Raw genomic sequence first — 64,867 nt, 5'->3', positions numbered from 1 at the left:
ATGTCCACTTTCACCACTCCTTTTCGACATAGTATTAGAAGTACTAGCCATAGCAATCAGACAAGAAGAAGAAATAAAAGGCATCCAAATTGGAAAAGAAGAAGTAAATCTGTCCTTATTTGCAGATGACATGATACTATACATAGAAAACCCCAAAGACTCCATGAAAAAACTACTAGACCCAATAAATGAATTTGGAAATGTAGCAGGATACAAAATTGATGCCCAGAAATATATGGCCTTTTTATACACCAATAATGAACTCACAGAAAGAGAAATGAAAAAAAATCCCATTATCCCATTTACCATTGCACCAAAAAAATTAAGATACCTAGGAATAACCTTAACCAAGGACGTAAAAGACCATACTCCGAAAACTATAGGACATTGAAAAAAGAGATAGAGGAAGACATAAACAAATGAAAGAACATACCATATTCATGGATTGGTAGAATCAACATCATTAAAATGTCCATACTACCTTAAGCAATCTATAGATTCAATGCAATATCTATTAAAGTACCAATGGCATATTTCAAAGATCTAAAACAAGCTCTCCAAAAATTCATCTGGAATAAAAAAAAGACCCCGAATAGCCACAGCTATCCTGAGAAAGAAGAACAAAGTTGGAGGGATCACAATATCAGACATCAAACTATATCACCAAGCAATGGTTCTCAAAACTGCCTGGTACTGGCACAAGAATAGACATATAGATGAATGGAACACAATAGAGGACCCAGAAATTGACCCAAGCCATTATACTCAATTAATATTTGACAAAGGAGGCAAGAGCATACAATGGAGTCAAAACAGTCTCTTTAATAAATGGTACAGGGAAATTTGGTCAGATACATGCAAAAATAAAAATGAAACTAGATCACCAAATTACACCATACACAAAAACAAAATAAAAATGGTTAAGGACTTGAATGTAAGACTGGAAACCATAAAAATCCTACAAGACGAGGAGGAGCCAAGATGGCGGCGGAGGTGAAAGGCTGATCTGCTGCCTCGCATGGCAGTTTTGGAAATACAACTAAAAGATGGACTGGTGAGCGCAGCGACTCCTGCTCGCGTCTCCCCAGGCCGGGCGGCTGTTCCTCTCAGTCAGCACCTCAGCCGGGGCCATGAGCTCGTGGGCACCGTGGCAGCTGCTGTGGCGGCGGCCTAGGACTCGGCGCAGGGGCTCTCGGTGAAGGAAGAGACCATCTTTCTGCAGGACGGGCCCATCCACGTCACCGACCTCGCCGAGCTACCCACTGAGATCCTCGGGGCCTCGGAGACCACCAACACCGACTTAGAGTACTCTTAGGACTTCCCGTCTTACATTCAAGTCCTTTAGCCATTTTGAGAGAGGAGAACCAAGAAGGCAGCAAAGTTGGACAAAGGAACTTCGCCGCACACAGCAATTTCGGGGATACAACTGGAGGACAGAGCATCTGCCACCCAGAACCACAGGAGAGCTGGCTGAATGGTGGATTTACAGCTAAGAGGGAAGAGGAAAGAGCGAACTCAGAGGGGCTGAGGTGCGGAGGCGCGTGGGTCGGGCTGGTGGCGGGGGAAGGGACGTGCGGCTTTTGTTCCAACCCTAGGGGAGATTAGCTCCCCATCACCCTGAAATCCAGCTTCTGGGGACGCGCGGGAGACCCAGACGCCTGTAGGGAGAGGCTGGACTCTCGGCCTTCGTGTCGGAGAGTGGGAGTAACTTCCTTGCGGAGGTGCGCCCAGCAATCAGTGTTTGCTGCGCTGGAGTGCGGAATGAGGGGGCTTAGAAACGTGGAAAGCAGAAAAAGCAGGTTCGCCACGCCATGGCCTGGTGGCGCCCTGAGGCCCCGCCCCGCCCTGAGACCCGCCCCACCCTGGGACCCGCCCCGCACGTTTTGCAGACCCGCCCCGCACGTTTTGCAGGCCCACCTGGGCTCCAAGCAATGGCTTTTGCATGTGGGTGGCCTGCCCTATGGCAGCTTGACCAGATAAACTGCGTTTCTAGTCGGACTGCTCCAGGGACGCTCAGACAGGAGGAGGAAACTGCAGTTTTTGCTGTAATTCCTGCTGAGTGGCCTCAGGCAGTAGCTGACCTACACGCCATTGGAGACCCAGAAACGAGGGCATCTAGTGGTCGGTGTGAGATGACACCAGATTTCAACCACTCACTTAAGGGACACATTCAAGTGGCAGACTCAGTGAGCGCCAAAGCCTTGCTGCACCAAGACCCGGCCCATAAATGTGTCTCCTACACAGCAACTCTTCCTTTATAGACACAGAGGGTCCGCACGGCCAATTGGCCTGGAGGACAATTCCTCCCAGCGACACCAACAACAATCAAGACTTAACTATACAAAGGAGGACCAAGATGGAGGCATAGGGCGGAAGCCTGATTGCTGCCTACCACAACAATTTTGAGTCTACGACGGGAGAGCAGAGCAGACACCATCCAGAACCACCGGAGGGCTGGCTGAGCAGATGCTCTACAACTAGAATCAAAGAGAGTGGTACGCAGGATGATGCTGATGCCGGTGACCCAAAGATCACACTTTAAGAACTACGGCTCAGGCGACACAATGGTGGACTGGAACATGCTCGGCGCAGTTCCCCCGGCGGTCTCCGGCTCAGGGGACGGCTCCACTCGCTGCCGAGCACGGACAGAGGAGCCCCTGGGAGACATGGGGTGGGAGACTCCGTGCTTGATACCTCCGAGTCCTGCAAGAATCTCAATGCCCCGGAAGCGGCCAGGTGCGCACGCTCGGCGACCGGCCACCGCTGCAGACCCAAGGGCCGACGCAGCCACCCCGGACCAGCCCGCCGCCATGCACCAGGCACACTGGAGCTTCGCCGAGTTCTGCAGCGGCTGCCCTGGAGCTCTGAGAAAATGGCCGAAGGAATTGCTAAAATGGAATTGACCAACAGGAAATGGGATCAAGAAGACGAAACCCCGCTGGGTCTCGGATCCGGGTGAAGCCGCGTGCCCCTGGGTCCGGGTGAGGCTGGGAACTGGGTCCGGGTGAGGCTGGGTCCCGGGTCTGGGTGGGGCAGCCCCCCCACCGGATCCGGGTGAGGCTATGTGCCCCTAGGTCCGGGTGAGGCTGGTACCTGGGACCGGGTGGGGCCGTGCGCCCCTGGACCTGGGTGAGGCCACGCGACCCTGGGTCTTGGGGAGGTGACGTGCCCCTGGGTCCGGGTGAGGCCACACGCCCCTGGGTCCCGGGGAAGCTAGATCCCGGGTCCGGGCGAGGCCGTGTGCCCCTGGATCCGGGTGAGGCTGGGTCCCGGGCCCGGGAGAGGCCACGCGCTCCTGGGTCCGGGTGAGGCCATGCGCCCCTGGGTCCGGGTGAAGCTGGATCCTGGGTCTGGGCGAGGCCGTGTGCCCCTGGATCCAGGTGAGGCTGGGTCCCGGGTCCGGGTGAGGCCGTGGGCCCCTGGATCCGAGTGAGGCCACACGCCCCTGGGTCCGGGCGAGGCCGTGTGCCCCTGGATCCGGGTGAGGCTGGGTCCCGGGCCCGGGAGAGGCCACGCGCCCCTGGGTCCGGGTGAAGTTGAATCCTGGGTCTGGGTGAGGCCGTTTGACCCTGGATCCGGGTGAGGCTGGGTACCGGGTCCGGGTGAGGCCGTGGGCCCCTGGATCTGGGTGAGGCCACGAGACCCTGGGTCTGGGAGAGGCCACACGCCCTTGGGTCAGGGTGAGGCCACGCGCCCCTGGGTCCGGGGGAAGCTAGATCCCGGGTCCGGGTGAGGCCGTGTGCCCCTGGATCCGGGTGAGGTTGGGTCCCGAGCCCGGGTGAGGCCATGCGCCCCTGGGTCCGGGTAAGGCCATGCACCCCTGGGTCCGGGGGAAGCTGGACCCCGGGTCCGGGTGAGGCCATGTGCCCCTGGATCAGGGTGAGGCTGGGTCCCGGGTCCGGGAGAGGCCGATAGCCCCTGGGTCCGGGTGAGGCCATGCAACCCTGGGTCCGGATGAAGCTGAATCCTGGGTCTGGGCGAGGCCGTGTGCCCCTGGATCCGGGTGAGGCTGGGTCCCGGGTCCGGGTGAGGCCGTGGGCCCCTGGATCCGGGTGAGGCCACGCGACCCTGGGTCTGGGAGAGGCCACGCGCCCCTGGGTCCGGGTAAGGCCACGCGCCCCTGGGTCCGGGTGAAGCTGGACCCCAGGTCCTGGTGAGGCCGTGTGCCCCCATATCCGGGTGAGGCTGGGTCCCAGGTCCGGGTGAGGCCGTGTGCCCCTGGATCCGGGTGAGGCTGGGTCCCAGGCCCAGGAGAGGCCACGCGCCCTTGGGTCCGGGTGAGGCCATGCGCCCCTGGATCCGGGTGAAGCTGGATCTGGGTGCAGCTGAATCCTGGGTCTGGGCGAGGCCGTGTGCCCTGGATCCAGGTGAGCCTGGGTCCCGGGTCTGGGTGAGGCCGTGGGCCCCTGGATCCAGGTGAGGCCACGCGCCCCTGGGTCCGGGGGAAGCTAGATCCCGGGTCCGGGCGAGGCTGTGTGCCCCTGGATCTGGGTGAGGCTGGGTCCCTGGCCCGGGAGAGGCCACGCGCCCCTGGGTCCGGGTGAAGCTGGATCCCGGATCTGGGTGAGGCCGTGTGCCCCTGGATCCGGGTGAGGCTGGGTCCCGGGTCCAGGTGAGGCCGTGCGCCCCTGGATCTGGGTGAGGCATCGCGACCCTGGGTCTGGGAGAGGCCACGTGCCCCTGGGTCCGGGTGAGGCCACGCGCCCCTGGGTCCGGGGGAAGCTAGATCCCGGGTCCGGGCGAGGCCGTGTGCCCCTGGATCCGAGTGAGGCCACGCGCCCCTGGGTCTGGGAGAGGCCACGCGCCCCTGGGTCCGGGTGAGGCCATGAGCCCCTGGGTCCGGGTGAAGCTGGATCCCGGGTCCAGGTGAGGCCATGTGACCCTGGATCCGGGTGAGGCTGGGTCCCGGATCCGGGGGAAGCCGCGCGCACCTGGGTCCAGGTGAGGCCACGCACCCCCTGGGTCCGGGTGAGGCCATGTGCCCCTGGGTCTGGATGAAGCCGTGCCCCTGGGCTCAGCCGAGTCCCAACCAGAGGGAATCGAACCTGCATTACCACCATTTGTCCACCATCCAGAGCTGAGGGGTCAGTGCCGACATGTAGACATAAGGAAGTGATGGACATTGATATTGGGTCTCAAAAGAACTGTTGGTCCGGAAAGAAACTCACTACAGACTGATTTATTTGCCTGTAAGCATAACTATTATTTCTCATCTCACATTCAGTTCATATAAGTATATCTCTAGTGACACATGATCTCGCTCATCTAGGGGAAATGATGAACATAGACTGATGAATAAGAACAGAACCAGAAACAAGGAGGCATCGATCGGAGTATCGGGCCTCAGAGGGAGGACAGGGGAGGGTGGGGGGAGGGGGGAGAGATCAACCAAAGGACTTGTGTGCATGCATATGAGCCTAACCAATGGTTAAGTTCAACAGGGGGTTGGAGCATCCGTAGGGAGGGGTGTGGGATGGGAATGGGGGGATGAGGACAAATATGTGACACCTTAATCAATAAAGAAATTTTTAAAAAAATCCTACAAGACTCCATAGTCAGCAAAATTGCAGACATATGTCGTAGCAATGTCTTTACAGACACAGATCCTAGGGCAAGAGAGACTAAGGATAAAATAAACAAATGGGACTACATCAAAATAAAAAGCTTCTGCACAGCAAGCGAAACCATCAACGAAACAACAAGAAAGCCCACTACATGGGAGAACATATTTGCCAATGTTATCTCCGCTAAGGGTTTAATCTCCAACATTTACAGGGAACTCATACAACTTAACAAAAGGATGATAAACAACCTAATCAAAAAATGGGCAAAGGACCTAAATAGACACTTTTCAAAAGAGGATATTCAGAAAGCCAGAGACACATGAAAACATGCTCAAAGTCTCTAATCATCTGAGAGATGCAAATGAAAACAACATTGAGGTACCACCTCACACCTGTCAGAATGGCTATCATCAACAAATCAACAAATGACATGTGCTGGCGAGCATGCGGAGAAAAAGGAACCCTGGTGCACTGCTGGTGGGAATGCAGACTGGTGCAGCCACTGTGGAGAACAGTATGGCATTTCCTCAAAAATTTAAAAATAGAACTGCCATTTGACCCAGTAATACCACTTCTAGGAATATATCCCAAGAAAACAGAAACACCAATCAGAAAGGTTATACCCACCCTTATGTTCATAACAGCACAATTTACAATAGCTAAGATCTGGAAACAGCCTAAATGCCTGTTAGCAGATGCGTGCATTAGAAAACTATTGTACATCTACACAATGGAATACTATACTGCTATAAAAAAGAAGGAATTCTTACCATTCGCAGCATCGTGGATGGAACTAGAGAGCATTATGCTAAGTGAAATAAGCCAGGCAGTGAAAGAAAAATACCACATGATTTTACTCTTTTATAGATAATAAAGAACATTATAACCTCATGAACAAAAAGATAGATACTGTGGCAGAGAAGCATCGAACAGACTGTCAAATTACAGCGGGAAGGCTGGGGAATGTTAGGGGTGGGGTAAGAGATCAACCAAAGGACTTGTATGCATGCATATAAGCATAACCAATGGACACAAGACACTGGGGTGTTGGGGTGTGGGTATGTGCCCGGGGGTAGGGGAGTCCGGGGGAAGGTTAATGGGGAAAAAAAGGAGACATATGTACTACTATTTGTAATATTTTAAACAATAAAAAAAGAAAAAATATGTAAAGGATTTGAATAGGCATTTCTGCAAAGAAGATATATAAATGGCCAATAAACATAAAGAGATGCTCAGCATCACTAATCATCAGGAAAATGAAAATGAAAACCAAAATGTGATACCACTTCACAACCGTTAAGATGGATACTATTAAAAAAAAAACAAAAAACAAAAAATAACAAGAAGTGTTGACAAGAATGTGGAGAAATTAGAATCCTTGTGCATTGTTAATGGAAATGTGAAATGGTGCTGTTGCTATGGAAAACAGTATGATGGTTGTTCAAAAAATTAAAAATAGATTTAGCATATAATTCATTAATACCACTTATGGATATATATCAAAAATAATTAAAAGCAGGATCTCATTGATTTTATTTGTACACTTATATTCATAGCAGAATTATTTACAATAGCCAAAATGTGGAAGCAGACAAATTGATAAACAAAATGCGGTATATAAATAGAATGGAATATATTTAGCTGTAAAAGGGAAGAACATTCTGATACATGCTACGTTTGGATAAATCTGAAGAACATTATGCTAAGTGAAATAAGCCAGTCATAAAAAGGCAAATACTGTGTGATTCCTCTCACAAGAGATATATATAGTAAAGTAGCCAAATTGATAGAAACAGAAAGTAGCATGGTAGTTACCAGTGACTGAGGGTAGGGGAAAAGTGGAGTTGTTTAGTGGGTGTAGAGTTTCAGTATTGCAAGATAAAAAAAAAAAAGTTCTGGGGCCCTGGCTGTTGTTGCTCAGTTGATTGGACATCGTCCGTGCACTAAAAGGTTGCTGGTTCAATTCCAGGTCAGGGTACATGCCTGGGTTGTGGGTTTGATCCCTGGGGGTGGGAGGTGGGGAGATGCAGGAGACAGATGATCAATGTTACACTCTTATATTGATGTTCCTCTCTCTCCCTCTCTCTCTAAAAAAAAATCAATAAAAAGATTTTTAAAACGTTCTGGAGGTCTGTTTCACAACAATGTGAATATACTTAACACTACTGAAACATATGCTTAAAATTGGTTAAGATGGTAAATATTATGTTATATCTATTTTATCACAATTATAATAAAAAATTAAATGTGACCTGGGTTCAAATTTCTGTGAGTTTCTTCTTTCTCTAGAAACTTCAGTTCCCCTATATCCTAAGTTTTCTGAGCTCTGCTCCTAAGCCACCTCCAGGAAACTTCTTCAGACAATGGGAAGAGTGGGATGATTCTCTCACCAGGCCACTTCCAAACCACCTCCCTCCCTCCCCAGCCTCTTTTTCTTATAGTCAATGGTTACTCTCAACCTGTTTCCAGTATGTTCATGGAATGTGCATTCTCAGTGGTACTGGATAAAGGCTGTTTGAGAGGGAGAAAGGTGTAGACAGCTTGTTCTAGCTGCACAAGTTATAAGGAGCTCTGCTCTTGTCCAGCAATAGCATAGCTTTGTAGACTTCAGGCAAGCCTATGTTTCCTCTGAAACGTTCTTTCACTGTAGGTACAAAAATACAGTAAACCACGATCCAAAAAAAACCTGTCCGCCCATGAATGGCACTTTGTAAGCCAGTTAATGTATAACACTTTAGAAAGCTGGGCATGGAGCATGTTTGCTTTTTTAACAAGAACCACATCAGAGGTGTCAGATGCCAATAATCCCAGGATTCTGTGGTCATAGGCTTTGAATCTGCAGCCAAACGTTGGCATCCAGACATGTAGACTAGTGATTTCCAACCTTTTCACCACCAAGGATTCCTTTTATTACTTTTCCCCTAGGGCCCCGTGTTTGGAAAGATTTTTATCTAGCAGAGCTACATTTATTATGGAATAATTCATTTCCAAATTTTTTTACTCAGAGCTTTTGATCTGTATGAGATAACCACACCAAGCTAATACACATTTTAGTCAAAAGCAAAGAAACATGATATAGTACTTAGCTCTCTGTGGCTTTGTCTTGGCTGAATGTACAATTTTTATTCAACTTTTTTAAAATTAAAAAAATAGCTTAAGTGTACCAGTTACTACCTTTAGAGATTGAGAACTGCTAGGACAAGTTATTGGAGGAGCATTAACAGGAAAGCTATCAGCTTAAGATGTTCTGAAACCTACAAGTAGAACAGAATCTATCCATCAGGAAGACTTCCTGCTTTATTTCCCTCATACTTCACTAGCTTAAGTGTTTTCCCCATGTAAAAGAGATTGTTCCCAAAACAAACATGACACATATTTACCAGGGCCCTAGCTAGTTGTCTGATACTATGACAGAACAAGTTTCAGACACAAAAGTCTGCCTCCCCCCAGGCCCTGTTCTTCAGTTCTAAGGCTTGTTCCCTGTAGATAAAGGATCTTTGGTCAGAGAGTGTCTTAGAGGCTCATATAAACCAAACATCCCTTACCACACTGAATACAAATGGACATGTCTTCGTGTCTTTCTATACTACTGTACTGGACTCATCTTGAGGTCAAGGACCTTATCCTTTTTTCTCTGTATCTCTATATCTCCACCAACCAGTTCATTACAATGCCTGACACTCAGCAAAGTGCTAGTGGAATGAATGACAGTGCATGCTAGGCTGCATGAATAGTTGAACTCCTGGTAATGGGGGCTAGACTGTGAGCTCCTTAAAGTCAGACATTGTGTCTTATTTATTTCTGTGTTCCCAGAGCCTGGCACAGTGAATGGCACAGTGTGGTCATTCAATAAATGTCCGAGTGAATGGATGAATCATTGGATTCCATAATGCAAGACCTTGTACCCTGAGGTTGGAAACCCAGTGATGACCCATAGACCAGTTTTACAGGTACACAGATCAGGGTCTACAGGTAGAACACCCTCTTCATCATTCATTTTTGTAACTTATCAACCAGTGCTGCCTTGTCTCTGGCTAATGCTTGGCCACAACATTCCCTTCTGTGAGATTCAGTATAGCTTCCTCCTCTCCCTTCTCTCCCTCCTACCTCATCACCTTCCCATCTTGACATTGATTGCATATAAAACCCCAGATGCACTAGTCCAATAACAACATAGTTCAGAGTCCTGGAACCCCATTTTGGAAATGGTACTAACCCCTGCTATAAAAGAATCTCAGAAAGGACGAAGAATGCAGCCTAGACATGTCTCTCCCTGTGGTGTCACCGGGTGTAATTTAAGCAGAGGCATTTCTGCAGTTGTTACACCCAGGCAAGTGTGGGGAATGAAACAGTTGTCTGTGACTGATTTAAACTGTGGTTTTTGACAACTGTGCCCTGGATTGAAGTGTCCCATCTGTTAAATTTAGTGTCCAAGCGAGTTGTGAACATGAGCTCTAATAGCAGCAGCTTCAATTCTGTGGGGTCCTTGACAACTCAGAAAGTTTCAATCTCCAAACAATATTGGGCATTTTCTCTGCATCTAGGGCTATTTAATAAATACAGTTATTCCTGGCAGGATACTGGAATGCAGGAACAAGGTGGGCAGACTGTGCAGGGGGGAGTAAGGGTAATGGAGGGAAGGCGCCTTTTAAATATTTGTGAAATAAACAGGATTATCCTTGTGGAAAAGTTACCAAAATGCCCCCTTTGCAAATTTCCACATCTACCTCCATTCTCACCCCTCCCCATCCCTATACCCCCTTTCTCTAACCCTGAAGGTCACCTGACAACCTTGTTTCTAGCAAAGGCATTTTAGGCTACTATTCAAATTTAAATGTTATGAAGGCATAATAAACCAGTAACATTTACTGTGAATTTATCTGATTTATGCTAGTAACATGATACTGCCCTAAGAAAAAGTAATATGGTTTGAATGGAGAAAGGAAGGGGACTAGTGGTGACAGAAAAAGATGCTTCCTAGGGAAGGTGGTCCTGGATGAGACTTTCCAGTGGTAGAGGGTGAGAGCTCTACATGCAGAAGACAGGATGGAGCTATGGAAATCCAAGGGAAAAAGAGAGCAATAAATGCAGGTGAGGAGACCCAAGGCACACAATTTTGCCATATGTGGGCTCTTGCTCATCATCTCCATTCCAGAGGAGCTTGATATGAAAGAAGTTTCAATTATAATACCCATTGCCAGTGGCAGCCTTCCCAGCTGCCCCAGTCAACTAATCCATGATGGTCTCTATCACTATATTTGGCTAGGCAGGCTCCTGTGTCTACATATAGTAACTTGTAGAACTCATGTAAACTCCTAGCTCTTCCAGATTTAAGCTATACCTGATATGATCTCCCATTATTTGCCAATTTGAACTCTGAAATGCATTCCTCCTCTTTGTTGTTCCCTGGAGCCCATCCCCAACACACAATACATTTTTATCTCACTGACTCAAGGACTTAAACTCTAAAAATCTCTGCCACATGCCAAAAATGCCTACTTTCTCTCAAAGCACTAATATCCTTCCAGATCTAGCTCAAGTCTCATAGATTGCATAAAGAAGTTCCTGATGACTCTAAATTTTACAAAATGGAAACAAAAATTAAAAATGTACAATCTAATGTGGCATGTAGGCAAGAAAATAAACAATTACAATAAAAGTATGATGAATGGAGTACCTAGGTTCAAATTCTGGTCCTGCTACTTACTAGCTGCATAACTATAGATAAATCTTGAACCTCACTTTTCTCACCTGTAAAATAGGGAAATTAACAGTGTTTACCTCATTGGACTAATGGCAAAATTCAATGAAATAATGCATGCAAAACACCTGGAATATTGCAGTTCTGTTCTGCTCTAGGGCCTTGGACTGATGGAGGGTTTGTTCCTGTTTCTTTACTCAAGATTCTGTAGGGAAAAGCTTTGACAGAGAAGCAGAAATACACAGCTTAAGCAAAGTGCCTCTGGGTTATAGAAGAATGATCATCTATAGGAGTATTTAAGAAAGGAAGTGGCCTAACTTCTTGGTAGATACAAGACTGTAGGAGCTATTTGGAAATGAATAGTGTGATGACTATATTGATTAAAGGCCAACCTGGACAAAGTACCACTTGATAGATAGCAGTAACTCCTCAGATTCCGGAAAGGGAAGAGAAGGAGGAGAATTATGTATATTCTAACCCCTCCACACATACTCTGTAAGGCACAAACTACAAAGATTTTAAAGGTATTCCTTACTGAGGACAGACACTACTACTCAATTCAGGGAAAACAAGAAGCTAATTGTTGTGGGTCTTCATGAGAAGACAGTTCCCAGATTACATTTTCTCTTGGACTTTTCCATTATGAAGCCCTTAGTTTCCCCTTTTAGTCTCATCGCCTTTGCCATCTCCTCCCAGGAGCAGATGTGTTCAGTCATATGAAAACTGAGCATTCAGAAGAGCAATTCTAAGTCCAGAACCACAAAAATCTTTACTAAGCTTTGGAGCAAGTACCTTAGATATCTTCAAAAACTGATCCTCACTGATTAGGAAATAACTTACATTGTTAAAATTTTAAAGGTAGAAAACAGTATGTAGTTAAAAACCTTCCTCCCTATCCCTACTCTCCTCCAGCCTGCCCTGAGTGGAAACTAGTCTTATAAGATTCTTGTGTATACATTTTAACATATATGTTATTTTTCATATACCAGAAAAGTATAATATATTCTTTTACTTCTTTTTACACATAGTAAACAAACATACTCACTCTAAGTTTGTGACTTGTTAAGTGTTCTTATTCCCTGGCTACTGACACTCTTCCCAAATAGGGACCTCTCCAAGTAGGATATGCTAAGAATATTTTATTCTGAGGAATCAGTGACATCACCCACCCTTGAAACCTACAGAATAACCTCTCCCAAAGTCCCTGTTCTTGGGCATAGCCAAGTAGCATCAAGACATCAAGAAAAGTTGCCTGGTATAGACATTTGCCTGACATCTCACAACTGAGCTTCACTTGGTGTAAGGGTCCTGTTGCAGCCAGTTCCCTGGATACCCTCCAGAGAGGTCCTTGTGTAAATATCCTCTCCAATCTTGGAAGTGTTTGTGGGTGCCCCATTCCTGAGGTGTCTATGTTCTCCTGAATGGGGTATCTCAGGATTAAAACCTATAGAGGGAGGAAGAGAAGGAAGAAAAAAGTTCACAAAAATCCCTCTGGATCCCAAACAGGGGCCCAGCTAACTATGGCAATATGGCACAATGGAAGTGGCCAGGCATTGCCATCAAAAGGTTTGAGTTTGAATCTCAGTTCTGCCCCTGAAGATACCCATCTTTTGTGGAAAGTAGGAGTGAGAATATACAGGAAGCACATCACACATGAAAGGTGCTCAATCAAAGTTAGCTGAATCAGAAGTGCTAAGGAAGAATTTGCTTCCTGTGCTTAGAGTATCAGGTCATTTGGAGGGCAGTGTGCTTGTGTTCATTCTCTAAGCCTGAATTCCCAGTGTCTTCCAGTAGTCCAGAACTCCCATAACTCTTGTAACACTTTCCTTTTTCTACCTGCTTAAATGAGCACATGTTAGGACTGGCCACCAGCCTGATATACTTCTTGCCAGCTTCTCTTTGCCAGTGGACACCCAGGATTTCCCAGGCTGCCTTCTGACTCTGCACTCTGCCCTCCTTCCTCTCTTGCTCTATATCTGGTCTATGCTGCAGCAGCACAGTCAAGTCAGTGGGGATTTTCCAAGTACCCAGAACTGTGACTTCACAATGAATAGGTCCCAAAGGGCCACTTGGGCCTCAGTCATTTCAGTCAATCCAGACTAGCAAGGAGGGTTTGGAAAGGGGGTGCTGGTCTGTATTTTCTAGCTATTGCAGCTGTGAGGATTTAGCAGAAATGTTAACTGGGGCCAGGACTTAGGCAATCACACAGGGTCCAGTGCTTAGAGAGGCCCCGTGACTGGTTTAACATTCTGCAGTCACCGTCTTGAAATTCCATATACAATTTAAATAAAAGGCCCCACATTTTCATTTTTCACTGGGCCTCACATATTATATAGCTGTTTCTGACTGAGGCCCATCATAATCAGGTCTCTGGGAGCAGGGTTCAGTCTCCCAGAAAAGAGCAGAAGTATCTGCAAAGTTATGGCCTTGAATAAAAGGCCTCCAAGCGTGAAATTTGTTCCTTAGAATTTCACACCACACTCCCATTATTTTGCACTCAGTCAGGCATAGCGATCTGTGTGAACTTTCTACTTGAGCTCAGAGTCCCACCACCTCCAAGTCTTGGCTACACTGCTCAAACTGCTCAAATCTACCAGACCACTGAAACTTCACCTTTCAAAAGTGATTTCTGCCTGAGTAGATTGAATATATACTTCCCACTACATATAATTTCTTTTTTTATTGAAATGTTTGAAGTAATTGTAGATTCTCATGCAGTTATAAGAAATAATACAGAGAGATCCTGTTTACCCTTTCCAAGTTTTTCCCAATGCTAAAATTTTGCAAAACTCTAGTATATCACAACTGGGATATTGATATTGATATAATTTAGCAATGTTTTTCTGATTTCCTGTTTGACTTATGATCATTCGTGTGTGCATTTTATCCTATATAAGTTTATCACACATGGGTTTATGTATTTACCACCACAGTCAAGTTACTGAAGATTGCCATCATCTCAAGGATCCTTCAGGGAGTTACCCTATCATAACTGCACCACCTCCCTTCTGCTACCTCCTCTCCTACCCAAGGCAGACACTAATGTGTTCTCCATTTCTAAAATTAGCACATCTGGGCTGATTGGAGGTTTTGGCTATTACAAATATCGCCTCTATTTTTGGCCATGTGCTCTTCTCATGAATTCATGGCCACTTAAATTATTTAACAAAACAAGATTTGTCAATAAAAGTATTTGAATTCCCTATCAGTCAATGGTTATTTTCAATTTAGAAGCAACACAGTTCAGGAAAAAGCTGAAGTATTTTATAGTTGGAAGAATTGTTGTTGTTTTTTTTTTTAAAAAAAAACAGGGCTTCATTATTTCTTTCTTGTGTAGCCTGAGGTTGGTTACTTAACACATCACCACCATCACCCCACCCTCCACCTAGCATCTCCCTATCTCTGTTAACCAGGAAAAACAATACCTCTGTGCAGAGATGTTTCTGTGAAGATTAAATGAAACAGCACATGAAAGCTCCCGGTACTTTGGGACTTTCCATAGTTCCTTTTTTCTTGGCACCAGCTGAGGACAGGGAATGGTTTTAAAATAGTGAAGTCAAAATTGTAATTTTTTAAAATGTAGTTTTAATATTCCTAATTATTTACAATAAGGGGAAACATAGGACAAGAATGATTATAAAACCAGGACTTAATAATTAGCTTAATAAGACTTCTAAAGACCTCTAGGAGGAAACTGTGAAAACTTCTTTTAACTAAGTCAAACAAGGCATTGTCTTATCCCCCACTACTTCTCCCAACACCAAGGTGGTTTAATTAGTTTAGCAACTTGTATCTTTCAAGGTCTAGCTATAACAAGCTACAGCCTCCCTTAGTCCAATTTTTTAAAAATCCTACATTAGTGAAGCCTAGGAGAATAATATTTTACTGGAATTGAAAAATATATTTTTTTTTACTCCTTGTTGAAAATTCTTTGTAATCTTGTTTGTTTCCAACTTGCTCCCAAATTTTACTTCACTCTTAGGCTCAGTGACAGCTCAGGCTGCCTCCACCCTTTTTGTTCTAATTCTATAAGCTTTCCAAGAACTTAAAGGGCTGTTTATAGATATGTAGCTCTGAGAAAGAGATATTATCATTTCCCTTAGACCTCCCCTGTTTCTCAAGTTTTGAAATCCCAGAATACAATCCTACTTGATTTTCTAAGCATTTTTTTGTGAGTGTGTGATGGACCCGTCTCAGGGTCTCTTGCTAAGTTGTTCCATTCTGAATGTCTCTGGAATCTATTTCCAAGTATTTATTGCACATCTACTTGGTGCTTCACCCTGTGCTTCACACTATGGGGAGTGGAAAAACCAGAGCTGTGATCTTTAAGGAGTTTATAGTTGAATAATTCCAAGTACACACATGAAATAGTTGGAGAATGATTAACTAGAACCCTGTATGATATGATACTGAAACAAAAGGAGATGATTAGAGGTTGCAGGTCAACAAGGAAGGAAAAAGACATCATTAAAAGTAAGGTTGGAGAATCAAAAGATACTCAAAACTTGGATATATGAAGTGACAAGAAAGAACAGTCAATAGGGAGACATCTTGAGCAAAAACATGGGGGTAAGGTTGAATCATTCCGTGCATCCAGTTCTAATGAACACCTGATCTTTGACTTTGTTCTCAGCCTTTGCCTTGCACTATTTGGCTCCATCCCACCGTATACTATGTTTCCTGGCCTGTGAATTATAGGTCACCTAAATTCCTGACTGCTCACCTTACCTTTTGTTTATGGCCTTACCTACTTTCACCTACTACCCAATGCTCAGTTCTCTGGGGCTGACCCTCAGCTACAATGTATGTTAAAGGCTTGGATGACATATGTATCAAAAGCATCATCCACAGCCAATCTTTCTCACCTCTGAATTCCCTACCCCAACACCAGTCAGTTGTGGTTATGTTCCTGGAAATTTTGTACAGCCCTGAAAAATAGAACACAAAAACCAGCAAGACCAGCAGCACCAATAGTGGTGAAGCCAATCATGAGTAATGGCTAAAATGACATCCCTTGGTGAAGGAAGTGCCTTGGTGACTAAGCCGAAGAGTGTAGATTAGATAGTAAGAGATTAGGAATGACTGCAACTATTTATTTTAATTACTAGCAATAGAAGTTTCCTTGATAGAGAAACTAGAACCCTTTATTTGACAAGGTAAATGATTTTCTTTCCTTAATTAAAGGAAATTCTGCTGACAGCCCAGTGAAGAATATTTTTTGTTTTAACCAGGCCAACAGGAAAGATGTCCAATTTACCCCTTTCCAAAGTCTTGGTTGAACTACACCCCACACTGGCCCAAGGCTATTTGCTTTGGAATCTGACAGTCCATCCTCTTCTGTGGCTTCTGTTCATATTCTCACTAGCCTTGGGGGATTGTAAAGTCAGAAGAAGAAGGGACTGCAGTTAGCTGGTTGAAACCAGATAGCGCTGCCCCACAGCCACTCTACCCTGATGTGCAACAACCCCGACACACACACACACACACACACACACACACACACACACACTGGGTATAGCTGGTTTTGCTTCATAGGAGGACTTGATTTTACAATCTATGGTTGTAAAATTTCCAAAATGGGGGCAATGATTGGGCTAGGGATGAGGCTGGAGGATGCAAAAGAGTAGAACCCAGTACTTGGATGAAGGCTTAGATGGAATTAATTAGAACCTATAGCATCTTGGAGAGAGTAGCCATCAATGTGCTCCAAAAATCTTGGGCTACTAGATTAAAAAGCTCTTTACCACTATCCCCACAAACTTTTGAAGGAAATAAAAACGTTTGAAGAAATAACTAAAATGTAACATTTACCCAGAATATGAAACAAACAAACAAACAAGAAAACAATTCAGACTGTAAACTTCCACAAAATAAACAGAAGGTTGATCTTATCTCATTGAGGGCTGAGATAAATTCCTATTGTTCATAATTATACTCCCAGGACCTAGCATACTAGTAGTATCTGGCACACAGTAGGAGTTTGGTAAATACTTGTTGGATGAATAAATTAATCACAGTAATAATAATAATTATAGGAATAAATATTTATCAAGCTCCATTTGTATGCCAGGCAGTGCTCTAAATATGTTACATGTGATAACTAGCTGATTGAATCCTCACAGCAACCTTCTAAAGTAGGCCTATAAATACTTCCATTTTCTAAAGCAGGAAAGCATGGCTCAAGAGGATTGTGCCTTGCCTAAGCATATACAAGTAGTAAGCAACAGAACTTGAATGAACTGTTACTTGCTAAGGGAAGGCAGGAACACCCTGGCAATCTCTTAATCATTTGTGGTCTCTTTGTATTGATAATGGTCAACCAAGTATATTGTGAGGCACACCCAGGTGTCAATTCTTTATTATTTTCCCTGCCTAGGATGCTATCCTCAATCTCCTCTATTATCCTACCAAATAAGCACACATCACTTCTTTCTTCATATTGGAATCCTACTCATTATTAAAGATCCAATTTAAATTTCTGTTGGAGAGCACAAGAGACTTGGTTGGAAAGTTTGTAAGGAGGACACTCTGATAAAAGGGAAGTGTGTGAAAGGCCACCAGCCTTGTTTACAGGAATTCCGACTTAGGGGATACTTAGGGGCGTGTCAAAGGTGGCCCGCCTAATTATTCCTTGACCTTTCCAAACAAGTCTGTGCACGTGCAGACCTCTGGGTGTTTACTGGAATCCTTATGTTTAATCCCTGGATGTCCTTGCCTAGAGGACAATATAAACACATGTATCCTCCCAAGGTTACTCACCCTACTGATTGTATCTAAAGGTAAAAATTCCAATAAAAGGCTAACAAGGCAGACAATCGAGGCTGCTTGGACCCTTGAGCCAGGCAAGCCCCTTAGCCCTCTCTTTCACAGTGAAACTGTGTCAGAGTAATCTGTTCATCTGTAGTTCAGGGGCTGCTAGCCAGCCCTGGCAAATTTCATCTCCTTTACTAAGCTTGCATTGATTACTTTTACTAGAAGGGCTCTCTCTCTCTCTCTCTCTCTCTCTCTCTCATATACTACCCATGGGCCATATCACTATTTGATACTTGAAAGCTACATAGCACACTGGTTAAGAGCCGGAATTTAGACTCAGACAGAGTAGGATTTAAATTCCAGCTCTGCCAATTTACTAGGTGTGTGACTGTGGGCAAGTTACTTAACCTCTCCATCAGGAGCATGATCTTTGAATTGGAAAGAGAATTGAAGCCCAAGATAGATGAAGAGATAATAAGGGAGCACTTAGCTTCCTTCAATGAGTTCAAGTTTCCAGACCCAAACAAATTACATCCCAGGCTACTAAGAGAATGTGCAGATGTGATCACAGAGCCAGTCTTAATAACCTTTGAGAAATTATGGCAAAGGGAAGAGATGAGCAATACAAAAAGGCAGACAAACATTGCTCTAATTTTTAGTGAAAAGTGATGGTGGTTTTCATGGTACAAAATATAGATCCTGGAAACTGTAGACCAGTGAACATAGCTTTGGTCTTTGGCAAAAGTCAAGCATGCACTATTAAGCAGATAATTTTTGAGGCTCTAGAAAGCGAGTAGAAATCACCAAAGGTAAGCATGAGCTCACTAAAAGCAAGTCATGCTTAACTAAGCCCATTTCCTTTTTTAATGGATATCTAGAATGGTAGATGAAGGGAATACTATAGTGTAATGTATCAGAATTTCAGTGAGACATTTGAAAAAGTCTTATAGTAACCTCATGGAAAAGATGGAAAAGTAGGAGCAAGGTAGTAGCAGAGTAATAGAGATTGCCTCAAGTTTGAATGACCTTATTAGAAATTATTATTAATAAGGGGAAGGTTCTAAGGTTATGTTGCAGTATTCTGTCCTATACATTAAGTCATCCAATACTTTTATTAGTCTGGTTGATCAAATATGCAAATAAAGAAACTTGGTAATATGCACTCTCAATGGGAGTGATATCAACCCCAAGAGAGCAAAAATTGGTTGTTTAGGAATGAAAAAAATATTTTTCATATACAGAGCACAGATATACATATAGTACATAAACACGTATACAGCATATCTATGTTACTAAAATTTCATAGAGATTGAAGAAAATGTCTAAAAAGATTCTTTATGAGAGTAATAAAAAAGGTTGAGAAACATTGGTATAGATAATATGATATTCTAGATGAGTGACTCCAGATCTAGGGAAAAAAACATAAGGGTTGAAATAAAAAATAAAAAAAAAAAACAAGAAGGCAATGGTTATTGAAGATGCACGTTATACCCAGCATCTGGGTTAAAATAAAAATAAGTTAGGTAAGTATAGAATCAGGCAAATAATAGTAGTTCATTCAAGAAACAAAGGAGGATTTTAAATAAGCTACGTTACACACTGAGCAGATCTATGCTCAAAGGACACCAGAATGGTAAAAGATCTGGAAACCATGTCACATGAAGCATGGTTTAAATGACTTGAGGATATTTAGCCTGGAAGACAAAAGATTGGAGGTGAAATGACAGATATTTTAAAACTCTGTCATGTGAAAGAATAATTAGAAATAGTGTAATGCTCATTTTTCCTCAACATAAGGAATAAATTTTCAACCATTAGGGGATGCCTAAACATGGAACAAGCTGCTTTACAGAGCTTTGTAGATTATCAGGAAGATATTTCTGCCCTGAGTAGTAGGATAGATATGGCCTCTAAAGTTCCTTTTCATTCTCAGATTCTATGATTCCTTACTAATTTTTAAATCTTGGAAATGGAAAAGATGATTGAAAAAGATGAGCCCAGACAGGACACCCACCCTTTGTTTCAAAGCCAAAATGCCACAATGTGGGGGATACTGGTGTGAGAAATCTGTCACCCAAGAACCAAATTGGGTGCCAATATTTAACGCCTTAATTCTTCTGGGCTCAGGCATTTTATGTTGCCACCTACCTCTAGCTCAGTTTCCATCTTGGCATAGAAGGAGAGAAGCCACATAGGGGGCTATGGGAAAATGTCAAGGGGGAGTTCTCAGAGACCACAGTTCTAGAACTGCTTAGGTGTTTCACGGAAATATTGGTATGGGGGCAGTGATTAGGAAGAGCACACTTCCTTTCTTTTAAGGCCTCTCCTTGCTCACTTGTTCTCTCTCTGTCTCTCTGTCTCTCTCTCTCTCTCTCTCTCTCTCTCTCTCTCTCTCTCTCTTTCTCCTCTCTCATTCTTTCTCCCCCAATATCCCCCCAAAAAGACTTGGTGCAGACAGTAGTAATTTCAGGTCAAAAGGTTAGCACCACATTGGTTGGGAAAGCTTGGGAATAACATAAAAATTAAAACTCTTATTTAAAACCCTCCTTTGTTTCTTGAATGAACTATTATTATTTGCCTGATTCTATGCTTACCTAACTTATTTTTTATTTTAAACCAGATGCTGGGTATAACATGCATCTTCAATAACCATTGCCTTCTTGGTTTGTTTGTTTTTTTTATTTCAACCCTTATGTGTGTGTTTTTTTCTAGATCTTGAGTCAGATCTTTAGATATGAAAGCTAAAACAAAACAACTTGCAAATCGTGTTCCTGGAATTGTGTCTCAGTGAATGTCTCAGGAAACAGGACCTTGACTGGGGTACAGCATAGTATTTTACAAGGGTCTGAGTATCCTGGTGAAACCTTTTGGTTGGCCTTTCAGAGCAAACACGGTTATTTGTTCTCCTTGTCACCCAACATTGCCAGGCAGAATCTACACAGCCCCATTGCAGACATTAAGTAACCTTCTTACAACTGCCAGGGCATCAAACTATATTACCTCCCCTCTTAATGCTCCTTTCTCTCTGTCCTTGGCTAAATGTAACCCGTTTCTTCACAAAGCAATGTTTTTTTCCTTGTGCCCCACTAACTCCTCTTTCACTCCCACTTACTTGCTGAAGTCATTATCACTATCATAGATCCATGTACAAGGGCCATGTCTGCAGACTAACCCACAATAACTTTCCCAACACTTCAAGATTTTTCTTGCCATGTCGTCTTTCAAATAATGTCTAGGTCTGCACTATTAACCATGAGAAAACAAAGTCAGAAATCTATCAGAGCCCTCCTGAAAGTCCTATTTCTCTTTGGGAGGGGAAAAACGATTTCAAATGTGGCTTCCTGAGTTTTGCAACTTGTTGGTGGATGGATCTGGAGTGGGCATCCCGTCTGCACATCTGGCAGAGGCTCTTTCCAGATTCTCCTCATGACTCAGGATCAGTTTCTGACTGCTAGGCGGGGCAAAGTCTCCTGAAGTTTCTGCGAGTCACCTCCCCCTGTGAGCAGAGCTTGGTACAGCCCAAATAGTTTTCAGGTTAAGAAAGCCAGAATCTTTGTTCAGCCGCACTGACTGAACAGACTTTGTAGGGGTTACCTGGCCAAGAGCAGCAGCAGCAGCAGCAGCAGCAGCAGCAGCAGCAGCAGCAGCAGAGGCGGCGGCGGAGGCAACTGGGATAACTCAGGTGAGTAGAAAGGGCATTCACAAACTCATCCTGAAATTTTATTTGCTGGATAACTAGGTGTAAAAAAGAGGTAAAGAAACTTGAACTTTATAGTTAATCAAAACCCACAGCTATCATTGTATCGTTTGTCTGGATAGAATGTGAATGTGTAATAGCAGTTTGGAAACTTCCAAACTGATGGACTTTTTTGATTAGTTATTTTGGGTGGGATAATTGTGGTTGTTTGACAATGAAATTTTTCTAGTGATATCTGGGTTTTTTATTGTTTTGTTTTGTTTTGTTTTTTGTCTTGTGTTCCCTGAAATCCCTGGTAAGAAAGGACAAACCTTCCTTAGTCAAGTGAGAAGAACCCAGGGTAATTGTCAAAGCTTCCTTCTAGCTTTGTCTGAACCACAGCTGTGGACAAATTATTGAAATGCAGGCAAAATCTTGGAACAACACTGTGTACAAAAGGCCTTTAAGCCCTGGAAGTGGGGTGCACAGGCTGTGCACTGTTGCATAGGAGGGAGTGGCAGCAGAGGCTGTTCTGTTTGCACAACCAGTAGTCCTCCTGTCCTGGTGACAGATTGATCTTGGCTATTTTATTTTCAGCCCCTGGCCAGCCTGATTTTGTTCTCATCTAATTCTTGCTTTGTTTTAAATTTTTATTTGCAGTTGTGGTTCTATCCTCTCCGCGCCCTCCCCCCCCCCACACACACACACCTCAACCCACTCACAACACTGTCACTGGTGTTCTAGGGACTTAATGGAGTTACTTGACCAGAGCAGGCAAGGTTCTAGGGACTTAATGGAGTTACTTGACCAGAGCAGGCAGGGGGTGGGGGGAGGGCAAGAAAGGATTAGAGTATTGCAATTGAAAATTGGATCTGAAGATTTGGAGCTTGAAGTTTGGTGAAAAGCACATAGGAAAATTAAACAAAGTCTGCCATCCTGACAGTCACTTCTGGCTTCAGGATAAAACATCGTAGTTTGTACTAATGTTTTCTTGAAATTTGGCTGTCTCACTTAAAAATATTTGTTGTGAAATTAAGAACCTTTTATAGTCTAAAGGAATTTTTTAAAGATTCCTTAGGGGCTGCTAATTAACCCTTTTATTCCTCTAGCAGTTTGCATGCATGTACATGTGTATGCATATGTGCGCATGTGTGTGACTACTTTGGATTTGAATAGCATTCTTTATTAGCAGTCTAGGGAAACTCTAAAAACACTTATGTAGTCAGGAATAAGTTAAAAAGCAGGCTTTTTGCATCCTTGAGTGTTTTCAGTTCCTAAATTAAAAACAGAAAAAGCCCCTTTTGTGACCCCAAAACAGTGTTTCTTTGATTAGCCTTGATTTGAAATCATCTCACTTTCTGACAGTTTGCAGTTCAAAAACAAAACTCCTAAGTACATTCTTCTAAGAAGAGGACAATTAGAATTTTCCAAAGCAATGTCTTGAGATTTCATGTTTGCACGCTTATTCCCCAGCTTTTTAAATTGTGGTGAAGTGTCAGGAAGTCCTGGTTTTAGTGCTAGCTCTGTCATTAACTATGTAACCTTAGGCAAGTCCCGTCACCTTCCTATAAAAACTAGGATTTGGGTTAAGTGATTTCTAAGAATTCTTCCAGCATAATTCTATAAAAATTGGGATTATATTCTCAGAAGGCTATAAATTAGACTTATAGGATGAGTTTATTCATCTAAGAGGGGGAAAAAGGGGTAGTGGGGTGCGTCAGCCAAAAAGGAAGGGTGGAAAAGAGAGGAGATATTGAATGGTGGAGGGGCCATCTTATACTGGTCTTTTAAATGTCCTTGAATATCTTATTTAAAGCATGTGATCAAATCTCCTCCTTTTCCACTAAGGACAGAAAAGAGATTGATTTTGCTAAAAAAGAAAAAAAGTCTCCTAATACTACTGTCTCACACTGCTTATCCTTAACAGTTAAAAAGTATTTTCATGTATTTAATGTCATTAGATTTCCCCAATAACACTGTGAAGTGTATGGGGCAGCCATCATGTATATTCTCATTGTGCTTGTGAGGAAACTGAGGGAACTGTTATATACCTTAAATGGTGGTATTTTGGACTTGATTCTGGATCAATGCACCATTTCTCTCAATTAACCACCCCCAGGTGTGAGGAGAGGAACTGTTGATTGTGGCTAAAGTGACCCCTACTTCATGCCAGGAGAGAGTTAGGTCTTCTGTATTCAGTTTGCTCGGCAAAAGTACCTAATTGCTTTAACCTCTGATTTTGTCCCAAGTACATTACAAGAGCAAAACTGGGAAAAAGGAGAAAATAGCAAGGACCAATACTCCAGAGCCATCCTCTCTCCCTCTCTCTCCCTAAAATGCCTTCCTGTACCCTCCCACTCACCCCAATCCACAGAAGTTTGTAAATCACAAACTGGGTTTCCTTTATCAGTTAATAATTCTCTTTAATAAACTGAGTTAGATTTCACTTTTTAGAACAAAATCTGGTTTCAACTCTAAGACTAACCTGCAGGTAAAGAACAAATGATTTTCCTCTTAAGATTTTTGCCCAGCTCCCCAAGCTTTCCAATCCAGTGAGTAACCAAAGCTTTCTCCCCTAACTGTAGCCTTGTGCTCTACGTGGCAGGCTCCCTCAACTTCCCCTGGCAATTCTCAACTTTTCATACTTTGCAGCTACTCCTCCCATTTGCCTTAATCCACATGGCCTTCTTCCTGCTCTATCTCTAGGCAATGGATCCTAATTCGAGTAGTATTGCTTACGACCATTATCTCATTGCAAAAACCCACACTTGTCTTCACCCAACCATTCATGATACCTGTCTTAGGACACAGTTGTCCCTCTTAAATGTGCATGTTCCCTTTATTAGCTATTTCTTAGCTAGAGGCTCTTTTCGGTTGATAACTTAAATCCCTAGATTTGATTCTGTTTACTGACTTTCTTAATATGTGGTTATTAACATAAAGACTCTCTCTTCTTCACAGTTGGGTGTAGCAAGATAGCAAAGAAGGAACAGTCCTTTCTTCACTCTCCTACTCTCTGACAGGACAACTTGTTTATGACAAACCTAACTTACAAATTTCTGGGTTTTCAAAAGTTTTCTAAGGGTTAACTGATGAACCCTAGAATGTCAAGGGTTCTGATTATCCCATGATCATCAAATTATGGAAATAAAAAATCTTTTTAATATCCACCATGACAATAAATTCTTGGCAGAGTGCTTCAAAGTTAGTATTATGTTTGCTTTGAAGAGTTTTCCTTATTTGAGCTAAACAAACAAACAAACAAACAAAAACCTTCTTCAAAAAAGGCAGTGACTAAAAGAAGCAGCGTGATATGATGGAAAGCTGCACACTAGATCTGGCATTATACAGACCGGGGTTTGAGTTGGCTTTGCAAGTATCTAGCTGCCCTTTCTCTGAGCTGCCATTTCTGCAGATACAAAATAAAGGTACAAATAATATCTGCTAAATGTAACTGCCATGAAGAGATCTTGAACTTAAATGTGTATTTCAAACAACGACTTGGCATATAAACATGAATTTTCTATATAAGACATTCATCCATTCAACAATTATTTCCTGAACAATGGTTGTGTGCCCAGCTTTATGCCAGGCAATGAGGTGGCTTACAGTGTATACCTTGCATTATGGAGCCCTTTCTACTTATTCAAAATAGTTTTTAAAAATATGTTTTTATTGACTTTATAAACAGAAGAAGGGAGAGGGATAGAGAGATGGAAACATTGATAACAGAGAAACATCAGTTGGCTGCCTCCTGCACGTCTCCCACTGGGGATCCAACCCCAAAGCCAGGCATGTGTCCAGACCAGGAATCAAATCGGGGACCTCTCTCAGTTCCAGGGTAGAAATTCAACCACTGAGCACACCGTCTGGGCTTCAAAATATTTTTTTACACTACCTATCTCATTAGGTACAGCCACAGTGTAAGAAGGGCAGCATAGATAACCCCATTCTCCCAACGTGAAAATTGAGGCACAAAGAAACCAAAGTCACAGAAAATGGAACATAGTTGTGCTATACCTAGTCAGAATAGGGGTCAATTCTACTCTGCAAGTCTAATGGGACATGGGACTATAGTTGTACTCTAATGGATATCTATCAAAATATAGGCTGATAGCTGCTATTCCTTATTTACTGTAAACCCCCAAATACAGGACAAAAGACTTGACCTATCCACACCAGCTGTACATTCTGTCTCTGAAAGAGCCTACTGGGATCATACTGGTTTTTTAAATTGAACCTGATTTTCTTTGCAATTAATACTGCTTCACTCTGTAGATAGGCCTTCTTTTTATAAGCATGATTCCTTTTTCAGGTTCCTGCTCACATAGCCATTTGACTGAGTAGGAGGGGAGACTGATGGGGCAGAGGGCCTTCCCAAGAACAGGAAATACTAATTTATCCAAAATGATTAGGGACTAGGAAGTTCTGGCAAACTAAATATTCTAATCGCTCCAGAATATCTCCCATTTATAGTCCTCAGCGTCTGGCAACCTACCAAAACCTTTCAGGAAGAGCAAGAGGCACAGTACTATTTGTTTTAAGTTTGAACACATGCAAAAACTGGGGTCCATTATCTACCATTGAATGTCATTAGCGGATCATTAAAATCATTGAAAATCTATCTTTGTGATCAAGCAAAGGCATTGAAAACCCTATTATCACCCCAGAGTTATTTAAAATCAAATTTGCTTTTCAAATTGTCCTCATAAAAACTGGTTGCTTGGGACATTTGAGTGTGAGGTACTCTGATACACATTGCCTAAAGAACCACTATATTAATTCTCTATTTAGTTATGTGAGATTTTTTTTTTTTTAGGAAAAGAAAGCAACTGTGTATAGCTATGGGGTAAGAATCTATAATCCACCAAATCAGTGTAGTTGGATTATGGAGTCTGCCTTTTATCAAGGCCAAATGATTGCACATTAGACTTTGAGGAAGAGGGCACATAAAATCTTTCTATCTTTCCTTGTCTTTGGATGCCATCTGCTGAGTTCTGTTTCTTGTATTAACCTTTCTAGGCAGTAATAAAAATGCAAAACTCTTTAACAATAAAAGAGAAGGAACTGTGTAAAAGGGCTTGTTAGAAGTGAAAGGGGTTGCTTCTCCTCTCAAGCACAAAGTGGGTGGCCCTTCAGGACACCAACTTATTCTGAATATAGTAAACCACAAATTTTTTTTTTTTTTTTGCTTTGAACTCCTTTCAGCCAGTATAAAATGGAAGATTGCCCTTTAAATTATAGCGACTCACATTTAACTAATAATCTTAACATTTATTATTTATTTTTCCAATAATATTATTAAGGCCCATATTTCCTTGTTTGATAAGAAACTGAGGCCCCAGAATGGTTTGGGTGCCTTATCCAAAGCCTCAAATTAATTAGTTGCAGAGTCTGAACTCTCCCCTCTGTCTGAAAATGGTTACTTTTCCATTAAAGTCAATCTTGAAGTGCCTACTTTTGGGACTAAATCATTAGGATGACTACCACTTGTCTAATCAGGTAATCTTTAAAAGACTTGAGAACTTCTTCCCTAATAACATTTTTTTTCTCATTCTAGACATAGTTTGACACTATGGGTCCTCCTCTGAAGCTCTTCAAAAACCAGAAGTACCTGGAACTGAAACAGGAATGCATCAAAGATGGTATACTTTTCTGTGATCCAACTTTTTTGCCTGAGAATGATTCACTTTTTTACAACCGACTGCTTCCTGGGAAGGTAGTGTGGAAACGTCCCCAGGCAAGTTTCTTTTTGCAATTTCTGTCTCCCTCTTTATTTCAATTATTCAGTAACTACTTGGTCCAATATTTCACTCACACAGTCTACTGCATGTAGACTAACTTAGAAGACAACTTTAAAAATGGGAAGTTTTAAGAATCTGTGTTTCCAGCTATAACTTGAGGAATCTTGAACTTCAGTCAAATTTTATCAGGTTTAGTAATTTTAAAAAAAGCACAAAAGAAATATACCATTTTTGTTTTCTTTGGAAGTTCATTTGAGTAAACATGGTAACAGAAAACAACTATACATTTTACTAAGTTACCTATCACAGCGACTTTATGATAATCTCAGACCAATGAGAAGAAAAGCTCCTTATATGCTGAGCATAAATGAAATGAACTTTATAGAAAGAAGATGGAGTTTGCAATGGGAGAAGGAGGCTTCTTTGCTGCTGTTTGAATACCATCATCTGTATCCTCCTACAATTAGCAAAGTGAGATTCAAGTAGGACTGCAGCTCTTTCACCACCTATTAATATGGTTCTTTGTGGAGCATCTGTATGTTGTCTCTAAAGCAAGTCTTTTTAAGCCTTCATAAGCCCTATAGGAGCAGGAGCTCAGTGCATAAAATGACAGGAATATGGATTCTAGAGAATAAATGACAACCTTTCTATATCTAAAGGGTATTAACTATATAGAAAGATATACTAGCTGGGTTCTTTACCAAACTATATGACCAGGAATATAAACCACAGAGGACTGTTATAAAATAGAAATTTTTGGATCTTCACAGTATCTTGAAGACTTTCTGATTCTATTTAATCACATACCTTTTGGGGCACTATTATTGAACCATCTCGGTAAGCAAGTTAAGGTTTGCCTTCTTTAATGAGCAGCTATCACGTTTTATTTGCAATTTCCACAACTTAAATTCCTAATTGTAGTTCTTAGAAGAGCTACTTCAGTTTATGTAGGTTGCCACCAAGTAGTGCCAAGATACATCAGCTAAGGCTCTTGTTTTCTAGGGGATTCAAAAGTGGTCTTTCTTTTTATTTACTTTTTATTTTTGAATTACAGTTTATATTAAATATTGTTTTGTATAGGCTTCAGGTGTACAGTTTAGTGGTTAGACAATTATATACTTTACATAGTGTTCCTCTTGATATTTCCAGTACCCAATTGGCACCATACATATTTATCACAATTTCATTGACTATATTTCCTATGCTTTACTTTACATCCTCGTGACTATTTTGTAATTACCAATTTGTACTTCTTAATCCCTTCACCCTTTTCTCCAAGTCCCCCAACCTCTCTCCCCTCTGGCAATCACCAGTTTGCTCTCTGTATTTATGAGTCTGTTTCAATTTTGTTTGTTCATTTATTTTGTCCTTTGGATTCCACATATAAGTGAATTCATATGGTATCTGTTTTTCTCTGACTGACTTATTTCACTGAGCATAATACCCTTTAGGTTCATGTCTCAGTTTTTTTCCCATAAAGTATGATAGCCATTGAGAGTATGAGACCTGGAGAAATCTCTCCATCAGAAGGATGATTATACTTCTCCTGACTTTATGTGCCTCTGGTTTTTTACATTCCTGCAGATCAGTCACCTGCAATAAAATCTGGGAAACGTGAGTAGAATTCACTAGCCATTAATTGAGTATGGAGAGAGGTAAGATTTCTTTCCAGAAATGCATAAAGAAAATAGAACTATATTGTCTAGAGCCATGCCACTGTTATGAATGGATGATGGTAATGAGGGGCACTATTCTTTTCTGATGCTGGATATAAAAGAAAGAAAATCAGTAAGTTGGAAGTAGCTGAAACGGAGGCAGGGATTGGAGGGAGGTTTTTCTGGGGCTTAATAAATAGAACAGACTTGAACATACTCATAGTCTAAGCAGTAAATAGTAAAGCAGAAGAGGTTGAACATGCAGGAGAACGAAAAAATGATTGATGATTGATAATTGAAGGAATGAATGATTCCTGGAGGAGGTGGGAGGAAATCCAATGGGCGACAAAATTGCAAGCCAACATGAAGCCATTCCTCAGATGTGAACCAAGCCAACAGTGCTTCCTGCACTGGCCAGTCTTTTGGCATATCCTTCCTCTGTCTTGGCTAGGTCTTTTGCCCTCATATTCCAAATTCTGTGGATTGAATCCTAGGTGAATTAGCAGGGAAAGAAAAAACTTAATAACTGTGGCAATAGTCCATTTTGCCTGTGAGGCAAACAATACTTCTTCCAGAGTGAGGGAATGTCAGAAAGAGAGGGTAAATGGGGATGGACATTAAAAGAATCAGCATTTATGGCATACCTACTATGGGCCCAGGTACTGTGTTTAGAGTTTCCTATACATTTTTCATTTCATCCTTATTTGCCATAACTTAGCAAGGTAGATATCTTAAAAATCATTTTGATATAATTTTTTTCTGGTTTAAAAAGTAAAAGTTAATAATATGTCCATTTTATGCATAAGAAAACTGGGCCTTAGAGAGAAGATAAGAATTTTTCCAGGGTCAGACTGTTAACATGCTAGAATTTGAGTCTAATTTTGACTGCAAAGCCCACATTATTTTTCACCAAGCTGCCATTTTAGGGACATAGAATTGTATGTCTCTTTTGCTAAAATATAAAGTTCTCCAATCAGTTTTCCTCACTGTCCCGATGCTGTACATCATTAATTGATCCATATTATCCCTTTTGAGAGCATACAGTGAGTTTAGTCTTAATTAAGCCCAAAGGGAGAATCACTTGAAAAACATTCTATGTCAGCTTCTGTGCAAGATGCATACTTTCATTTTAGTTGAAGAGATGGATATTAAGTTATCAAAGAGTTAAATAATAAATTAATGCCAGATATAAGAAATGTTATTTTCAAGCATATAAACAATAAATCATGTAAGATTCTGAAGAAGGAGAGATCTTTGTGGATTGAAGTGGTTGGAAAGAGGGCCTCTTATGGAAAGTAGGGGGAAAATAAGGTTCTGGACCACCATCTGAGTCTCCTCAAAAAGGTTTGGATTCCTTTTCAGTCAGTGTGGAGGCCAAACCTGTGGTCAAGAACCACGTCAAAGTTCTCTGGCCTCCCATCAGGAAATTTGAGAGACAGCCATGGGCCTCTCTGAATTGGCTCAGGAAGACCATATGGGTCGTTGGCCTCACCCACCTCATTGGCAAGGTTGAAATCCTGGTTTGCAGAGAAGCTTACAGACTTCTTGTCTTTTGGCATTCCACATAGCCACATACTCAACCAGGCCTATTTGGAAGTCTCTAAAATGGAAGAAGCATGATTAACCTGATAGTTTCTCTTTCCTCTCCCATCTTGAAAATCCTCTGCCTTCATAGGCCCCCATGCCTGTAATCACCACTGATAATTGAAACAAGTACCACAAGTCAATCCCCACCATCTTAGGGTAGGATTGAGTTCCCCTTATTCCAACTTGCAGCTTCCTTGCTATGTACTAAGGAGCCACTTTAGATAGACAGAGTGTTTTTGCAATTGATTAATGCTCATACCCTTCAGAGGAAAATACTTTGCCTTAATTTCTCCAGTGGCCCCATGGCCCTAGCTTACTGGGTACACAGGTATATTGCCTGAGACATGTACTCTGGATTTCCTGTATTCCTTGGGTCCTCAACCTTATAAAGTCTTAGTGAATTCTAAAAGCTGAGTTTTACTGAGTTACAGTGTGATTATAAGACTGAAGGTAAGATTTTTATGCTGAAATCTGTCCACAACATTCCCACAGAAAATCTCTTCTCCAGCTTCCTCTAGCCACCCTCCCCTCTTACCCACCTCTGGCTTTTTTCCTGGATGACTTATACTCAGCTACAATAGTGTCTTATAGAAAGATGCATCTAATCTCAAACTGAAATGGAGCAAGGCTCATGGGAATTTGCATAGCCAGCTGTAGGAGAAGCACGTGCACCTGCACAAGATCTTCTGTGAGCTCTTCTGGGCAAAATTTGAATTCAGTTTTCACTATCATTGTTTTTGACCACATCTCCCACTAGGTAATACTTTCCACAGGGGCCATTTCAATACATTGGATAGGAGGAGGGTGGTGAGGTTCTGGATTAAAATAACGAAGATAGGAATAGAAGAGAAAGGTTGATGAGGGTAGACATTAGAAACAGAGGACACAGGCCTCAATGATAGATTGCATGTGAAGGAATGGTAAAAGAGGAAAGACTTCTCCCTTTGTGCTAATGGAAATTGCCAACACCCAGCTGAATGTAACTCCTCTTCACAGTAGTTTTGGCCTCAACTGTTAATAAATTTCTTTTTCTTCTCATAGATCATGCCCCCCACCACCTGAGTAGTCCTAAGTATTTTCCACTGTTGACACATTTGAAGACAATTGAATAGGCCTACACTTTCCATCTATCCTACTTATTTTAAATTCTGCTTAAAAGAAAAACTTTAACAGCTTTATCAAAACGCAATTTATGATTTGCATTTTTGATGATTAAAGTTTTTTTTGCATTTTGATAAAATTTATTGCATTTTGATAAACAATTTATTGCATTTTGATAAAATTCACCTGTTTTAAGCATACATGCATTGATTTTTTAGTAAATCTACAGAGTTGTGCAAACATCCTCACAATCCAATTTTAGAACAACTGTATCATCCCAATAAGATCCCTTGTGCCCATTTGCAATGTGTAAATAGCTCCTACCCCTAACACAAGCAACCACTAATCTACTTTTACTTTCTATCTAGATTTGCCTATTCTGAACATTTTACTTAAAATGGAATCATAAAACTAGCTGACTTCTTTTGCTTAGCATAATGTTTTCAAGGGTCATCTACCGTATATTGTTGCATGTCTCAGTTTGTTCCTTTTTATTGCTAAACAGTATTCCATTGCACGAATATATAAACTCTTCCCAATAAAGCAGTTTGGGGTTTATATCTGAAGTCTCCTAACAGAAGTTTGATGATTAAAATTTAAAAATGTTATGTTGTGACTTGGGTGTCTACGTTGGAAGTGGAAGTTGAGCTTAAGACCTTATTCTGAGGTTCCATATTCAATTTCCTTGGAGGGGTTAGAAAGGAAGAGAATGTTTCACTGATGGCAATATCTTAATGCAGAAGCAAAACTCCTCAGCAGCTAAAATGGACTTCTTGAGAGACTGGTTCAACAATGGTTCCTGCACCTAAGTTCATCTATCAATGTTCTGTCTGTGGATGGTTCAGTATTCTAAGGCTAATATAATGGCACCTTGGACTAGCTCACATAGCCCACAGGTCCTGAATGGCAGCCCTGAACCTTCTGGGATTACTTAGAGCCCTGGACTTAGTCATAATATACCTATTGCAGGGCTGGCCTCACTTATAGTTACCATGCCACCATCCCCCTAGTATTGGTTTTAAAGTGTCTCCACTTTTTAAAGTGTCTCCACTCTTCTGGTTGCTGGTTTTCTAGGCAGGCATTTATTTTAATCACTGTTTATTGTCTTCAAATTGTACCTTTGTTAAAACAAATTCTAGAGATGTGGATGTGGTAGGTGCAAAGAGAGCCACACTGAGTGCAGGGCTCCAAGAATTGTAATTGCATGCCTCTCTACCCCTCCCAGAGGTATTGGCAAGGGAGATTATGTGAGGACAAATGGGGGGGTGGTCTCTCAATGCTCAGCTAAAAGAACATATTTCCAGAGAAGCTGCTTTTTTTGGAAGGCTTTGGCTCAGGCATGGGTATATGAAGGAACCATTCCTGGCTTTACTTTTAGTTCTTGACTTCCTATTTGTGTGTATTTTCTCCATAAGAAATTATTTTGCCTTGACAAAAAGCCCAGTTCAAGGATCATGTTAACTATGCCAACACAGCTGGGAGCCATTAGGGGCTCAGCAATCTTCCCTCCTTTTCAAGCCACCCAAATATGTGACTATGTGAGCTGTGACCTCTCCCACAACTCCACTCCCTACTACTTTTAGATTTGCATTGGCTCATTACCCTTTACCCTTTCTACCTCCTTAGTTGCTTTCTAGTTTTTTACTTCCTTAAAGAGGTAGAAAGTGTGGCTTAGTAATGATTTGCTCCCATGGTTTACATTGTAATGCTGACATACAGAATGGATTGATTCATATTTAGTGTATTAAATAGAGGAGATTAAATCTTATTAATGAGGTTTAGCCTGGACCCAAAAGCTAGGATATGATTTAAGCAAGTCTTTCAGAACAATTGAGAGCTTTTGTTTGTGATAAGAAAAGAAGCATAAAAAAAGGGGTTGATGACTGAAAGAGGTAGTTGCAATTCTGTCCCTGAAAAGCTACACAGTATTACCCTTTATGTGGTGCCCATTGATAAATCTAATGGCAAAAGGATGTACCAATTAAGGTCTTGGGTTTCTTCTTTAACTGTATATGGTTTTAAGAACTTAAAACTTCAATTCTAGGTCTAGTAACTAGATGGATGATTGAAGGGGCACATTACTGCCCTTCTCTGAGCCTGATTCCTCATTTGTATAATAAAGAGGTTGACTAAATAGTTCCTAAAATTTCTTCCATCTTTGAAAATCTATAGACTGCTAACTTATCATATTTTAAAACCCACTGTTAAATAGCCATTCTTCAATTTAACTTCTATTTGCATGTCTTTTTGCTCATTTATGTGACCTTTTATGTATTGAATAGAAGTTGGCATGCCAAAATGTTGGCTGAGCCTAGATCTCTAGTGTGAAATGAAAGCCTTGTATAAATTGAAGGCACTGTAATGTAAACCTAATTACTAATAACTCCACATAAAACTAGAAAATAAAATGTGTTAATGATCTAAAAGATACTTTTTCACATATCAATGTTTACTGTACTGTTTTTCCATTCTAAGAAACTATTGTATGCATCATTTAAGTCTGATAAATCATTGTATAACTTTACATCTTGTGCAAAATAAAATGGTGACACCCGATCCATAAAGGAAAAATTCTGTTTAGTTTCATCTTAGAAAGGGCAAAGAAACAATAAGAGAAAAAATATCAGGATATAGTTCATCCAACACACCCACTTTACGTTTATTAAGTGAAAAAACAGGCATCTCCCAACCCACAAAAAAATAGTATGGTAGAAGTCTTTCCTAAGACATAAAATTAACGATGAGACACTGGACATGCATTAAAAACCACACACAGAAAATCCAAAGCTGACAACCTACCTAACCTCTTTTTGGCAGAGGGACATCCAATTAATCTTCAGTTTGGACTTGTCCCTGTCCAGAATGCTTATTCCTTTCCAGAATTATTTTGGCTTTTAAAGAATAGATGGAATGTTTCATTCTGTAGACCAGACTCTTCATCAAGGAGAATTATGTCCATTAAAAAAGAGGTTTGAGAATCAGAAAAATATAGCTGCCTTTTAAAAATAATTTTAAATGAATATATGTCCAGATTTCTTTCTATTTAAGACTTGGATTTGTTTTTGCTGGGTAAGCAGAATGTCAAGGTACTGGCAAATGGCCTCCTCTAGGAAGCTTTCTTCATCTTCTCAAGACTTCATTGGTATTTTCTGCTTTTTAACTATGCAAGTGCTGATCTTCTGAGTCACACAATCATATCTTCAATTATATGGTGTCACATATGCAGCTATACATTTGTCCATGCTTGTCTTTCTACCCATGATGTTTTCATATCCTTCCCTTGACCAGTTGCCTAACTCTAATGGTTCCTAAGGCTTCAACTTGAGAATTCCTATTCCAATTCAATCTACTCACCAGGGAAACTTTGGGGTCCTTCCTCTAGACAGTGATTATACTTTGAAAATGCCTCAACTCTGTCTTCATTACATTTTGTTGTAATTGTGTTATTTGGATCTCATTTTCCTACTCACAGTGGGAATGGCATTGCTAATGATATGTTGGGGAAGACACACTCACATATCCCCCCAAATGCTGCCCCCGCTCTATCCAGGTTCCCTCAGAACACCCATTGTGGGAATAGAGTGTATGTTGAAATGCTCCTGTGACTGGTCTATTACCACCTGCTATTAGTGCTTCTGCCATCTATATTTATCCAAAAATGTGGGAAAATCTAGTTGCCATGGAGACGGCTGTTGCCTTTGCTTTATGTTAGGAAAGGTCTTCATGTAAAAGGTCTCCTAAATAATTTTTCCAGAGAGGAAGAAACATTTATATTCACCTCCAACAGGACTTGTCTCTTAAATTTAATCAACTTTCTAAGCACAACTGCTTAAAAAAAATCTCCTCCTGACAAATAGGATCGGAATATAATGAGCTAAACCCTAGTTCTCCTTTTTAAAAGCTCACTGCTCTGCTGAAAACTCTTCCAAACCCCAGTGATAGCTACATCCGAGAGCCCAGACCAGTACATCTCATCCTCTCTCCTTCCATTCCTCTTGCCACTTACCCTCATTACCCTTTTTCTGTGTCTAGATGATCTACTGCTTTGTAGGGTTTTTGTTGTTGTTGTTTTTACTGCTTTGTGTTTTTGCTCACAGCCCCCAAACTTCCCTTTGTTTCACCTGTGCAAGTTCTAGTCATCTTTCAACCCCACCTCTTCTATCCTTCCTAGCTCAGCTCACTTTGGCTCTTTGGAAACACTTTCCAGATTCTAAGAACCAATTGTTATATCCACAGGACATCTGTGATGACCCCCGTCTGATTGTGGGCAACATCAGCAACCACCAACTGATCCAAGGGAGACTGGGGCACAAGCCAATGGTCTCTGCATTCTCCTGTTTGGCTGTCCAGGAGTCTCACTGGACAAAGGTATTGCTCCTCCTATAGGACCTTACTCAGTTTCCACCTTCTTGTCTTCTTTAATAATTTCAGTAAAAGTCAACTTGTAACTTTATAGATTGTCTAATTCTTAAAATCAGTGTAATAACTAAGTAATTTCCTTCTATTTTATTATGAGATTTTCCACAAATACAATAAACTGAAAGAATTTTACAGTAAACATCTGTATACACCCCCAAATTCCACCATTAAGATTTTAGTCTATATGATTTTTCACACATATTTGTTGATCCTTTGTCACTTGCAGTGTTTTGACCCATATCTCTGCATACTTGTATTGTCTGTACACACTGGGGTATACAGCTAGTAGGGGCCAGGAATAACTGAAATGTGATAAAGATGGAAATAGATCTTTGAAGAAGTTCTCATAAGTTAGTAAGACTAAAACATTTCTGCCCTAGCTGGTTTGGCTCAGTGGATAGAATGTCGGCTTACAGACTGAAGGGTACCAGGTTTGATTTCAGTCAAGGGCACATGCTGAGGTTGCGGACTAGATCCCCAGTAGGGGGCGTTCAGGAGACAGATGATGGATGATTCTCTCTCATCATTGATGTTTCTATCTCTCTCTCGCTCTCCCTTCCTCTCTGAAATCAATAAAAATATATTTTAAAAAATGAGGAGTAAAACATTTCTTTGGCATTTAGTTAGAATTCAGGGCAATAAAGCATTGAATTTGGGACCAATTAGAGCATTTTCTTTAGAAAGATAATTTTAGTAGGCTAATGTGTAATTGTATTGAAATCGAGAATTTTCTAAATGTGATTTTACTTAAGTTGTGATTGGAATCTATATTCTATGATGGACTTTAAAAAAAATGAAACCACAGGAGACCTTGTGTTTTCATTGAATTTAATTTTTAAAATGCCTTATTTATTTGACTAAACATGCAACTATGGATATGTCTGTATAGACATTTTTTATGATAGAATTTGTATATTATTTGTGGTAAATAATTTAACCCCTAACTGGCTGCCCCCAGTCACCCTCTGTATATTCAGGACAGACATGTTAATATTATCCTCAGCAAAACTCAACTGGGAAAGCAACAGCTGTAGAAAAAAAATGCCCTATATAAACTGCCCAATCCAGATACAAGCCAGATGTATTTAGTGTGCTTCCTGTTGCCACATGAATTTGTTGGAAGTCAACTTTAATTTCAATATTTGGATATAGTCTGGTGAATAAGGGTTGATTGAATGTTCTTATGTTTCCAGACAATTCCCAACCATAAGGAACAGGAATGGGACCCTCGAAAACTAGATAAATATGCTGGGATATTTCACTTCCGTTTCTGGCATTTTGGAGAATGGACTGAGGTGGTGATTGATGACTTGCTTCCCACCATCAATGGAGATCTGGTTTTCTCCTTCTCCACCTCCATGAATGAGTTTTGGAATGCTCTATTGGAAAAAGCTTATGCAAAGTAAGTAGCAGGTGTTGACGAACACATGAAAAAAGTAAGATCACATATTCCCTTGGGAGTTCATTCTCTCCCAGCCCAAGCCCCTTAATTTATTTTGGGTAAGATCTGAGTCAGATCCAAGACATTGCTTTGGGCCTTGGATTGGCCCTAAAAAATCTTAGCTTGGAGAGCAATCAGATGTTCTGGTTTCTATTACCCTCCTGCCTGCTCCTAGGTGTCCCTTCCTGCTGCTAATAAGCAAATAATATGGCATTAGCCTTCAGTTTTCTCCTTGTCTAGTATTTAACTGTAGAAAGAAGTTTCTGTATGGACTGTCCTTGGCAAACATAGCTTAAGCCTAGAAATCTCTGACTATAATCTCAAAATAACTCTCATGTTATACCTAGAGAAAAGCCAGATGGTAAAGGTTAGCTGGGACTGTTCTAATTCTTGGGACAAAATGTCCTTAACATGGAAAAATTACTTTACAAAGATAACCTTGCATATTTGTTCTCAGGCTGCTTGGCTGTTATGAGGCCCTTGATGGTTTGACCACCACTGATATCATAGTGGACTTCACTGGCACGTTGGCTGAAACTGTTGACATGCAGAAGGGAAGATACACTGAGCTTGTTGAGGAGAAGTACAAGCTGTTCAAAGAACTGCACAAAACATTTACCAAAGGAGGTCTGATCTGTTGCTCCATTGAGGTTTGTATTCACCAAAAACAACTACCCTTTGCCCATTTCTGAGTTAGGAGACTACAAAATTTAGTAGGGAATATCACCCTTACTGCGGAGATTCATGAAAAGCCATTATGGGACTTAGAAAGCTAACATTACACATTGATTCCTGGCTTTAACTTTTTATCCTGTTGTCCTTCTGAGGGGCAATGTGGCATTCAAGCTGATGTAAATAGCTTCTGCTAAATTATGCCTTCTGTCTCTGTTTCTGGATGTTGAGGTTATAGTATTTTTTGCTCAAGGAGTAAGCCAACTGCACCAAATTTTAATACTGTTCATATCAATGCAGTACTGTGGGTAGTTTGAGTTTGAATTGTTTAAGTGATTGTTATATTAAATTCTTTATTTATTTCCTTCACTTACTTAGTGTCAAGTTAGATATCTGGATCAAATTTCTATCTGCATAGGGAGAACTAGCTTCAATCATACTGCGGTAAACCAATCAAGGAAGAGGAGGAACCGGGCCTTGGGTCTCCCAATTATTATGCTCTTATGTATCTTTCTTTGCTGTCAGTCTCCCAATCAGGAAGAACAAGAAGTTGAAACTGATTGGGGTCTACTGAAGGGCCATACCTACACCATGACTGATATACGGAAGATCCGTCTTGGAGAGAGACTTGTGGAAGTCTTCAGGACTGAGAAACTGTATATGATTCGCCTGAGGAACCCCTTGGGAAGACAGGAATGGAGTGGCCCCTGGAGTGAAATGTGAGTGCCATTCCACTTTGACTGCTATATCTTGAAAGCCCTATAGTTCTCCCAAACCCATTCCTTCAAACTGTTAGTGGACTGTCAATGCTCAGTGACATCTGTCAGCTCTTCTTAAGTATGGGATCTTTGACCTAGCCAGAGATGAGATAAAGCAGGCCCACTATTCATGCATTCTGTTTCTTTGACATACTGCTTACTGTACCTATTCAATGGCAAACTTGACGGCTTGTTCTTTTTTGACTATTTGCTTTTAGTTCTGAAGAGTGGCAGCAACTGACTGCAGCAGATCGCAAGAACCTGGAGCTTGTTATGTCTGATGATGGAGAGTTTTGGTGAGGAGAGGTTTTCTGTGATAAAGGAATTGTGCCTTCTACATGGAACTAAAGGGGTAGGTATTAAGTACCATATTATTTTTTCCTGTACTCTTTCTATTCAGGATGAGCCTGGAGGACTTTTGCCGCAACTTTCATGAACTGCATGTCTGCCGCAATGTGAACAACCCCATTTTTGGCCACAAGGAGCTAGAATCAGTGGTGGGATGCTGGACTGTGGATGATGATCCCTTGATGAACCGTTCAGGAGGCTGCTATAACAACCGTGATACCTTTCTACAAAATCCTCAGGTTTGAATCAATTGTTTTTCTTTGCCTCCAAGTTATTAAGGCAATAGGAACCCAGGCCCACCTTGGAGTATTCCTTTGACATAAATTATTCCATTTGCAGGTATTGTATAATATTCATCAACCAAGATGCCTAGGGATTGGCCCAGATGCTGGTAAAAATGGCAAACTGTGTCTCTGGAGAGATGTACATTAGAAACATTATCAAGTCTGAGCCCTCTCTTCTAGTTACCTCTCTCCTGGCCATATTGCTTAGTATGGTTCGTGACACCCCCACTTCCTTCTGATGTTCCCATACTGGAAAGAAAGGATCTTCTCCCAGACACTTTTTCAATTAATTTTCATTTCTTTACTGCCCAATTGTTCTCTTTTGTGCACATTTACATGTTCTCTTTTTCGTAAAGGTTATTCTTTTGAACTTCATCATTATGTCTCACTTTTCTAATCTAGAACCAGGTCATTTCCCCCAAGATTTGAATGGCTATCCTGTCATCTATCCCTCATTACAATGCTATTCTAGGTGATATATTAGGGCTCAAGCCTAGGCATACCCCAAAGCAAAACATCCAAAGCTTGAATCTATAATAACCTGGATGGTTTTATCCCCAAATGTGCTGATGAGCTAAGCCAGAGGAGACAAGAATTCTGAATGTATTGCAGCCTTACATGGGTATATATTTTCTTTGCATTGACCTCATTGATAGACACTAAGGCTGGTGGCCTAATTTATTTAACTTATATTTTTCTCCATCCCTTCCATTTTTATTGTCCCTAAAGAAAAGAAAGCTCCTATTACTCCCTCCCTACACCTCTGTTTACAATCTGGAAATGTTTTAAGTATCAAGCACATAAACCAAGCTGAAGAAATGACCCCCTTGACTTACTTTTAAGTGTCTGCACAAGATTGACCTTTGGTGGCCTTGAAAGCCTGTGGTTCTGCCTATGTTTCCTGGTTTTTTTGCTAAAGCGATGGGGGAGAGAAGGAAAACGGAATGGAGGGAAGGAAGGAGGGGAGAGAGAGAGAAAAAGAAAAAGACAAAGAGAGGAAGAGAGAGAGAGAGAGAGAGAGAGAGAGAGAGAGAGAGAGAGAGAGAGATCTGATGCCTTTTAGTTTTACTTCCCAGTGGCACCATGATTCCCCATATGATGTTTGAAAAGTCTTTGGCGCAGGCCTGCAGCTTCCTAAAACAGTGGTATCAAAACATTAATTTTCAAGGAAGTTGATCCAGCCCTTCCAGGAGCCACACATCTGCCTAGCAATAGGAGGTTAGCCTAGGGGGATGCTGCATTGTCAGATTAAGTTAAACCAGAATAATTTCTGTTTTTATACGTTCTGGAATTTTTCTTTATATTGTTTTTACTAACAAGAGGACAATAATAAAAACAAAAACACCCAATATCCTACTAAGAACTTATTAAAATAAAGCATAATACATTTGGCATCAAATGGATAGGCATGAAGTTATCTCTCTCAATACATGTTGAATTCCATAGGGAAAATCAAGTATTATGATCTACACTTATCAAGCCAATGGATTATCTAAGGCCTCTTTGTGTGGTCAGTGGCAAAGCCCAGAGAATAACTCAAGTCTCTGCTTTCCAAAGTGGAGTTTTCTTCCATGAAATTTGAGCTGGCTCATCTGAAATGGAAATGCTAACTAAGCTCCTTGGTGGCCTCTTTCCCTTAGTACATCTTCACTGTGCCTGAGGATGGGCACAAGGTCATCATGTCACTACAACAGAAGGATATGCGTACATACCGCCGCATGGGAAGACCTGACAATTACATCATTGGCTTTGAGCTCTTCAAGGTAGGAATGTGCATTTGGAGAAGAGAGAATGATGACTAATGGAGTAAAAATTAGGATGGCTTGGGGTTAGGGGAATTAAGAAACGTCCAGGGATAAAGGAAGCAGAGGACCTAGGATCTTCCAACACAAAGCTATGACTTGAGTGGAATGGAGCATTTCATTCAATTTTATTTCCAGGTGGAGATGAACCGCAAATTCCGCCTTCACCACCTCTATATCCAGGAGCGCGCTGGGACTTCCACCTATATTGACACCCGCACTGTGTTTCTGAGCAAGTACCTGCAGAAAGGCAACTATGTGCTTGTCCCAACCATGTTTCAGCATGGCCGCACCAGCGAGTTTCTCCTGAGAATCTTCTCTGAAGTGCCTGTCCAACTCAGGTTGTTTCCTCGGTCAGCCCTGCAAACTCCTATTCTCTGCTTTTCCCCTAAAAGAACAACTTGTTCAAATTAGATTTAACTAAAATGATGGTGGTATAAATATATTTCAAAGTGGAGTTATAAGAAATTCCCCAGTGGGGGATCTGAGCTTGAAATCTCTGACCAGCTATTTAAGGGGAACAGGCCTATATCCTAACATTTTCCACTTACATTTTATCTTCTGTTCTCTGGCCAACTCTCCTCTCTTAGACAGCTGGCCCTCCTCACTCTTCCTCTATTATGTTCTGAGTGCTGGGTCACCAAAGCTACCTTTTCACCCCAACTCTGACTTCTTTGATATTTATCTGCTGGTCCTTAAAATAATGGGAAAGGAAAATAGTCATAAAATATAAGCCATGTCTGAAGAAGAATGAGTTAGGTCACTCAGTAGTTCATGCTTTTTAGCAACAGTGTCTGCTTGGGCAAGACTATCTCCTCATCACAAAAGGACATTCAACATCAATAATGTGTCTTCTCTTTGATGTTTCAGGGAACTGACTCTGGACATGCCCAAGATGTCTTGCTGGAATCTGGCTCGTGGCTACCCAAAGGTAGTTACCCAGATCACTGTTCACAGTGCTGAGGGCCTGGAGAAGAAGTATGCCAATGAAAGTAAGATCTGCAAAGGTGTCTGGGAAAACAAAATTTAGTTTCAATTGTTGCATGTGTGGTTAGAAAAGATGGTCACAAATGGTTCTCTCCAATCATATTTTCAGTCTAGACAAGTCAGGATGGCTCTCAACCATGGCAAAATGGAATGTAAACTCTGGGAAAGGTCTAGATAATATTTATTTTATATTCCTAAAGTGTAGGGAAAAAAGGAGCCAGGAACAAAAGTGTTGGGTCATTCTAGTACCCTGGTGTTATGCCCAATGTCCCAGAATGGACTTAGTGAGATAGTTTCTTGACTATCTGGAAAGAGAAATTTAATCATTGTCTTAATAACAAATGTCACTTTGTTCCAGCTGTGAACCCATATTTAGTCATCAAATGTGGAAAGGATGAAGTCCGTTCTCCTGTCCAAAAGAATACTGTTCATGCCATTTTTGACACACAGGCCATTTTCTACAGAAGGACCACTGACATTCCTATTATAGTACAGGTGAGAATGTGAACAGGGACCCCCAGGGTGGCTCATATTCAGTATTGCACACTAGATTATCCCAAGTGCCTCCCATATGTCTAGAATACAAAGCAAGGGTTAACCTGGGTTTTTTTTTGTTTATTTGTTTTGTACTCAAAGACACCTCCCACCAGGAATAGACATTGACTTCCTTATTAAACACTGTCTTAAATAGCCTCTTTTCCATTTATTTAATTATGGGAAGAAACCATCATGGTCTCAGGTAACTATAAAACCCCATAAGGGAAAGCATACACCTGTTCAGATGACCCTGATTCTACTATGTCAGGATGGATCCCTACAGTTTGGTTGTTCTTCTGACTTAATGGCTTTTCATCAGCCAAAAGGTATCAGGAGAGATCATTTTTTAGTTTTTAAACAAATCTTTCTAAGCTTAGCATTAGGTTCTAGCTGCCACTGGGAAAAGTCCAATCTCACAGAGGGTTGCTCACTTTCACTCTTTCAACTTGTCTCTTCAGGTCTGGAACAGCCGAAAATTCTGTGATCAATTCTTGGGGCAGGTTACTCTGGATGCTGACCCCAGTGACTGCCGTGATCTGAAGTCTCTGTACCTTCGTAAGAAGGGTGGTCCAACTGCCAAAGTCAAGCAAGGCCACCTCAGCCTTAAGGTTATTTCCAGCGATGATCTTACTGAGCTCTAAATCTCCAGCTCCAGAAAATCCTGACAGCTTTCTACACTTTTATTTTCTGTCAGATGCCAGATCGTATCTCAGATTCATAATTTTTTTAAAAAAAGAAATTTATAGTAATTAACTTTTCCTTTCTTCTGATAAGTTCCCCATACCTCCCGATCCAAGTAGCATCAGTAGCTACATAACCTATATACCTCTAGCAGCTGGACAGGGGGAGGTGACAGTCTTATCCAGAGATCATATGGATGTTTGCCAAGAAATATCTCTGGAGCGTCCTGGGGTGAGATTCAAGCAGGACAACAACAGTTTGGATACCCTACAGATGTCTTTGCTGCTTTCAGGTGCCCAATATATCTCCTCTGTAGAGTATGTTGAGGAAGGAGGAGGGGTGATCAAGGCCAAGCTGGTCTAGCCTGACATCTCTGCTCCTTACTGAACACTACAAACAACTCTGCAGCATTGTATTCCGCAGCCAGAGCCTGCTTATAAGTCCCCAGCCCTTACCACCACCATCACCCCCACCATCATCAACACCAGTATCACTACACCATCGTCATCACCTCCAGAAAGTGTAGTCCTGCCCTAACCTAAGTCACCTCCCATAGTAGGTTTTACTTTCATGTTGAGGAGGCTTCCTTGGTGCTTAATCAAGAGCTCGAGTTCAGTGAGGCCTAGAGAGTGGGAAGGGCCTGAACTCCAGCTCAGTGGAAGCCAGCTGTGTGCCACAAGAGGGAAAATGGAAGAAGCTGCAGTGGGAGACAAAGCCTCGGTCCCCCACCCATCCACACACACACCTACACTCACACAAGCGCATTTGGGTGCACACAAACTACCATTCAGGCCATCAGTGGGCAAGAGGAAGAATGCCTAAGTACCACACACCCTGAAAAGATAAGAAAATCCATTCAGGCATAGTACAGCCAGTTTTGGGCCCCTGACTGCAATGTGAAACGTCCTGCTGCTGCTAGGTTTACAAACAAGCTCATTGTCCTGTGCCTCCTAATATCATTGGTACTGAAGACCCCATCTGAGGCCTTGAGGCTTTGGTTACATCCCAGGCCCCTCAAGCATTTTTATCAGTTGGAAAGCTTCACTCCTTGAGGGTGTTTGTTTGCCCTCTTATTTTTTCAGTACGTCTATGGAATTTTCTCTAGAGTCAGTCATTCCAAAATGTTCTTCCCTCTATCTCATCTATCAACATTCTACCCCTCCTTTAAGGCCCAGCATATATGCCACCTCCTCCATGAAGCCTTTCCTAACCCCCAAAATCCCCAGCTCCAACAATATTTCAATGCTTCTGCAATGTTTAAAAACAAACAAACATAGTTGTAGTACCTAGTCTAGTCCAGCATGCATTCATTTAAAAAATATTTTGTAGGGTGTTTTTTTTAGCTTGTTAATTTTCTATCATATTTTTCAGCCTGTGTTATATCTGCAGTGCCTTCACTACACTGCCTTACATAATCCAAACCACAATAAATTTCAAATTCAATAAAGTGACCAGTTTTGACTTGATTTGATGGCAAAGGAGAGATGGCAAGAGTGGCCATCGGTTTATACTTGTTTTGGAGCCACTAGAGGTGGGGTGGGGTGGGGTGGGGTGGGGTGGGGTGGGGTGGGGTGGGGTGGGGGTACTTCTTGAAACCTGAGCCAAGGAACAAGTCTGATGGATGCAGAGGCATTGGCTGTATTCTGATGGTACAGTACTCCATCCAGGTTGGGGTAGGGGGAGTTGGGAAAATTGAAAAGGCCGCTCTTCTATTCCATTTTTAGGAATATTTGGGTAGTATTTGGAGTTACATGATTTTGAAACTCCTCTGGGATTGTATCCTAGGTCAAAGGCACTGTGCCCAATTTTTTAAGGGCATACCTCTCAACAGGAAAAAATACCAACTCTTCCCTTTCAGTATCTACCTTAGAGCTGAATAAATGTGAATACTTCACTCACTTGCTTCCACACTCAATCTGCCATTTGCCCATCTTAGAATAGGCTATGGCAGAAGTTCTTCTCCTTTTTCTTGAGCCCTGCTTCCTGACAGGAAAGAATGTCCAGGCAGGGGAGAGGTCTCTAAACTCAGTAGAACAGTCTTCAAGCACAGCCATCATTCCCTGTCCCTTCAACACTAGCCTAGAGATGACATCTTCAATACAGGTGTAGAGCTTTGTCAGAAATGCTGTATCCAATACAGGTACTGTAATAGTTCTACATGGTCACCAGATGGCACCATGATATTACAATTAAGCTCAAAGAAACTCCCCGCCCCCCCCCCCCTCTTTTTTTTTTCAGGATGAGAAGTTTTCCCCAAGAAAAAGGTAGAAAAGAAAGGGAACTAACACTTTTTGATTAACTGCTATGTGTCAAACTCCATGCTCAGTGCTTTATATATGTGATTCCATTTAATACACATAATAATCATATGAAGTGCTGACATTATCTCCCAGTTTTTAAAGGATAATGAAATTAAGGAACAGAGATGTGAAATAAGAATGTTCAGGCACTAATCATATCATGGTTATTATTTGACCCCTGACATTTGACCTTTTCCATGAAAATATGCTGTCCCCAGAAAGTAGTAACATATTCCCTACATCTGTATTACTGTTTATCCACAACACTATAACAAGAACTGTGCAGATATACCAAATATTTCTCTCAGAACCTTATTCACTCTAACTTATGTAATATGCATATACTTATGCACACATGCATATAATGTTTTGGTAGACTTGGTCCTCCCAAAAATAATCCAATACACTAACAAACACCACTATGTATTTGATAACAACAACATGAATGAATCTCAAAATAATTATGCTGAGTGAAAGAAGCCAGAAAAAAAAGATGCACCCTGCCTGATTCTATTGATATAAAATCTAAAAAAAGGTAAAGTACTCTAGCTATATTAATAAAAGGGTAATATGCTAATTAGACCAGACATCCTTCCGGACAAAGCCATGGTGGCCAGGCCAAGGCAGAGGCAGTTAGGGGCAAACTGGCCAGCAGGGGAGAGCAGTTAGGGGGATCAGGCTGGCAGGCAGGTGAGCGATTAGGAACCAGTGGTCCCGGATTGCGAGAGGGATGTCCAACTGCTGGTTTAGGCCCAATCCTGCAGGGGAGAGAAGTTAGGAATCAGGCCACAGGGATTGGGCCTAAACTGGCAGTCCGACATCCCCTGAGGGGTCCTGGATTGGAAAGGGTGCAGGCTGGGCTTAGGGACCCCCCCTTCTGTGCATGAATTTCGTGCACCAGGCCTCTAGTGGTAACATAAGCTTGTCATTGAAGAGAAGAAAGGAATAAGAGGGACCTCGAGAAAATTTTGGGAGTAATGATTATGTTCATTCTTTTCAATGTACACTTTATTTTGGTTGTTGTGTTGGTTGCACGTCTGTATGTGTCTTTCAAAACTCAACTTATTTTTAATGTAAATAAGTTTTAAAGAAATAAAACCACATAACCAAACCATATCACTATCACCAACAAATCCTTTAAAGTTCTTATATGTATAATATTTAAATCCAGACATTGCTATAATTTCTGTTTTCAATGATCACAATCCTGGACCACTGGCTCCTAATCACTCATCTGCCTGCCTGCCTGGTCACTCTTAACTGCCCCCCTGCTGGCCTGGTCACCCCTTACGGCCCCCCTGCTGGCCTGGTTGCCCCCAACTGGCCCCCTCTGCTGGCCTCGTCACCCCCAACTGCCCCCCTCAGCCGGCCTGGTCACCCCTTAACTGTGCCGCCCTGCCAGCCTAGTTGCCCCTCACTGTCCCCCCAACAGCCTAATCGCCCAAACTGCCCCCCCTGCCGGCCTGGTCACCCCCAACTTCACCTCCCCCCATCAACCTGGTTGCCCCTAACTGCTCCCCCTCACTGGCCTGGTCGCCTCTTACTCCCCCCGCCCCCACAAGCCTGGTCATCCCCAACTATGCCCCTCTGCCGGCCTGGTTGCCCCGAACTGTGCCGCCCTGCCAGCCTAGTTGCCCCTCACTGCCCCCCTACCAGCCTAATTGCCCCAACTGCCCCCTGCCGGCCTGGTCACCCCCAAATCCCTCCCCCCCACTGGCCTGGTCACCTCTTACTCCCCCCCCTACTGTTCTGGTCACCTCCAACTGCCCCCCCCTGCTGGCCTGGTTGCCCCCAACTTCCCCCCTCCTGCTGGCCTGGTCACCCCATGCAGCCCGCTGTTCAGTCATTTGGTAATCCCTCACTAACCCCCTTGCCGGCCTGTGCGCCCCACGCAGCCCGTTGTTCAGTCGTTTGGTCATCCCTCATTAACGCCCTTGCCGGCCTGGTCGTAGGCAGCCATCTTGTGAGGGCATGAGGGTCAATTTGCATATTACCTCTTTATTATATAGGATTTCTGTTTATCTGTCTTTATTTATGAAGTTCCATTATTCTTTCTGGTGTTATTTAGATTCAGCCTAAAGAACTTCCTTTAGTACTTCTTTTAGAGCCATTAGTTTTTCTTTATCCAAGAATGTTTTCATTTTGCCTTTATTCCTGAAGAGTATCTCACTGGATATAGAATTCTGGTTTAACAGTTCTTTCCTTTCAGCAATTTGGAGACATTGTCCCTCTGTCGTCTGCCCTTCATGATTTCTGATGAGAAAACCAAGTATTTCAAATTATTGTTATCATATATTTTACATGTCATCTATCTCTAGCTGCTTTCAAGATTTTTCTTTATCTTTGGTGTTCAGCAGTTTTATTATCTGTCTAAGAGTAGTTTTCTTTCTGTTTTAATAGTTTGAAGTTTACTGAGTTCTTGAATTTGTCAATTTAGGCCTTTAATCAAATTTTAGGATGTTTTCAGCAATTATTTATTCAAAAATTACTTTCCCCACCAATACCTTTTGCTGCTTTCTTTGGGCCTTTAATAACATAAATGTTAGACCCATTGACTTTGTCTCAGAGATATTGAAGGTTCTGTATATTTTTTTCATTTTTCACTAGGTATAATTTTTTATTTTATTTTTTTTCTATTTCATAGATTTCTGTTTTTATTGTTTAAAGTATTACATTAGTCTCCTTTTTCCCCAATTGACGCCCCTGGCCCCTCCCACCCCTAAGGGCAAGCCCCTACTGCCCCAGTGTCTGTGTCCATTGGTTATGCTAATATTTATGCATACAAGTCCTTTAGTTGATCTCTAACACCCCCACCCAAGCCTTCTCTCTGAGGTTGGACAGTCTGCTCAGTGCTACCTTGTCTCTGAATGTATTTTTATTCATCAGTTTATGTTGAGCATTATATCCCACATATGAGTGAGATCATGTGATATTTATCTTTCTCTGATTGGCTTATTTCGCTTAGCATAATGCTCTCCAGTTCCATCCATGCTGTTGAAAATGGTAAAAGTTCCCTCTTTTTTATAGCAGCCGTAGCATTCCATTGTGTAGAGCAGTGATGGCGAACCTATGACACGCGTGTCAGCACTGACACGCGTAGCCATTTCTGATGACACACAGCCACTGAGGCGGCCGCATGCCGAGGATGAAACATTTTATGCTCCTGAGGATGAAACATTTGTGAAATAATGTTTCTTCCTCAAAGTGACACACTACCTGAGTTATGCTCAGTTTTTTGGCGAAGTTTGACACACCAAGCTCAAAAGGTTGCCCATCACTGGTGTAGAGGAACCACCATTTTTTAATCCACTTATCTGCTGATGGGCACTTAGGCTGTTTCCAAATCTTAGCTATTATAAATTGTGCTTCAATGAACATAGGGGTGCACATATCTTTTCTGATTGGTATTTCTGGTTTCATGGGATGTGGTCCTAGAAGTGGAATGACTGGGTCAAATGGGAGTTCCACTTTTTTTTTAGGAGTTCCACTTTTAACTTTTTGAGGAAACTCCATACTGTTCTCCACAGAGGCTGCACCAGTCAGCATTCCCACCAACAGTGCATGAGGGTTCCTTTTCTCCATATCCTCGCCAGCACTTGTCATTTGTTGATTTGTTGATGATAGCCATTCTGACAGGTGTGTGATGGTACCTCATTGTTTTGATTTGCACCTCTCAGATGATTAGTGACTTTGAGCACATTTTCATATGTCTCTCGCCTTTCTGTAAGTCCTTATTGGAAAATTATCTATTTAGGTCCTTTGCCCATTTTTTGATTGGATTGTTTATCTTCATTTTGTTGCACTGTATGAGTTCCTTGTAAATTTTGGAGATTAAACCCTTATCGGAAATATCATTGGTGAATATGTTCTCCCATGCAGTGGGCTTTCTTATTGTTATGTTGATGGTTTCTTTTGCTGTGCAGAAGCTTTTTATTTTGATGTAGTCCCATTTGTTTATTTTCTCCTTAGTTTCCATTGCCCTAGGAGCTGTATCAGTAAAGATATTGCTATGACATATGTCTGATATTTTGCTGCCTATGGAGTCTTGTAAGAATTTTATGGTTTCCCATCTTACATTTAAGTCCTTTAACCATTTTGAGTTCGTTTTTGTGTATGGTGTAAGTTGGTGATCTAGTTTCTTTTTTTTTTGCATGTATCTGACCAAATTTCCCAGCACCATTTATTGAAGAGACTGTCTTGACTCCATTGTATGCTTTTGGCTCCTTTGTCAATATTAATTGAGCATAATGGCTTCAGTCGATTTCTGGGTTCTCTGTTCTGTTCCATTCACCTATATGTCTATTCTAGTGCCAGTATCAGGCAGTTTTGAGAACCGTGGCTTGGTAATATAGCTTGATATCTGGTACTGTGATCCCTCCAACTTTGTTCTTCTTTCTCAGGATTGCTGTGACTATTTGGGGTCTTTTTTTTTTTATTCCAGATGAATTTTTGATCTAGGTCTGTGAAATATATTGTTGGTATTTTAATGGGGATTGCATTGAATCTGTAGATTGCTTTGGGTAGTATGGACATTATAATGATGTTGATTCTACCAATTTATGAACATGGTATGTTCTTACATTTGTTTATGTCTTCTTCTATCTCTTATTTCAATATCCTGTAGTTTTCTGAGTACAGGTCTTTTTTTTTAATTTCTTTATTGATTAAGGTGTCACATATTTGTCCTCATCCCCCCATTCCCATCCCACACCCCTCCCCACGGATGCCCCAACCCCCTGTTGAACTTAACCATTGGTTAGGCTCATATGCATGCACACAGGTCCTTTGGTTGATCTCTCCCCCCTCCCCCCATCCTCCCCTATACTCCCTCTGAGGCCGAATAGTCCAATCGATGCTTCCTTGTTTCTGGTTCTGTTCTTGTTTATCAGTCTATGTTGTTCATCATTTCCCCTAGATGAGCGAGATCATGTGTCACTAGAGATATACTTATATGAACTGAATGTGAGACGAGCAATAATAGTTATGCTGACAGGCAAATGAATCAGTCTGTATTGAGTTTCTTTCTGGACCAACAGTTCTTTTGAGACCCAATATCAATGTCCACCAGTTCCTTATGTGTACATGTCGGCACTGACCCCTCAGCTCTGGATGGTGGACAAATGGTGGTAATGCAGGTTCGATTCCCTCTGGTTGGGTCTCAGCCGGACCCAGAGGCACGGCTTCATCCGGACCCAGGGGCACGTGGCCTCACCCGGACCCAGGGGGTGCGTGGCCTCACCTGGACCCAGGTGCGTGGCTTCCCCTGGACCCAGGACCCAGCCTCACCCGGATCCAGGGGCACACGGCCTCACCTGGACCCGGGATCTAGCTTCACCCGGACCCAGGGGCGCGTGGCCTATTTCTTCAAATAGGTTTTCTAACCCTTTTTCCTCTTCCTGTTGTTCTGGCACCCCTATTATTCTTGTGTTGCTTCCTTTCATGTTGAACCATAACTCCCTTAGGCTCTCCTCCTGTCTTTTAATTTTTTTCTCCAATTGCAGTTCAGTTGGGGTGTGTTTTGATTCCCTGTCTTCTAATTGGCTAATTTGATCCTCTGCTTCTCCTAGTCTACTGTTGAAACTTGCCATTGTGTTTTTTTTAAAATTTAAGCTATATCACTCTTCATTTCTTCTTGATTCTTACATAAGTTGTTGATTTTTTCATTCATCTGGTTTATGAACTGTATGACCCTTATTCTGAATTCTTTTTCTGACATATTGCATTCCTCTATTTCACTTAGCTGCTTTTCTGGCGATTTCTCCTTTTCTTTTCTTTGGGGGTATCTTTTTCTACCCATTTTTTGTTTTCACTGAAGGATCTAGCTGTTGAGTCATGCAGGGGCTGCTCCTTGGTTGGCAGTGGCTCCTCGGGCTGCGGTTGCTCCTCAGGTGGTCGCAGCAGCGGCTGCTTCTCTGTTGGCAGCGGCTCCTCTGGTGGGTGCTATTTGCAGCAGTGATGGCTCCTCTGGCTGGTGGGAGGAAGCTGCTTGCACAGCTGCTGCACCTCGGATAGTGGTGGGCTGCTCATGCGGCTACTGCTACTCAAATTGGGATGGACTTTGCACAGCTGCTGCTCCTCAGATGGTGGCGGACTGCTCACATAGCTGCTGCTCCTTGGATGGGGACTGACTGCACATGGCTGCTGCTCGTCAGAAAAGGCAGGCTATTCATGAGTCTGCTGCTCCTTGGACAGAGGCAGGTGGTCACAGGGCTGCTGCTCCTCGTACGGGGGTGGGCTGCTTGATGAGCTGCTCCTTGGATGGGTGATGGGATGCTTGCACAGCTGCTGCTCCTCGGACGTGAGTGAGTTGCACATGCAGCTGCTGTTCCTTGTTCGTTGAACAGGGTGCGGGCTGCTCACCTGGCTGATGCTCGTTGGACAGGTGCGGGCTGCGTGTAGCTGCTGCTTCTCGGACTGGGGCGGGTTGCACAGGGCTGCTGCTCATCAGATGTGGGCAGTCTGCTCGTGTAGCTGCTGCTAGTCAGACTGGGGCCAGCTGCTTGGGCAGCTGCTGCTCCTCACATGGGGGCAGGCTGCTCGTAGAGCTTCTGCTCCTCATATGGGGTTGGGCTGCTCACACAGCTGCTGCTCCTTGGATAAGGGTGGGATGCTGGTGTAGTTGCTGCTCCTTGGACAGGTGCAGGGTGTGGGCTACGCGCAGCTGCTGTTCCTCTGATCGGGGCGGACTGCATGGGGCTGCTGCTCCTCAGTTGTGGGATATCCTTATCTCTTGTTATGGCATATACTTTGAGGTCTATTTTATCATATATAAGTATTGCAACCCCAGCTTTTTTCTCATTGCCATTTATCTGAAAAAAAATTTCCATCCCTTCACTCTCAGTCTGTGTGAATCCTTTATTCTGAGGTAGGTCTCTTGCAGACAGCAAATATATGGGTCATGTTTTCTTATCCAGTCAGCTACCCTATGTCTTTTGATTGGAGCATTTAATCCTTTTATGTTGAATGTTTTTATTGATAAGTACTTGTTTGTCGCCCTTTTTATTCTTTATGTTTGTGTTCCTTCTTACCTTTCTGTTTATTCTTTTTATAGCAGTCCCTTTAGCATTTTTTGTTGTTGTTGTGTTGCTGGCTTGTTGGTAATAAACTCTCTTAGCCCTTTTTTGTTTGTGAAATTCCTGATTTCACCTTTAATTTTGAGTGATAGCCTTGCTGCGTATAGTATTCTTGGATTCAGTCCCTTGCTTAGCATCACTTTGTATATTTCATTCCATTCCCTTCTGGCCTGATGTGTTTCTGTTGCAAAATCAGTTTATATTCTAATGGGAGATCCCTTGTAGGTAACTTTCTGTCTCTCTCTGGCAGCCTTTAACATTCTTACTTTGTCATTGATGTTTGCCAATTTAATTATGATTTGTCTTGGTGTTGGTCTTTTTGGTTTCATCTTGTTTGGGACTCTATGTGCTGCCTGGACTTGTATGGTTTATTTTCTTGTCAACTCAAGAAAGTTTTTTGTCATTATATCTTCAAACAGGTTTTCTATTCCTTGCTCCACTTTCTCTCCTTCTGGCACCTCTATTTTGCAGATGTTGTTTCATTTTGTGTTGTCCCAAAGCTCTCTTAGACTCTCCTCCTGCTTTTTAAGTTTTCTTTCCAGTTGCTGCTGTGTTTGTATGTTTTTTTTCCTACCTTGTCTTCTAATTCACTGATGCAGTCCTCAGCCTCTTCCAGTCAGCTGTTTAAGCTTTCCATTGTGTTCTTTATTTTAGCTATGTCATTCTTCATTTCTCTTAGTTCAGTTTCATGGTGACATTCTCATTCAGCTCCTTATAATTCTCATTGAGTTGTGTGTATTTGTCATCCAGCCATTTGAGCATCCTTATAACTGTTACTCTGAATTCTTTCTCTGACATGTTCCTTGCCTCCATTTCACTTAATTCCCTTTCTGGTGATTCCTCTTTTTCTTTCCTTTGGGTAGTGTTTTCTTATCTTCCCATTTTTTTGCTGTAACGTTTTAATTGTTCCTGTGTCTTAGATCAAACTTTTTTGCTATCCTGGTTCTTTTGGTGGTGGTTCTAGTGGTTTGGGCTCTCAGCTCTCTTGGGCTTGATGATCTAGTGTAGCTCCCTACTTGAGCTATTTGGGTTCTCTTGATGTAGTTGGATCATGAATGTTAGTTTCTTATTCATGGATGAAGTCTTGTCACAGATTGGCAATGTGACTCACCCCCAGCTTCGTTGTGCAAGCTGTTTTGGATGTGATTGTGGTTCCAGCTCTTGTGGAAAAGGTTTTCTGAGGTCTCACTTGTATGTGCTCACTGTGGGTTCCCAAGGTCCACAGCCTGGGAGAAAGGCGTCTTCAGGCCTGAGGCTCAGGTACTGTGACTTTGGCTGGTGTGGCAGTACTCTTGCTGGATTAGCGTCACTCTGCAACTAATTATGAGGGTCCTGGAGCATGTGACAGTGGGGGGAGGCAGGTGTCTAATAAGGGTGCAACTGCGGTGTCCAGAGGTCAGCAGCCAGGGGGCGGGAAAGTGGTTGAGGCAGTGAGACTCTGGCCAAAGTGATTTCCCTCTCTGAATCATGAAGTGGTTCAGGATCCAGCAGCTGGGGATGTGGGAATCTCAGAGTTGGTGGCTGAATTAATGTGACCTTGTCCAAGGAGGCAAGTCCTCAGTAATTCACCGAGCTGTCCAGAGGTCAGTAGCTGAGAGGGGGATGTCGTGGATCCTGCTGAGGGAGCTGTGTGCCCTTGTTTGGAAAGGCACATGCCCAGTGGCAGCTCACAGAAGGGTCCACGAGCCATCTTAAGGGGTGTATGCACGTGGGGCCCACACGCTGGATCGGAGCAACTGTGGTGTGTCACTGGCCCTGTGGAGGGAGAAGTCCCAGTTTTGGCTTTGGGGGATGTGTGCCCTTGGATGGATATGCATGCCCAACAGCTGCTTATAGAGGCATCCAGGAGCTATCTGCTGGGGCATTTGGCTCAGAGGTCCCATGTGCTGGAGTGGCACTACCATGGGGACTGAATGCCAGCAGCTGGGGTTGTGCCTTGTGGTGGCTCAGAGAAGCACCCATGGGCTGCCTGTCAGGACAGTGGGCTCAGGAGGCTTGCACACTGGATCGGTGCAACTGCAGTGACCAGAGGTTGGCAGCCAAGCAGGGGGAAGTCCGAGTTTCTGCTGCCAGGGTCTTGCGCCCTTGGTTGGATATAAGTGCACTGAGTGGCAGCTCACAGAGGCACCAGGAGTTGCCTGCTGGTACGGTGGCCTCAGGGGCCTGTGTGCTGAAACCACACAACCACAGTGTCTTTGTGTAGGCAGCGGGAAGGGGGAAGTCCGAATTTCTATTGCAGGGTGATGTGCCCTCTTTTGGATACAAGTGCACCCAGCAGGGCCTCAAAGAGGCACCCAGGAGCCACCTATAGGGGCAGTGGGATCAGTAGGCCTGCATGCTGGAAGGGTGCAACTGCGGTGTCCAGAGGTCAGCAGCCAGGGGGCGGGAAAGTCCCAATTTTTGCTGCCTTGCACCCTTGGTTAAATTTGTGCGTGCCCAGTGGTGGCTCACAGAGGCACCCAGGAACCATTTGCCAGGGGGGCGCACTCAGAGGGGCCCTCATGCTGAAGCCAGGTGACTGCCGTGTCTGAGTACAGGCAGGCAGGAAGGTGGAAGGCCAAATTTCTCTTGCTGGAGCTGTGCACCCTTGTTTGGATGCGAGCACGCCCAGTGGGGCTCACAGAGGCACCCAAGAGTGGCCTTTGGGACTGTGGGCTCTGGAGGCCTGCATGCTGGAAAGGCATGACAGTAGTGTCTGGAGGTCGGCAACTGTGGAGTGGAAAGACTCAGTTTTTGCTGCCAGGGCCTTGTGCCCTTGGTTGGACTTGTGCGTGCTCAGTGTCGGATCACAGAGCAACCCTGGAGCCATTTGCCAGGGTGATGCACTCAGAGGGGCCCTTGCGCTGAAGCCACGTGACCGAGGTGTCTGTGGGCAGGCAGCCAGGATGGGGGAAAGTCCAAAATTCTACTGCCAGGGCAGTGTTCCCTTGTTTGGATATGATTGCACCCAGCGGGGGCTCATAGCAGCACCCAAGAGTAGCCTGTGGGGCGGTGGGATCAGGAGGCCTGCAAGCTGAGAAGATGCAAATGATGTGTCTGAAGTTCGGCAGCTGGGGAGGGGGGAAGTCGCACTTACTGCTGCAGGTGCCATGCACCCTTGGAGGTGGACGTCCTAGGGTCTGTAGATCTGCAGGTGGGGCAGCAGGATTTTGGCTGGAGTGGCTGCAGGATCACAGGCAGTGTCTAAGGCCAGTCTGGGTGGAGGTGCTGATGAGTTCCTAGAAGAGGCCGCTCTCCCCTTCAAGTTGGTGTGGGCTCTCTGCCCGAGTCCTGTAGTCCGGGGAGTGCCTGCACTGGTGGTTAGGTGCTCCCTGTCCATGAGAGCCTGGTCTGCCAGCCACTGCTACTCCTGCCGAATTTAACTGCCCCTCACTCACCCACACACATCCACACACTTCCCTTTCACCTCCTCTCTCACTCACACCCTCTCCCTCACCTTTGTCCTGCCAGCCACCATCTTCCTCCCTTTCCCTTCATACCATTTTTGAACTCTATATCTGATAAATTGCTTACCTCCATTTCATCTAGCACTTTCTCTGGAGAGTTCTCTTGTTCTTTTATTTGGGTCATGTTTCTTTGTCTCCTTATTTTGTCTGCCTCTTTGTGTTGGTTTCTATGTGTTAGGCAGATCTGTTATGATTCCCAGTCTTGATAGGGTGGTCTTACGTAGTAGGTATCCTGTGGGACCCAGTGGTACAGTTTCCTTGATCATCTGAGCTGGGTGCTTTAGGAATATGCTTGTGTGGTTTATGTGGGCTGTCCTGTTGTAATTGAGATTTAATTTCTATTGGCCCATTTGTGTGTGTAGTCGACACGTAGGTTGGCTTATTTGAGTCTCAACCTTGACCACAGTGAATGCGCTGCTGTGCAGGTGCTGACCACAGGAAGCAGAAATAACCTCAGCAGAGTCTGGTGCCTGCTGAGATCTCCTTTTGTATATACTGCTTATGAAACCAATTGGATTCTACTCTGGGTGAGTTGGTTTAGGGCAGTGATGGGCAACCTTTTGAGCTTGGTGTGTCAAACTTCGCCAAAAAACTGAGCATAACTCGGGTAGTGTGTCACTTTGAGGAAAAAACATTATTTCGCAAATGTTTCATCCTCAGGAGAAGCAAATGTTTCATCCTTGGCATGCGGCCGCCTCAGCAGCCGCGTGTCATCAGAAATGGCTACACATGTCATCAGAAATGGCTACACGTGTCAGTGCTGACACGTGTGTCATAGGTTCGCCATCACTGGTTTAGGGGCTTCTTGGAAGGTACTCTGTTGCAGGTCATTGTCAGATGCTGTTTTTGACTGGTTTGGGCAAACCTGTTTGGAGCTACCTAGCAATCTAGAGTTTGTGGCTGCCTCTGCTGGACCTGGATATGCGTGGGAAGGACCAAGCTGCACACCAAGACTGGTTTTTACCAGCACCAGGCCAAAGACACCCCAAGATCCGCCTCTACTTGCTTCTGCCTGCTGGCTGCCTGTTTGGCTCAGTCATTGAAAGTGTCTCTGGTGGTACTCGAATTGCATGAGGTAGGTTCTCAGTGAGTCACTAGGAAGGGACAAGTGGTGCTCACCAGATCAATACAGGTTCAAAATCCATGCCAGTGCTCTGTCTGAGGCCCATCAGCAAATATCCTAGGGTATACCAAGTCTAGATGCAACCTGCTGAGTGTTCATACACCTTTGTAGTGTGGTGGTGTCTCTGAGAACTGTGAGGGTAAGGCCAGCAGAATTTATCAGGCATAGACAGACTACAATTTGGCCGTGTGAAAGGAGGTCTCTGCACCGGTTGGGTGTGCAAGGGAAAAATGTCCCCCATTCTAGAGTCAACAACTCAGTTTGACCCAGATTCCCTGCTGATTTTCACAGCTAGATGTTATATAGGCATCTCTTCCCTGCTCTGGTTATATGGGCTTGGGAGTCCAGCTTGGGGTTGAGACTCCACATTTCTCAGCCACCACTTGTGGTAGTGGGGCAAGCCCTTTTTGCAACTCTGCCCTTCCTACCACTCTCAATGTGGCTTCTTCAGTATATTCTTGCTTATAAGAATTTTCTTCAGCTAGTCTTCAGTTGGTTATTCAGGATGATTGTTCTATAATTTACTTCTAATTCCAGTTTGGTCCTGGCTCTAAATTACAAACTGGGCAATACTATCTTTCACAATAAAGTCTTATGATAGAAATACCCTGAAAGCAAATTCTGACATATGCACTTCTTCTTCAGGATAAAAACAGCTTACCGAACATAATACATTCAAAATCAGAAAAAAAGTCTTTGCTAAAGGTGGTAATGGACCAATAAAACTGGAGATTAGGGTCTTCCTGGAGGGGAATAGTTAGTAATCATGCTCTCTACTTGAATGCTATAGGAGTAATTATTATTTATTATTATTTTTTATTAAGGTATTATATGTGTACATATCTTACCATTGTCCCCCCCACCCCACACCCATACATGCCCTCACACCCCAGAGTTTTGCATCCATTGGTTATGCTTATATGCATACAAGTCCTTTGGTTGATCTCTTATCACCCCCACCTCTCCCTAACCTTCCCCCTGTAATTTGACAGTCTGTTTGATGCTTTACTGTCTCTGTATCTAACTTTTTGTTCATCAGTTTATAATGTTCTTTATTATCCATAAATGAGTGAGATCATGTGATATTTTTCTTTCATTGGCTGGCTTATTTCACTTAACATAATGTTCTTCAATTCTATCCAGGTTGCTGCAAATGATGAGAATTTCTTCCTTTTATGGCAGCATAGTATTCCATTGTGTAGATGTAATTATATCTCACTTAAGTTATTAATTTTAAAAGTTGTCACACATCTATTTAAATATGAAGGAGAGCCCGGCCGTGGTGGCTCAGTGGTTGAGCATCAACCTATGAACCAGGAGGACACGGTTCGATTTCTGGTAAGGCCACATGCCCGGGTAGTGGGCTCAATTCTCAATCGTGCAGGAGGAAGCCTATCAATGATTCTCTCTCATCACTGATGTTTCTATTTCTCTCTCCCTCTCCCTCTCCCTCTTCCTCTGCCTTATTCTATGAAATCAATAAAAATATATTTTAAAAAATATGAAGGGATTTCAGCTACTATTTGCAAATTAATTTAGAATAGAAATGTGGAAAACATGGTGGGTCTATTCATTTGTGTCTACTACAGGGTTATAGGACACAATGTCAAGAGCCTCATTCTGTAGTATGAAATTGTTGTAACATAATATTCCCTTCCTGTATTTTAAAGCACAGCAATTCAGTTTTACCTGTTGTAAAATTAAAAGTTATTTCTCATTATGAATTTTATTCTAATATGACACCATAGGTTGAGGACCCAGTCAATCTATGTTCATAGGGAAGAACTCATAAGCAATTATATTTGAGTTCCCTGCTTCCCCAGTGAGGCTCAGAAGTGTCTGAAGAGAAAGTGGGAAGTCCTCCTATATAAGGTGGGTGGGACTAGTGACAGGTGGAATTAAATTAGGGAAGAACTTCTTGATACCAAGGTAATGGTAGTTGCTGGTGGAAGTAGGTTGGGGCATGATATCCAGCTTGTATCCTATATCCTTGCCACAACCTCTGAAATATCATGGGGGAGGTATATTGCAGTCTGTTGCTCTTCTTATTGAACATCTTATTGTGGTAATTGTAGATCCACATGCAGTTTTCAGAAATAATACAGAGATATCCTGTGTATTCTTTACCCTCCCCCCAGTGGTAATATAGTTTGTTGCTTCTTACTTTGTGGGAATGTATATCCCTAGAAATAAGACCAGGGCACTCTAGTTAAATTGTTAAAGTAGAATGGAACCAAACTTCCAATTCCCTCTTGCCTCCATGTAAGATTTCTTGGGTGAACATGGATAATTTTAAAGAAATGGCTATAGCACAAGCTGAGAATTAATCTTCATGGGAGGTGGTGACCCTGGAAGGGGCTGGGATATGTACAGGTTGACCTGACAAGTCCCAGGAAGGGAGAGAGAGAAATGAAGACCAAACTTGATTCCTGATTCAGTGATGTGCTAGAAATGGAAAAAAAAACACACCAAAATGGGTCCAAAGATTTAGCAAAATGGGTTGAGTTCATGAGAATGGCTTCTGCTGTGAGGTATAGAAAAGAAAATTAGTAAAAAGTAATTGGCTATGAAACTGCAAGTGGATGAGTCATCCCAGTGCACTACCCAGAGGCTACTAGAAACAAGAAGTGGTGTGAATACTGCAGACATAGATAAGTAGAGTGACAAGCACAGTAGCAACAAATACGACCAAGGTTTTGGTATAGGATTAGTGGATGGCAATGACAGCAGTAGTGCTTGACACAGGTATGTGAGAAAGCCACCAAATGCCACCCAGTGCCTGGGGGCCAGGGTCCCATGGGATGTGACGAATGATAATAATTTGTGGGGCACTTCGGGGATTGTACCTACCCCACTTCAGCGGGTGAGGGACTTAGATGAGGTTAGATTTCCAGAAATTGAGTTAGTAGGGTTGAGCTGTGGAGTAATACATTTATCATTTCCTAAGACTCTGTTTTTTCAAGTTATTGTTGCAAAGGGAAATGCCTTTTAAATTTTATTTTTGATGGAATATATTAGCAATTTGCTAATGCATAAAAAGTATTCCTACTTCATTTAATAGCTAAAAAATAGTTGAAGGAAACCTTCCAATCAAGGATGGAAGGATATGAGGTTAATAGTAAGAGTAGCAACTCAGTAATTTGCACACATGGGCCATAGAGAACTTGCCTAAAGGCTAAGTGCTGGATTCTCTTTCCCTTCTTAATATTTATAGAAAATGTCTATTTTGTGTGGAGAGATTCAGTAAGAGAAATAAAGCTTACGTGTAAACACAGTGAATTAGGAAACAAGTAGATAGCAGTTGGTAGGATCTTTAATCTATTCTGTGTATCCACTTACAAAAATGTATAAAATTATATATACTGCTACAGAGGAGCACTATATCTACTGTACTAGTAATATTGGTGGAACCACCCTCCAGTTTGCTAAGTCTCTGGTGTTTATGTCTGGAGTATTGAAGACTCAGGGTTTCTGACAAAACTGACCCCAAATAGGTGCATCTAACAGCTTTGAATAAGCTTTACTGTCATTTAGTCACATTTGAACATGGTTTTTAAAAGAAAGTCATCCTTACCAGAAATGTCCACAGTGCCTGATATATAGCAGGATCTCAAAATATGCTTTTTTGAGTGAAAGAGTGAATGAATGAATTAATCAATGTTCTCAGTAATGTGGGTTTGGAATCTTGTCACTGACTTAGGGACCTTGATAACAGATATAAGATAAAAATTAAACATTATTCAGATGACTGTACACATTTATGATTTTTTCAACAAGAAAAATAAAAAAAATATGTATATTTATTATGTATTATGTTGTTTGGCAGTTTTCCTTTACCTACCTCTTAGATCTGCCAGGCTTTTGTCCTGCATTGAGTATAAACATTCGCCTGAGTTATTCTATGTGAGAACCAGATGGAGACTCTGTGTCTGAGTTATTTAGTGGCAGACTCTGCAGGACATTTTCTATATTGCTCACAAGGCTGGGCATTTCCCTGCCTTGATACCTGTGAGTGCTACACTTCAACCTGTGAAGTAGGTAAAATGACCAATGCCAAAAAGGTGGGAGGAAAGGTGACAGAAGGGAGAAGTACCAGCTCATTGATGTTTGTCATTTTTATTTGCAATACTTTAGGTCCAAGTTTCAAACTGCAATATTTTTACACTCAAGACACAGTCATGCACAATCCATATTTCAATTTTCTATTGCTTCAACCACAATTTAAAATAACAATATTGGAAACAAAAGTTCTTAAGAAGATTAAATGCTGAGGTCAGAAGGATGGAATCATTACATCAGCAGGTCTACAAAAGAAATAACTTACTGAAAAATCAAACAAACAAAAATACCATAAATACCTTTAATCCAAAGTTACAGAAGAATTTCACTACACATGGGTTTACAGATAACATTTTAAGAAAAGTAATGCACAGCCAAATGAGATACAATTCTGATAAATAATGAAAATGTAGAGCCTCCTCAACTTGCTTTGTCTGGATATTATGAGAATATTCCCAGTAGACATCAATACCTTATGATCTGACTCCTCCTTGATGATGTACTGGGATTTAAACTCAACCCACTAATGGTTATAGTATTCTGTGAAAGATCTTATCATCCCTAGTGAATAATATAGTATATGTGGTCCATAACGCACACCACACACAAGCACACACATTGAACTCGAATTTCCCTCTGAGGGCTGGTTGGCACTCTACTGTAGGCAGGGAATTGGGACCATTCACTAACTTCCAGTTTATCTTCTTTCCAGCAACATGTTTATATAACTGACCAATCATTATGAGTTGTAATCAGAAATGCTATCTTTGGCTCCCAACAAGTGGATTTATCAACATTCTTTAATGTTAATAGCATGTAATTACTTTTTTTATTTCTCTCTTTGCAACGTGCAAGTGTATAGGTCCACTCTTAGTGCTAGTCCCAACCATTAAAATGTATGGGTTCTGCCGTCTTGTGCCATTTATGAAGTAAATTCTATAAAGTCCAGCACTGCTTCATAGGAAAGAAGATGCTCAAGTATAGTTCTATTCTAGCAAGTGTGACAGTGGGGGTATTTTTGTTCTAGTAGCAAATACTGGCTATAGCTTAATGAAAACCAGACTTACATAGAGAGTACTAGTATATGTAAAATGAAACTGGGAACACTCAATAGGAAAAAGGACATTAAAACTAAAACAGAACAAAACAACTGTGAAGGAATTAGAAGGCCGCCACAAGTTTTATCAACATTTCCTAGTAATATTAACTTCATTTACTTGAGTTCTTTTCATCTTTCATAGTGCTATTGTTTAAATGTCACATAAGAGACCCAGGCTTAAACATGTGATACTTACCATCACTTTAAGTGGTTGAATTCGCAAGGCAAGCTATAATATCACAGAATGCTACAACTTTTGGAAAGACCTTGGAGATCATCTAGTCCAATACTCTTAATTTATAGATAAGGAAACAGCCACAAAAATGTTAAGTGACTTGCCCAAGGTCACATGGTAAATTAGTAATAGAGCCTATATTAGAATCCAGGTCTCCTTACTCCTAGACTAACACTCTTTTCATTACATCTGACATTCTCTATAATTGCTGTTGATTTCCTCTTAGGTAGTAAATCAGGTGAACATGGTATCTCCCTTACTGTCAGTATTATGAGATAGCATTCACCTGATGGTAGCTTCCAGAGGAGACTTTGATGGCACTAACCAGCTTCTCTATAAGTTTATCTTGTAAGTTCGACTATATTACATAGCAGTAAATATTACTTGTAGCATAGTATACTTGTACACAGAAGTGTGCACATGGAGATGATATATCAGTTCCTGAATTTGCAGATTTGGTTGGATTTGTTTAATATTAAATAGGCATTCCCAATGCATGAGGAGTTAGGTTATATTCATTTAGCTACAAAAGAAATGTGGGATCAGAAAAGGAGAGAAAAATGTTAAAGATAACCATATAAACAATTATATCATAAACAAATCTCAAGAAAAAATTCTTTCTTTGGAAAAATATTTCCATGGCCCCATTTATTTTTCTTCCAATCCACATGCAAATATATGTTCAGAATTGTGTGTTAAGTCCTCTCAAAATCTAAGGCCTATTAGACTGTCAATTTACAAATGCTGAAATGCAGTCCTCTTGCTCAGAAACTAGGAGAAGCTTGCATCACTGGCCATGCCTTTATTTAACTGAATATTAACTGCAAGTAGCTCAGAAAAGGACCATGAGACTCAACTGGGGATGCCAAGGTTAAGACTTCCATACACATTTTTATGTTTAGAATGGTCAAGGAAAAGCCTGTGGATTCTCTAGATACAGGGTCTGCACTTGGTGAAACTGAGTAGCATCTCAGTTTCATCCTCATTAAAGTCCTCACCTAAAATTTCTTTGGTGAGTTACAAGGAAATTCCCCTCTTTTGGTAGATAGTCTCCCTTTTCTCTTTAACAAAGACAATCACTATATACAACCTATAATCAGGCAATACAGAAAGTACACAGAGGCCAACTCAAGCCAAAGCTAGCAGGACTGTGACTGAATGCCAACAGACAAAGTTAGTTCTAAATATTTGTTTTAATGTTTTCATATTCAGCTTTTAATTGCAAGTCATAATAACTTCTTATTGAAATCAATGAGAATTGCCTACTGGTCATTAAAAGAAGAATCTTAACTGGATGATATACTATCATGTCAGACAAGAAAGTGGGACTTGGAAATGTTATCCTTCTATTCTTCCAAAATTCAACCTGAAACTCTTCTAAAATGATCCGGAAGGATGATACCAAAACCACATATTATCAAGGGGGGGCTAATCAAATGTCACCTATCCAATTAAAGTAACCAAAACAGAAACCTTGATGCTATACCAAAGTGGAGGACAGCTTGATTTAAAGCAGAGGGATGTGTTTAGAGTTCTAATAGCGACATCTCCCTAGCTTTAACTTATAGATAATAGTCTCCTAAGAAAGAATGTGCCATACCCAAGCATGTGCCAACTTCAGCACTCAAGCAAATATAAAGTCTATGGAATAATTGTAACTATAAGACATCTGTGCCCTGCATGCTCTGGGCTCTGGCCAGAAGGCATCTGTTTCTGGCATCTTTTCTATTTTTCTATTGTCCCCTTTCTGATGTTTATTTATTATAAAGCAATATTATAATAATATCAAAGAAAATTTTAAAGGGAAAATAATTTGCATAAT

At 42.1% G+C, this 64,867-nt stretch overlaps 1 protein-coding gene across 1 annotated transcript; it reads left to right on the top strand.

The window, feature by feature from the left end:
* The first annotated feature begins 21,560 nt into the window (after positions 1–21,560).
* On the top strand, positions 21,561–45,161 carry CAPN6 (calpain 6). Its single transcript, XM_079764800.1, has 13 exons — positions 21,561–21,700; positions 27,255–27,434; positions 36,018–36,149; positions 37,394–37,602; positions 38,099–38,291; positions 38,839–39,032; positions 39,290–39,367; positions 39,472–39,658; positions 41,344–41,466; positions 41,644–41,846; positions 42,376–42,497; positions 42,851–42,987; positions 43,488–45,161. The coding sequence occupies exons 2-13, from the start codon at positions 27,270–27,272 to the stop codon at positions 43,668–43,670; spliced, it is 1,926 nt and encodes a 641-aa protein (XP_079620926.1). The 5' UTR covers positions 21,561–21,700; positions 27,255–27,269; the 3' UTR covers positions 43,671–45,161.
* Positions 45,162–64,867: the final 19,706 nt, after the last annotated feature.

This window comes from Cnephaeus nilssonii (assembly GCF_951640355.1).
Source record: "Cnephaeus nilssonii genome assembly, chromosome: X".
In the NCBI taxonomy this organism is placed as follows: Eukaryota; Metazoa; Chordata; class Mammalia; order Chiroptera; family Vespertilionidae; genus Cnephaeus; species Cnephaeus nilssonii.
This window is presented reverse-complemented; position numbering and strand designations above follow the sequence as displayed.

Excerpts from the sequence above, each read along its gene's own strand:
- CAPN6 (XM_079764800.1), top strand. The coding sequence starts at position 27,270 with ATGGGTCCTCCTCTGAAGCTCTTCAAAAACCAGAAGTACCTGGAACTG. Across the intron at positions 39,368-39,471 it reads TCTGATGATGGAGAGTTTTG|GATGAGCCTGGAGGACTTTT; the intron begins GTGAGGAGAGGT and ends CTTTCTATTCAG. Across the intron at positions 41,467-41,643 it reads TTGGCTTTGAGCTCTTCAAG|GTGGAGATGAACCGCAAATT; the intron begins GTAGGAATGTGC and ends TTTTATTTCCAG.